Raw genomic sequence first — 72,089 nt, forward strand, 5'->3', positions numbered from 1 at the left:
TAAACTTGGTCCTTCAAATAAATAGCCTCCTAACCCCCTGGAAATATTATTTTTTGGCTTTTTTATTGACCAAACTTTTCAGGAACTAGATGAAGAATAATTAAAGCTTTCATGTAGAAGTCCAACTTATTTTGGATCCTTGTGGAGAGTTTAATCTTAGAGTTTGTAAAGCTGTAGCGTTTTTAGAGTCACATGGATTGTTTGGCATTTAATAACCGAGTCCCGAAATAAAATTACAGTTGTGAATTTCTGTCATTTAGTCTGGACTAAACAAATAACAGCAGCATAAATCTCAAACATCATTATGAGGAGTTTGGATTGAGGTTTCTCACTTGATAATGATCAAAACATGAAATTCAGTGAGGTTGAAAGGAATATTCCACCTTAAATCTTTGAATGTTGACCTAAAAGGTTGGTTCCAGGAAGTATTCCACCTACAAGATCCTCACACATCCACCTTAAAGGGACATTCCACCAAAAATTCCTGGACATGCACCTAAAATGTTGATTTAACCGAGTATTCCATCCAAAATCCTCAAAGAGACCTGAGGGGCTGGTTAAAAGGAATATTCCACCTAAAACCTCAACTAGGAAAGTATGTGTAGCAGCAACAGCAGAAAGAGGTCCTTTGTCGGTGGAGGAACCGCGTCCGAGTGGCATCTCTCTTTCTGCTCTTACTTTACTCACTTAACTCAAGTGTCATGGAGGACTCAAGTAGTTGATGTTTCCTGCTGCAGCCTTCTCTTTTTCAGCTTTCTTCCACGTCCGATCGCTCCCAACCCAGTTTTTGTTGATGTTTTTGACTTTTTTCTGAGCTTTGACCAATCCGAGAACATGAAGTACATCATCGGCCTCTGCAGCGTAACCAATGGAGGGAAAACCACCCTCACCAACCGCCTGATCAAGAACCTGCCCAACTGCTATGTGGTACATCAGGATGACTTCTTCAAGCCCCAAGATCAGATTGAAGTTGGTGAAGATGGCTTTAAGCAGTACGATGTCATCACTGCTCTGGACATGGACGCCATGATGAGTATGATCTACTCGTGGCTGGAGAACCCAGTGAAGTTTGAGAGGTCTCATGGCGTTAATAACACCCTGGACACAGAGATCGTCCTGAAGTCCGACCACAAAGAGGAGGAGGAGACTCACATCCTCATTGTGGAGGGCTTTCTGCTTCACACTTACAGGCCTTTGATCGATGTGCTAAACCAACGTTACTTTATTTCCATCCCATATGAAGAATGCAAAAAGAGGAGGTGCTCTAGGAAGTAAACGGTGCCAGACCCCCCGGCCTGTTCGATGGCCATGTCTGGCCCATGGACCTGCAACACAAGAACATCTGCTCACTGTGAAAGATTACTGAGAGCAGCTTTTTGTGATTTCTATGCAGAACACTATGATGTTTGCTGAGCTGTGCACTATTAAATGACTGAAGAATACGAAATATTGTTACTGTTTATTATTGTTCTTAGGTTTATTTTTAAATGTATAGTGTTGCTTATTGTATTTTATCGTATTTGATTTAGGAATATGGAGTATTGTTATTGTTTATTATTGTTCTCATGTTTATTATTAAATGTATAGAGTGCTACTTCCTGTATTTTATTGTACTTGAAAATTTACATTTCAGAACATTTCAGATTATTTTACCACATATCAAGGGTACAGATTTTTGTTGTTCACTATGTATTAGGTAGTACTCATTTTGATTTAGACTGATTAGTATACAGAACCCTGTGATGTTTCTGGTTTACAGCTGAGAACTAGTTGCTTAAAGTACAGAATATTATTTCTTATTTTAGATGTGATAATTGTCAGTAAACATTCTAAGAAGTGGAAATTGACAGGGTTGTAAATAGTGCTTTTCTTGCACATTATTTGTCACTTAATTGCCCTCACGATACTGTCATTGAGCTTACTAGTTTTACATAACAGGCAGATGCTGCAGCTGATGATGCTGTAATTCACATAAACAAGGAAACAAGTCCATCATAATTTGAATGTTAACAATCCAAAATGAAAAGGTCATATACAGCCTTCCTATTGGGTTAAAGAGCCAAAAAAACAAAACAAAAAAACAAACAAACATGAAAAATACTTAGCAAAAGCGAGAGGTCGGTAGCAGCTTTCATTTTTTCTTCCAACTTTTCGGTGGCCCCCCAAAATATCTGTTGTACCCTCCTGTGGCCCCCACTAAAATTAATCTGGATCCGCCCCTGGTTCAATTGTTTACATTTTTCAGATTTAGGCATTGTTAACGATGTCTACAAGTTGGTTCAGGTTGTTCAGTCATTTTTTTTAAGTTCTGCACTTTATTTTAAGATTTACAATTATATAAAAAGTTATTTATAAAACGATTGTTGCCAAAATGTTTTTTGAACCGTACTGAATTTATTTGATTTTGATAGTCAGTTATTGGTTACATACAGACGCTAATAAAACTAGTGGGTTACATCAACATATAGCTATCGCACTAATTCAGGTTTGGCATTATGATGTTCTGGACCTTTGCTTTAATACATTTTCTCAGACTGGACCACTTTGAATTTTAGTTGAATACCCCTGCTCTACTGGATTGCAATTGTTTTTTTCCAACTTGTCAACAAGTTTGTATAGGTCTCTCGGGAGGTTTTTGAATTTTTGTTCTGAAAATCTGACCTCTTTGTCAATTTTTTTATCATTCAAAAATTAGTACTGTGTGAACATGAAGAGTGTGTTTTTTTTCCCTCAGTTATAGGTAATTAAACCAAACTTATTAATATTCTCAGACTACTTTAAAACTTTAAAACACATTTTAGTTTTAAAATGATGTGTTAAATGGATGAGCAGCTGAAAGTTGATTAGACTTAATTGTTTTAAGTTGATAAGAAACTCTACAAGCATGTAAGATGACATCCAATAATGCATTGTTAAAGAGGTAAAACTACCCACAGTTACATTTGTTTTGGCATTTTTTTTGGTTGTGTATTTGTAGTTTCAGAAAACAGCAATGGTGAAAACTTGCTGTGTGTTTTTAGGACATGTTAAATTATGAAATGATTTTTTCTTTTCACAATAATTGAAATAATTCCAATTATGACAAAGGACAGTACTGAATTCAGTTTTAGAAAAGCTTAGCTTGGAAAATCCAAACTGAATCTCCATGTAATCTCCTATCTCCATGTTAGGAAGATACAGGAGAGTCAGTTTGGCATTGGCGAATTGAATCGCCGTTTTCCCCTCCCGGTACAGTTTGGTACGACCAATCATAGCACGGGAGGCGGGAGTTAATGCTGCGTCATCTTCAGCACCTGATTACCATAAAGATGATGCCGGAGGAGGAGAGGGAGGCCAAAGCGAATCTTTTGTGGTCTTCTTGGCGTTTGGATGCGTTAGTCGTTGCCTCTTTTCACTTGACGTTTCCGACGATGAGGAGGAGTGGATGGCTCGTTACTTTCGGCTTCTTGCCATTGTTTGTACAGAGGAAAATCCCGTTCCAAACGTGTGAGTAAATTTAAGCAACTTTTACACATACGCCTGACTTTGGTTTGGCTCCGATTTAAAGTTATTCCTAACAACCGCTAATCGTTCGGAAGGAGTCTTTTGTTTGCGTAGCCTTTTCAAAAATAAGTGTTGTACTTGAGAGTACCCCTTGTATTCGCAGATTTTTGTGACAAAACGGCAGTAATTCATTCACCGCGACGCTTTCCTCGGCTGCATGCATTGTTGTTTGGGACCTACATGGACTTCAAGGTCGATTTGTTTGTGCGTCACATCGTGTTACGTTGATTGGTTCTTTCTCGTTCAAGCTGCATTCGTTAGCCCCTCCTTTTTGAAATCGTGCTCGTATCATCACAATGCCAGACTGCCTTTATAATACATAAATAAAGTCAGTCTGGATTTTCAGGCAAAGAAAAGCTAAAGTAAGTATATGTCTAACCATCATCTATGTGACTAGGTAAATGAACTTACTGTTTTAAGGTTAGTGAACTTGTCTTCTCTAGTTCTTTTAATTTAAGTCAAGTAGTTTTACACTTTCTCTACTCACAAGATGACTTCGCAGGAATTAATCAGCTGAAGTATAGTTAACTCGCATTTCGAAGGCAGAAGGACAACTTGCATTTCTAAGTTCCTGAATGAACCTCAAGGTATTTACAGTATAGATACATAGAGACATGACATCCATGTGAATACTAACGTATACTGGGGCCCAAAAACCCAAGTGAAGCTTCTTATAATAGTCAGTCAATGATACAGTCTTGCAAGTCTTTCTACAGTTAGGAATAAGTTTACAATACCAGCCCATGAACCAATAACTTAAGAGTATTAACAGAAACGGATTCTATCAAATCATCGAACAGTGCCGAAAACTGACAGCAAACATGACAGCATTGTTGCATTTAATATAAAAATCTTGCTTTATTTGTATTTTTAACACACTTTACAGTACCGAACAGTGAAATAAAAGAAAAATATACTGATATACTATATATTGTTTTATATATAGATGTTTGCTTATTAAATGCATTTATTCACAAAATGACACCTCAAGCTCTGTCAAGAGGAAAAAACTTTCATAAAAAATAATATATAAATAAATAACTTGGACACATTTTACACATACAGCAAGAATCATTTACAAATATTACAATCATTTCATGTTTTTTTCCCTTGAATAATCTTCTTACTTGTGGACAAAGACATGAATTAAAGCCCAGAGAATTATTCTCAGAGGGAGTCAGTCTGCGACAACTTAACCTGACAGCAATTTCCGATGGAACCAGCTAATAGGCACCCATGGGACGGACATTTGGGCTATCAGGCTAGATAGTGATTAAAAATTACTAAGAAAGCGAGGTGGTGACAGTGCTAGAAATGGCCAGTTAGATAAGGACACATTTATCTCCTTTGGATGTGTCACGTCCTATGTGACCACAACAGCTTACATTTGCTTTATCAGCCAATACGTTAATCTCACTTGGACAATTAATAGAGAATGACTTAGTTTGTTTTGATTACGCCTATAGAAAAAGGGTTACCAGTAGCTGCTGAACAATGCAAGTTTGTGAATTGGCCCAGTGGAATATAATCAGCAGATGACTGCCAATGACCAAGCCACCAGCACAGACTGTACACTACCTGAAACACACCGCCTGCAATCAAACCCTGATGAAATAAAGTGCTGGTACAAAATATATTTGATTTTTAATGATGACCGTGAACAATTAAAGATATCAAAATGTTTGCACACGTGTGGGAAAAAAAACCCAATCAGAAAATGAACATTGAGGATGTGGCCTGCAGTGCTTCAATGGTTCACTAACAACTTTAAGTGGTTATTCGTCAATTGTCATGGACTCGGATAAATTTATAATTTACAATTCCATATTACATTATGTTACAAGAGTGGTAATGCTTATATGCTATATCATCAACACACGATTCAGTTTCCAAGACCATCCACCAAATGATATAAAAATAAACTGTACACAAACTGTTCAAAGAAAACACTTCCCGTGGTTTTCTTTTCATCATTTAAAAAGAATGGCAGCAAATCAATTAATTGAATAATTTCCTTAATAAGAAACAAATTGCTACAGTATCGTGTTTGTATGGCAATTAAATATTAAGTTTTATAGCTTTTGACAGAACGAGAAGCCACAAAAACAAAGCAACATGTTGAAAGTAAAAGGCCAATGCATATGGGAATCTTTTATTTGAGCAAACGCAATAGTAATCCTGGATTTCCCATTCTGTCAGATGGAAAGCCTGTGTGGTGGCCCCGCAGCTCTGCTCCGTCCTGTGACAGAGCAGGTCAAAACACACAGGCCCCTGCTGCACCAAGCAGTGACGTCTTCAGATAAGCTCAGTTACTGACCTGCAGAAACTTGCTCTTACCTCCAAAAGAACCACAATTGTGTTCTTTTTTTTTTTTTTTTTAATTTACCCTGTGAAAACAAACGCCGAAGCTAACTGTGGCCTGTTTAAGCTGTGCTGATCAAATCCTGAACGCCGTTCAACAAAGGTGTGCTGATGAAAGTAAGCGAACAATGACACGCATGATGACATCTTTAACATCCCGCGATCTCTTCCTGTTGCTCACACACTCCGGCACAATCAAGTCATGAGAACAAACACACACACAACACACACACACACACACACAACACACACACACACACACCCAGCTCCATCGTGTTCATAAATCAGCATGTGGTCAGATTTTAACAAAGGACATCCTTATTTATTCTAAACTCCTGCATAAATCTTAACTCCGGTTTCTTATTTTCTCCGAATGCCTCCAGATAGCAATAAGAATAGTCATAGAGCCGTCCTGATTAAAAAAACAACACATTCCTTTAACGTTGGTCCGAGCACAGCAACAACAGAACAACTAATTGGCAGCAATGTTTCCCTTTCCCCTCCAAATGCAATGCTGGATACATTGTGTATAGCACACTGATACTCACAGAATAAGCATACAGACATGATATAAATATACTAGGATATCTATTATATATCTTATAAATCTACATACTGGCAGGTATGTTATCTCTGCATCTGACATTAAGGCAAAAAAGCATCAAACACAACAAGGATGCATTAGGGACTTGCCAGACCCCTTTTGGCCAAGTCACGCTTCCTTTTCCCCCTGACATTCCTGGCCTCCCTGATTTTCCTTACTCATCTGTATTCCTTCGAATTCACTTCACCCACTGAAAGTTTCTCATCCTTTGCTTTGGCGAGAAATTGTTGTGTATGAGGAGACATAAACACACAGTGCAAGTGGGTGTGAGATGGGCGAGTGAGAATTTGTTCTGCTGATGAAAATAATTCGGTATCCTTTCAACATATTAGCAACTGTTAAATATAAATAGGCAAAACGTATGCTTCAAAGCATCACATGGCTATTCTCAGAAGTTAAAAAAAAAAAAGAAATCATTCTAATAATAAGAAAAAACCATAAGCTTGGAAAGAGTCCACTGGTGGCTGTGGGTGGTGGTAGTGATTGCTCTGCGTCTAGAGTTCTGAGTTATTATATTACCAGAAGAGCAACAAAGGAAGACTTACAGCTGAAAAACATATCACCGAGCAGAAACTGTACGTGTGAGATACACACCAACGATACCATGACAGTAAAGAGAGATCTTTAACAAGAGACAATCAAAAATGATAACAAAAATCAAGACACTCCTGTCCCACAATGCATTGCTTCACGACAGCTCCATTCAGGAAGCTAGTGTTTCAGAAAGGCACAGAGCCATCTTGCACCAGTAGCACTCTCCTTGTAAAGGGAAAAGTGGAATGAGACCCGATGGTCCCTTCATCGCAGCATCTTCCTTTCCTTCGGTATCTTCCTCTCCTCTCCTCCTCCAACTCTGTGGTATTCTTATTTTCTTTCCGACAGAAATGGAAAAAAAGTCACTCGAACGTGTAGCTTTTCTGAGGAGAACAGTTCCTATTGAGATTCTAACGAACATGAATTACTAATACTGACTGAACACTAGTTAATACTTCCATTAAGGGATGGCTTTTTTCCAAAAGAGATTCATTACTGATCAGTGTCCCTCACGTAAATGCACACATACAAACATACGGTCAAGTGGTGTGTATTGTGTGGTGTGTGTGTGTGTGTGTGTGTGTGTGTCTGTGCATTTTCCCAAAGAGACAGGGTACCTATGGACTGCAATTGTAATGCATGACTGCTGCATTGCATTGGTGTATTCTACATGACTTGCTCCTGCCTTTCTTTTGTTTCTGTCACTTCTTGTGTGTTTATGTGTGTGCATTCCAGTCCCAGAGTGCTACGCTGTCTTCAGTTGCCCATCATTTTAAAAGCTCTTCTAAATTCCTCTTTAGTCTAAAGTTCATATGTGAAATCAGTCGAAAGGACTTGTCGCCACTCCCAAATCTACAGTTGCTGTGTAATTACTTCTCTTTAAGCGATTTTAATTATTCCCTTTTTGAAAAATATATTTAAAGGTCTGTATTGTCATTGCAGTCTTATTTGTTCTTGGTTTGGCATTGAAAGGATGAACAAGATAATGTTGTGCAAGTGAGGAGGGCGATACAGGAGCAGAACTCAGTATCTTCAGCTTGTGAAGAAGAATCTTCCTCTTCTTCTACAGGACTTGTGTCAGAAAGTCTGTCCTTTTCAGGCTCCCCACCCAACGGAGCTTTCAGCTCCTCCTCCACCTCTTCCTCCATCGCCACCTCGTCTTCCTCTTCTATTATGTCCTCATTTTCCTCCTCTGCCATCGTGTCTTCCTCTTCCTCTTTTTAACCCCTCCTCATCCCCGTCACCGCAGTCCTGCAGAGCCACATGGTTTGGCGTGGACTTGTCACCCTCGTCTTCCTGTTCTCTTTGAGAGCTCTCTTCGAGGTGAGCTCAAACTGAAACTTGTCTATGCAGGCGTTTAGTCTCCTTGTCCCTGGTCCCACGGGAGGCGGTGAGGGGCTTTGTGGGATCGTGCTCTGGTACCAGTCCCTGTTGTCCTCCAGAGTGTCCAGGATGTCCTGGGCATCAGGGTGCACAAGGTCCCCATGTCTCCCACAGCGGGTGACAATGTAGTCAATAAAGCCACTACATCCAGAAGAATGAGGAGTATGACTGATATGACATGAGCCCAGTGGTGTTACTTCACTCCCTGCAAATCAGCATTAAAAATGCAGGAGGATGACTGCTGTGATCGAAGCTGATAAATCACTCTGCACTGTAGTTATCACCCCACCTACAGCACTAACAGTTATCCAGTTTGTGTTCACATCCATACATGCGTGTTTCCCCCTTCTGATCATTTACCTGACTTTTTTCCACAGAGGCAGTGTGTTTATCACACATGGGACTGATCTCCATCCCTCGCTCTCTCTCCTTGTCGCCCTGCCTGAAGAACTCCTCCATGATTCTCTCTGTCCATTGTCGATACACGGCCAGGGCTTCGTAGGATTGCTCAGGTCAGCACAGTGCACCATGTTCCTTAACACCTGCACAAACACAAAGTCACACATCACACACAGTACATGCAACAATGAACCACCCTCAATTCAAATATGCATGGGTTCATTTGCACTGAATCTGCTTTGTCCTTTTGGTTATTGGGGCATTTGCATTTTAAACAGCTTCAAGCAGCAGAAGCAAACCCAGCTTCCTGTTTACCTTTTTATTCTATTCTTCTGCTACTGCTGCTACAACTCCAAAATCCATCTGCTGTCTCTTTTTTTTTTACTTTTTCTGCCAAATCCGAACATTTTCTTGATTTTGATACGATAGCAAAAGCGTTGGCCATCTTTAAAAAGCATCTTCCAACACTGCATTTACTCTGGCATCACTTCTGTACATCTACTCCCCATGACAACATGCTGAAAACTTTGTCTTTTGACACACCTGCACTATTCCCCGAATGCCCCCTAACCCGTTCTTATAATGTCAGTTGTTTTGTGACATCTATCCATAGACCATTTAGTTTTTCCGATGCTGGAGAAGAACGCTAACCCACTGAAAACTCCAGACTAGTGTCCTTCTTTGATTCCTTTCCAGAACTCTTAGATTATCATCGAACAACTTCTTGGACTCCAGTCAGTCAGGATTCAAACTGGCACACAAGACTCACATTTCACTCCTACTTGTTTCAGAAACAGCTGACCTGTTACTTTACAAACTGTTCGTAACCACCTCCTCCTTGGCAGTCTTGCATACACTGAGACATCTGGGGAAACACTCTCATGTCTCTCTTCCTTCCTTTCCATCACCCTCTTTTTAACAGCTCAAATCTTGCTTTGGTAGGTGACGCTTAGCTGTAACTCTGTCAGGTTAAATGAGGTAAACCACATCTCTGTCTGGCTCACATTTCATAGTGCATCACGTGGAAAACTAGAACCAGACAAAGCTGCAGCTCTTTATTTCTGCACAATCTTCAAAAGTCATACAAAATCTCTGTGTCTTCACTAACAAGTAACAAACACACCATCCTTTAGTATGATGCTGACAACTACCGATCTGGATCATAGACTTGCCAAGCTTTGTGCATCGTGTGGCTCAACCGACTCAAAAAGCAAAGCCAGCTTCATCTTTTTTGGCAGATCCACTGTCTCTTAACCATCAATAAACATTAACAGCAGGAGAAAGTTGCCACAAATACAAAAAATGTAGTTATTGTGGAGCCTATGCATGCAATGTACTGCAATTACATTTTACGGGTGATGCATGTGAATTATACAGAACAAGCTATACATGCAAGTTTCAGGTTTTATTTTGAGATCCGAATATTTGGATCTCAAAATAAATATTCGGATTACCACCGTCAATACCGAATATTCGGATATTCGGGTCCAGCCCTAGTAAAGTGCAGCAACTTCTTTACAGCAATTATGGGAATTTTGTTACAGAGTACTGTTGATGATTGGAAATCATTTGAAAATGACGTCCTACCTGTATCCTATCAGTGTAGTGGTCGAGCAGCAGTACTCCAGAACTTGTCACTTTCTGGTTTCTACCAATAGTCTTGAGGTCTGCCAGCAAACTCATGTGTTTAGACATATCTGTTGCCAAAACCTGGGAACGAAATTGACACGAATACATTGGAAGGATAAAGCAGAAAAGACAGAGAATACAAAAGCTGAAAGAGATTAAGGGAAGCTGATGAAAACCAGTGAAGAAAGCGGTTATCTTCATAATACAGACTAAATGTTCTGGCAACACTCACCATATCAATGACAAGTTTCCTCAGGCTCTGTCTTGCCTCTTGCTGAGGTTCTGGAAGATGTCACAGTTGTCCTCATGAAGCAGCTTGAAAACCCACAGCCAGGTGATGATTCTCCAACACGGACTCATCGTTATACATCAGGGCTAACTCTGAATCTGAGGGAAGCACCACGCGACAAATATGAGTCAAAAACAAACACAGAAACTGCTGCATCACTGCGCTTCCCACCATCACAGTTAGCTCTAGACTGTGATGGCACAGTTTCAAAATGTACAGTGTGCCAATAAATCTTTAGGCATAGGTATCTCTTTTAGAATACGCGTGAAAACAAAATTTACAGGCTAACTGACCTTAAATGTAACAGTGAATGAAGCAAAGTTTTATTCAAATTATAAACAGCAGAAATTGTTAAAAAGTTAATGACATATGAAAAAGCCACATAGTCATATTTTGGATATTTACACTCATATATACAGCTTTAACGAATACATCAATCACTAGGTATAACTTAATCCCTGACGAGTTGGTTAATATTTTTTTTCCTGAAATGTATATTCTATACCTAACTAAATACTTTGATCATATGAAACACGAATACTAGTAAATTACTATTAAATTACATGATTAATTTTGAAATTAGAGTTTAAAAACAACATTGAGAGAAATCTCTACCAAATCCGACAAAAATGAATTACCCAGGTTCTATGAAATAGCTGACCTAGAAAGTGACCACACCTAATCCTCACCTAGTGGATTTTAGCGACCCAGTTTTATGCCCTCTCTAACATCAGTCACTTATGGAGAACTGTTATCATCATACTTGTTTTATACTGGTCCATTTATGGGCCTTTGTTTTTAGATTTTCATCTGAAGACTAAACCACCACTCCAATCAAGCATATTCAGGTCTGGATTTTCTTGTCAGAGTTCCATGTTTAATAACTTTTGTGTTTCATTTTGACTCACTGGTGTTTATGAGGAATTGGTTTGAAACTCCTGGATGGTCCACATCATGGATGGCAGCAGCAAATAACGCAGCTAGAATCTCTAGATCAGTGAATACAGCCCTGTCAGAGAGAAATAAGAGGGAAACTTTCTTTATAGAGTGCCTGGTATTTGTGACAGCTAACCAGTGTATTTGGTGTCTTTGACATTAGTTGACAAAATAAAGGTATTTACATCTAGAGCTGGTGTTGATAGCAGTACATGAGTAGATTGAGTGACATCTGCAGCGTGAGGCTGTTGTGGTAGGCCACGTTGGCATGGTAGTGGTCCTCCAGGGTCATCACATATGTGACGAATGTGTCCACGGGGATCCGAAAGGTCTTCAATAGAATCTCTTTCCTGCAGAAGGGACAGTCCCAGTAGTTCACGGTCATGCTTGTGCTATTTGTTACAGGCTACTGCATAGATAAAGGCCTGCTCATTCTTACCTGGAAGATGGCAAACATTATGCAGCTGAGGGGTCGATTGTTTGAGAACTCTGCCACAACGAAAGATATTAAGGCCCCACTGTTCAAGTCGTTCAGCTCCTGAAGGCATTGCAGACAGTGTTAACACACATTGGAACAACACTGCAGTTTTTCTCCTGTTTTACTGCCAGTCCTGATGGAATATGATGCAAAGCTGTGTTTTCTTTACATTAGATAGGTGAGAAACCTACTGTCTCCCTCACTACTACATGCCTGTTGGTGTATTGTAGTTACTGCTGTGGAAAACATCTCTCTAATCATTTTGCTCTGACCCAAAAATATGCCTTAAAGTGATGTGACATCACATTAGATAGTGTTTTTTTTTGGAATCTTTCATTAGTATTATGTACTGTGTGAGTTTATATTTGCATGAACTTTGAACTCCTGCGTTACTCTTCTGTCTATTTACCCTGGCTAACGCATCTTCGTGTTCGGTCTTCACGCCGAAGCGAGGCATGGTGGAGTTGGAAAGGCTGGAACTGTGCGTGAGCTTCTTCACACCGCTGATGTGACACATGGGCTTCTCCCGCTCCCTCAAGGTCGGAGACGGGATCTCCACCTCGTTCTGCTTATCTGGAAGCATCAAAAAGTGAAAGGTCAGCTGGGTGGAGATTTACGGAGGTTTGTCCCTGACCTGAACTTGCTGTAGAGATTAGTGGAAGGTTTGCTTTAACCTAGAAAGGTAGTGGAGAATGTATTCTGACACTTGGTTCCCTGAGCGACTCATCTCTGACATAATGGGACAGCTCCCTGTTCAACATCCTCTTGAACTGAGGGGAGGACAGGCAGAGACAAAAGTGAGTGACTTGGATAGTAGTTACAATGTGGAAGCATAAAATGTTACTGACACATCCAAAATAAACAGACATACAGATTGATAAACGTCCAGGATTATTAACATTGCACTTCAGATTCCATTTGTGCCGATACATAACAAGAAAACATTCCTATGATTCAAATATGAGAAAATAAATTATCGCCCTCATTTACTAAAGGGTGAGAAAATCAATTATGAATCATTCCTCCTCTTTTTCTCAGATGAGAACAGACTGTTCAATACCCCAACTTGGTGTTCACACACTTGGATTTCCAGTTATTTGCTGCAGCAATGTGGCATATTCATTGTTCTCTATATATTTACATTGTCAGTCTCAAACTACTTGTCGATGGGTCCGTGTAGTACAGACACAAATGTGATTAAGTGAATACATCATCCACACAGACAGAAAGCACTGTTCGTGAACATTCTCTCTGCTTTTATGTAACGTTTTGTTTCCGTTGATGAACATGATGTCGGGAAGTTGAATAGTTCCCTGTAAGACGAGTCATGTGAAGGCAGAACGCGATTCGGACAGACCCCTCAGTCTGTGTCCTACTGACTGATCTTTCACACATAACAATCTCCATGGCAACCAGAGCAGTTGCCGTGGCAACTGCCTCCTCACAGTCAGTCCTTCAGCTTGATGTGAGAGCGGTGGCTGCTTGGGTGACAATCTGAGGGAGTAGGCAGGTGTCTCTGACCTTTACCAAGGTTAACCCTCCCCTCCTCTGCCGTCTCCCTCTCTACATCTCTCTGTTGCTTATATCTGCTCCTCCCCCCCTCTTGAGGTAAACAACACTCTCCATTACTGCCTTGAAGCCCCAAAATCCTCCTTCTCTCTCACAAGCTCTCCTTTGCCTTCCCCATGTTCCACACACTACATGCGTTCCCACCATCTCTCACTCTTTTCCTCACTCTCTTTCCATACCATACTATCCATACTGGTACCTGTTACATGATAGACCAAACAAATAAGTGCTCTAACAGCAAGTCAGGCAGAATCAGTCTTAAGGATCTGGGAAAGCTAGTCAAGCCCAGTGGCACACTTAAGCAGCAGGCTCAGCCCAAACCTCCTCTCTCTCTCTCTCTCTCTCTCTCTCTCTCTCTCTCTCTCTCTCTCTCTCTCGTTCTTTCCTTCCCTAATGCTGTAACGCTGAGTCATAGCTGCCAACCAACACTTCTACAGTGCCAGTCCGAGTGCCAGGACAAACAACACTCTTCCTCTGACACTGACTAATGAAGCAAACATGCAAACACTGTACAGACATGACCGTGGACACACACACACACACACGCCTGCAAACATGAGGAACCCAGGACGGATGCATCCATTCTTACTGTAAATTATCATGAAACACACAAATACAAATGCAAACATGTGCATAAGGTGACCGAGCTCTCTAAACTAAAACCTGTAGGCAAGTAAAACCAGTAATCCTAATTCAACAAAGCAGTAAAGGCAAAAACAAGTATTTGTTTTGGTAACACGGGGCCATCAGTTTCACGTCTGACGTATCAAAGAAAACTTCTTTGTAATTTCAGAAATTCTGAAGGGTGCACAATGTTGAATGCCACAAAAGGAAAAGAAACATCTACTCAGTCTTGAGACAATAAGCTTGTCCTTCACTGACAATACGCTTGACTTCCTTTAGTCTGTATTGAGGCCAGCTTCAGGGCAGCAGAGGAGAGAGAGTCTGAGGGATGTGGGACGCAGGTGTGGAGGATAGAAACGGACATTATGTGTCACTGCAACGTACCTGCGGTGAAGACGACTGGACTATTTTACAACGTCCAAAGGCTAATTCTCAGAATTTTGAGCAGATCAGTGTATTGTCTAAGGACAGACATGTAGAGGTATAGAGGAATGATGAACGAGACTGTTATTGTCCCTTTGTTTACAGTGCTGCTGCAACATGGAAACACTGAGCTGCGTTAATGAATTTTGTTCCTTTACCTACTGTCCTTCCTGAGTGAATCCGTGTATAAATTATGGACAGGAGCACACTCAAATATTCTGCTTTAGAGTTTCACAAAGCCATTGTCAGACCCACAAAACCTTCTTTTCTTCACACTTATTCTGTATGTGATGAACCTCATGTAGCACATGCTAAGACTCTCCCTTATAAACACAAGACATTCACAGACTGTCAAAACCACTGTTGAATTGAGACACATATGGAGAAAACAAATAGATGAGCTGTTCATGCATGCACAGATGGAGCAACAACACTTGAGGAGTCCACAGCAACAATCCAAGATGGCCACTGCCAGGCCTTGCTTGCTCTCTGCGAGCTGTGTGAGCCCTACCTGGTCCCACCAACCAATGAGCCAGGGCCTGGAGCAGGTTTCACAGAAAAGGTCCACTAAGGGCGTCCTGCGCTCCGCCGCTGTCCCACCCCCCTCCAGGACTCCTCCAGCGGTCGCACCGAGGTCCAGCTCTGCCCCTGCCCTCCCCTGCAAAGGGCTGTAGCTGGAGGAGCGGGGCAGCCTGTAGCCCCCTGGTACAGGAGAGGGGCATGGGGACGGTGCTGGGTCAATGGCCTCCACCACACCCATGTTGAGGGTGACGGGGGGTTTGGGCCGATGGCACAGGCAGGAGGTGCGGTAGTGGAGCGGGGTGGGGGCACTGCGGGTGCCCCAGTGGCATGAGGGCGTCGTCAGGGTGTGTGGGGAGAGGCCACAGCCAGTCAAGCTGGGACACTCCAGAGTGACGGCTGCCCCGAGAGGGGGCGAAGGAACGGGGGGAAGGGGGGTGAGGGTAGGGGCTGCTGGTGTAGATTGTCCTTGCCTACATGCAGTACCCCCGAGCAGGCCACCCAGTCAGTCCTGAGTCAGGCTCCAGCCTCAGCGTGGTCAGAAGATGAGGGTCCCCCGATGGGCCGACCAGGAGCCCCCTGGATCCGAATTGCCGTGGAGACTACATCTCATCCCATTTGCTGAGCAGACTGACCCAAATCTACAGTCACTGCAGGGTAGAGGTGGACCTGAGCCGAACGAGTGAAGATGGAGGGAAACAGAGAGGGAGTGAGGGACCGTCTGAAGGGCACAGAGAGGAGGCGATGGAGGAGATGAGTGGCAATGCGAGAAAGATGTAAACGAAAAAATTATGTTGCGAGAGCTGAGCTGCTTGACAAACAGTCACAAAAAATTTAGACGGCTGAGGTGAGAGGAATGGAGAGACAGTGACGGCAGGACAGAAGGATGACTGTAGTGTCGGATGATGGAGGTAAAGGGAGCTCGGATGACAGCAGGAACATGGGGAAAGGGAGAAGGGGGAGAGCGGATGGTGAGAGCAGGAGGAAAACAAGGAAGGAGGGTGAGAGAGACAGAAAGAGACGGAGACAGAGAGGGATGTAGGCAGGCCTGTAGCAGACGGTCAGGCTGAAGAATCACACCAGAGCTGTGGTCTGGAAAAATAGGCTCCCTCTCCCTGCATCGACTGCCCCTCCCCCACGGTACAGATCCAGAGGCCCGGCCCAGTCCTACCGGTGCATCAGTCTGTCTGATGCCGTCTCACACCGATCCTAGCAACACACAGTCTGTGCACAGGCAGTCAGGCTGCCTCCTTATACCTCCGTAGCCCGGTGCTCTGCTCCAAGTCAATCCATGCTTCAGCTGGCCAAAATGCCAGAGGTCTAATCCTGCTGCTTTAGGCTGCCGTTCCTCCTCCAATGCTCTGCCTCTTGCGCCATTTCCCTGGATGCTGTAGACAGCTCTCGCAAGCTAATCAGGCAGTGTGGCTCCAGGCGCGTGCATGCGTCTGTGTGTGTGCGTGTGTGTGTGCTTGCTTCTTTTCAGAGACGGAGTGCGCATGTGCAACGAGACAGCATGTACGTCTGTCGAAAATATGTGTGTGAGCGAGGGTGTGAGTAAGAGTGAGAGACTGAGTGGGACTATTCATGTGTGCACCTCAATGTTGGCACAGTGTGGAGGATTTCTGTAGCTTAGCTGCGGCTGCTGAAAGGCAGCAACATATTCTCAGAGACTCTGTTTGCCCCAGGAGGCTTCTCTCTGCTCATTGTACGCACACACACAGACAAATGATGTCCGTCATCCCGTTATTTCTCCCTCAACCCTTTCATCATAAGCATCACTGATTAGAAACATGAACAACACTGCTGTTTATTAATAGGGGAGTGCAGAATGGGAGGGATTTCTGGAAAAAACAAACAAGGTACAAGACGCTGTCTCTTTAAGATGGAACACTATTAAAGGAGCATTGCCTCTGTTTCATTGGCTGTTGCCTAAACCACATGGCTTGTGGTCAGAGTGGCAAGCCAATGACTAAAAGGGAAGGGCAGACCCTGCTGCTGTTCGATAGCAACCAAGGTTATAGCAGAGACATCAGCATCAGGACCCATTCCCCCTCCCTCTCATGTCCTCCCCACTCACAGACCATCACATCCCTCCCTCTCTCTCTCTCTCTCTCTCTCTCTCACTCTCCCTCTCTCTCCCCCCACGTGCCCTCACAAAATACAAATGCATGCATCCTCAAGAAGCCTGCCCACATACAAGCCTGAAGATGTACTCGTGCAAAATGCAAGTTTTCTACATTCCAATACAAGCTAGCTGCACGTCTTGCAGCTACAACAACGAATGCGCAACCACAAAAACCAGTAATGTCAGTTTAGTTGAACAACCACCAGGATGGTCGACCACCTATGTGGTGCATTATGGCCCACATTAATTATTTAGTGATGCAGCTGCAACCACAGGATTAAAAATAAACCCAGGAAAGTTTTGTTTTCCAGTAATTACTTGCCCTGCATTATGTGATTCAAGTCTGAACAATATTATGTGAATATGTGAAGGTTATATGTGACAGCCATTGTTTTACACACTGCTGCAGATTCTCCTTTGGTTCACTTCAATAATTCACCCTAGTGGAGCTGCATCGTTTGTATTTCCAGGAGAGCGGACACTTAAACAGGAACCTAATTTTGTGCTCTGTGTGATACAGCTAAAGCCCAATTACAATCGGATCTCATTATGTGATTAAATGTCCCTGTGAGCTAGTTTATTTGTTGCTCATCAAGATGCCAGCACCATACCGGCTTAACAGCTGAGGTGGATGGACAGTGGAAGTTCAAGCGAACGTGTTTGTGTGTGGACAGGTGTGCACCTTGTTGGAGGCCATCTCGCTGACTGAGCGGTGGGTCTGAATGGTCTCCAGCTGGTCCAGACACCAGTCCAGCTCCTCCAGAGTCTCCCGAGCCATCTGCTGGTATGTCTCCTCTGGCAAGGACACACACAGGCAATATATAAACCAGCAGTAGAGAAAGAGCACAAAATATGCCATCAAAACAGTGATGAATCTCCCATTTAAAGGGATTTGACACTGCTGACACTTACAGGAATGTGTACATTAAGAACTGAAAGCCACCACATGGGCTGCCTAGGATCAAAAATGTATGCATTTATATTCAAAATGACACTTTCACGTTGTTTTAGATCAGTAGAATGCATGTAAATGGAGTGTTTAATCTTGATCCGCTGATTCAAAGCAAGATAACTGCACAATAAAATGGATTTACGTGTGTAAATGTGCATAAATACAGCAATTATTTATTTTTTCCAATGCAATTTTTTTCACATCAGAAATATTACATATGTTCTTATGTTTTAAATTACAAACATAACTAACACAGACATATGGGTTTAATTTCAAAGTTCAACTGTAAAATTGACAGAAGGGTCTTTTAATGCATCCAAACACAAATTACTGGATTTGTTTATTTTTGCTTTCTAAAGACTTGCAAATATGTAGAATGATCCTTTTATTTATTAATTTTACTGTCAAGTTATTCCTTCTTTCTGATGCCACAAAATAGTTTTCACATCAGAAACATTTCTTTACTCATTAAAATGTTTATATATTTTAAATTACAATCGGCTAAAGAACACATACAAATTTAAATTCAAACTGTGGAATTTAAGGGTCTTTTAATGCATCCACTCACAAATTAGTAAATTTGCTATTTTTTGCCTTTCAAAGAATTGCAAATACACTATCAGTCAAAAGGTTTAGAACACACCAATTTTTTCCATTTTTTTAATTGAAATTCAAGTAGTTCAAGTCCAATGAATAGCTTGAAATGGTGCAAAGGTAAGTGGTGAACTGCCAGAGGTTAAAAAAAGGTAAGGTTACTCAAAACTGAAAAATAATGTACATTTCAGAATGATACAAAAAGGCTTTTTTCAATGAACAAGAAACAGGTTCACAATTTAAAGCTGTTCTGCAGCATGGAGGTTGATCAAGCATTGAAAGTTAGTGCTACTAAATCCTACAGGTGCCCCAACGTTTCTTGATTAGATTAAAACCCCTCTGTTTGCATAAAAGTAGTGTTGGAACACACCGTGGCACCACACCCCCAAGAGCATTATTTGAACAGTATTGTAGTGCAGAAAGTAGTGTGTTGCTATAAAAATGGTGAGGAAAAGACAATTAACAATAGAAGAGAGACAGACCATCACAACACTTAAAAATGTTGGTCTTTCCTACAGAGACTTTGTGACAAAAGTCAAGGAGTCAGTGAGTACTATTTTCTTCACCATCAAAGGGCACAAAGAAACTGGGGGAAACTGACAGGAAGAGATCCGGAAGACCTAAAGCCACAACAGAATCAGAAGACAAGTTTCTGAGAGTCAACGGCCTGTGTTTTCACAAGCACACCTTAATAGTGGTCATGATAAGAAGTCTCAGTTTCAACTGTGAAGAGAAGACTTGGGGTTGGAGGTTTGACAGGTTGACCTTCTGCAAGAAAGCCATTGCTAAGACATCAGAACAAGAAAAAGAGGCTTGTCTGGGCCATGAAACACCACCAGTGGACAACTGAAGACTGGAAGAAGGTATTATGTAGCCTAGCCGTGCTAGTCCCATGCTCTGAAGACGCAAGGGTCTAGGCATGCTCGACAGGGAGGGAGGCGGGCTAAAAGGTTGTCTATCAAATCAATCTGCAGCAATTGGGTAGGTATACAACCAATCAGCGCAACGAATAGGCTCCTAGAGCGCCGGAAATCAGAGGATGCGGTAGTTCGGTGAGGCCTTACGTATTTATACAGTCAATGGGTGAAGCTCAAGTATATTACAGACATGTTAACAGAAAGATTATTCAGAGTCGGTGCTAATGGAGCTCAACGACTGTTGTCGTTTTTGTTGTCGACCCTGGCAGAGAATAAAATTTGTTGCGTGGGTTGTCTAGCACGGCTAGGCTAGTTGTTTCCGGTTGTTTCTGTCAGAATCGTCGTGCCTCTGTCGTCACTTAGTTACGCCCGCCTTCTGACTCTACACTTCATGGTGATTCGTCTGCCAGTTTTAGGAGCATCCAACCTCGAGCCTTATGGAGGGTAACTGGACCCACCCTGGCAGAGAATTAAATTTGTTGCCGTGGGTTGTCTAGCGCGGCTAGGCTAGGTATTATGGACTGCTGAATCAAAATTTGAAGTCTTTGGTTCATCATGCAGGATTTTTGTACGCCATCAAGAAGGAGAAAGGATGGTTCCTCAGTGCTTGACATCAACTGTCAAACATGGAGGAGGAAGCATGATGGTCTGGGGCTGTTTTACAGTCCATGCAGTACCCTCTGGTATTTATTAGTTGGTCAGGTGTTCATCCTACAGCAAAACAATGACCCGAAACATAAGTCCAAGCTATGCCAGAACTATCTTAGGAAAAAAAGAACAAGATGGTAAGCTGGAAAACATGGAGTGGCAGCACAGTCTCCCGAACTTAAACCCCATGGAGCTGGTTTGAGATGAACTGGAAAGAAGAGTGAAAGCAAAGTAACCTACAAGTGCCATAGATTTATGAGAACTTCTGCAACACAGTTGGAAAAGAACTTTCTGAAGAATATTTGATGTCCATCGTGGAAAGAATGCCACGAGTGTGTTCAGCTGTTGTATCTGCCAAAGGTGGCTACTTTGATGAGTCAAAAGTTTAGAATACATTTTGGATTCTAAATAGATTAATTTTTTAAACTTCATCTGTTCTGTGCTTTCATTTCAGAGCACAATGAGACATTAACAAGAGACACTTTTTGGACAATAGAGGTGCATTTTGTTTTTTACTGCATGTATAAATGACTTCATAATGTATATATCTTTATATAAATAATACATGCTTGCTTTATTTTTCCCAAACATCATAACATTTAATTATTTAAGATCCATTCAGTCCCCATAAAATGTGACCAGTGCAGTTAATTAAACAATTCCTCGATAATAGCCACAAAATGTTATGGGAATGCTCTCAGTCATTTTCATTACTGATTATGCATTTTCACAGTGTGGGAGCCCTGGTGTGTCCTTACAGGAAACTCTTCGGACTAACAGTTTTAATTAGCTGACTACATACCAGAGAGTGTAGCTTGGGGAACAGTGGGTTGGCTTGTCACTGGTGACCTCCTGTGGACAAACACATCATAGCATCAGTTGGAGAACTACACACTGCTGCCCCCTGCTGGGCATCAACACACTCGACATTACAGTATGAGGCGACAAAAGGCTTGGCACATTCACGTAGGGGATACAAATATTTGTGTTCATATTATTCATTTATGCAATGAAAGAAATGGAAAGGTGTGTTTCTGCATCATAATGTTGCAATGCGTGCACTGTTAAAGCACATATAAATTTAAATATTTCCAAAACAGTCAAAAACAAAGTCTGCCCTCTTTTCAAATAGCCTTTGTGGTTTTGTAATTGGGTAGTGAAGGAGGCATTTTCAGGGCACAACACTGCGTAATTATAGCCGCTGATAATTCTGTGGTGCATTGCTTTATATATATCATATTGACGTGGAGCTAAAAGCCTGCCAGCTCGGGCTCCTTCTGTCTACTGCATTGCAAAGGAGAATAATTTTAGTGTTATTGACCGTCTCCATCGTCTGGGCACAGAGTCAGGGACGCACATCTGAGGCATGGAGCTCTCTGCACTCAGTCCTCAGACAGCTAGCTGGAAACACGCCACATAATGCAGATCATATTTTCCTTGAGCATTGTCTGCTAATCACAAACTGGTTAATCATGATGGCTGAAGTGTTTTCCCCCATGGGAGCAAGGAGACGGAGGCATTAGCATATACACACACTGCAAACTAAGCAGGCAGTCGTGACGAGTGTAAGTGGGGGGTTGGAAGGGGTGTTTGACAGCATGATACTGACTTGTTAGTGGGTGTTGTGACATTGGCGAGGATGGTGAAGTTGCTTCTTACAGTTCGTAGGCTGGCCAACACCTAGGGGATGGATGGACAGCGTAGGAGGGGAGAGGAGGAGGAGGAGGAGGAGGAGGAATAGGAGGGAGGGAGCAGGAGCAAGGGAGGGAGGGACGACAAGTTCACTGCACTAATTAGCCACCCTTTTCTAGTCATTTACAGCAATTAAACATGTCAGACGAGTTGGCGCAAGGAAAAAAAACGTACCTGAGCAAAAGGGGTGACAATCATGTCTTCGGCGTGCCTGTCGGACCAAAACAAAAAAAGTGAGAGATTGTAGACAAATGTGAGTGCAGCTGCAGCGCTCAGTGTTACTGTTTATATGAAAAGGCCGAATTTGCGAGCTGGATGTTTACAAAGAAGTATGTGAATCTAAACAGACATCTGGAACGCACTGATGGGAAGGTTTTGGATGTTTAAAGCCTACTGAAAGATAGGCCAAGAAACAGAAATCAACTGTTAATGTATGAGGATTCAACATGATTTCATTAGCATAATGCTTGCACAATTACAGTCAGAACAGTGGCTGTGTTGACTGGGATGAAATGCAGTCACTATTGTGTGTGTGTGCCGTGGGTTTAAAAAAAACCTTTGCTCAGCCACATGATGGATGTAGGATGATGGCTTCATGCTTACCCCTCACTGTTGATGGAGGAGTTGCGTGACATGGTTTTGGGGGATGTGTCGTAGTCTGAGTCGGAGCGGTACAGGAAGGACTCCCTGCGTTGGCTCTGGGGAAAAGAAGGATGGAGCACCAACCCAGGACTCGCCTGCGAATCCATGGGACTGCGGCCTGGTGAGGGACCATTCTCTGAATCGAAGCTGAGGGGTCAGAGAAGACGAAACACCGGTTACATGTAATGTGGGTGCTTGCTTTGCTGCTATTCTTATCTCACCGTTAGAATCAGTCAGCGGCCGGATAACCCCAAATACCCCAACTCAGGCCCCCGTCCTCCTGTTGTGTTTCTGCTTTATTGAAAGTGAGTTGAAGAAAGCGAGATGTGACGCATGCAGCTGTGACTCCGCAGTGCCGTCGGATTGGCAGACCGCCACCGGGTTTCTCCGAGAATTACACTTTACTGACAAGTCGTGTTTTAGAGAGAGAGTCACGTTTAAGTGAGCAGAATGAGACACATCAACACACAGATTGTCTTTGGGCCAAAGCTGTCAGTTTGAAAATGATGGAGATTTTTTGATTTGGGTTGTGATCTGTTTTAGACCTAAAGGATAAAATAGACTCTCTGCCGATTAAGAACACTCATACATATTAAAGGCTCCCTGTGGACTTTTGACCTCTAGTCGGGCTGTGTAGAGGCTTTCCTAGAACTAGCTACCCATTTTGTTTATCTCTTGCACACACGCGCACACACACACACACGTGTGTGTGTCTTGCTATCATTGTGGGGACATACCATTGACTCCCATTCATATCTAACCCCTAACCCTTACCTTAACCAAACCCTAACCCTAACCAAAACAATGGCTAACCCTAAAGCAACGTTTTTGCACTTTTACTTTTTTCAGTAACAACAACATGGCCAAGAAAACACTGTTTAAACTTGTGGGGACCAAAATGAGGTCCCCACAAGTGACATAGTTTTCGGTTTTCCTACAGTTGTGGGGACATTTGGTCCCCACAATATAGCAAAAACATGGGCACGCACACACACCACGATGCACACATGCAGGGCCATGCAATAAGATGGTATCACACTATTCCACTTATCTACAGGTGGTGCTGACATGCTGAGACGTGCAGCAAAGAAGTAAAGGCAGGTTTTAGTGTTTAATATCATATAGCAAAAAAGATGATGGATAATGTTGTGGTAACAGTGGAAACACCAGTTATTCCATCAATATTCGTGAAGATTCTTGATTTGTTGGTTTTCTACACACGAAAACAGCAACAGGACTTCCATATGTAAGAATATCACTCTATATTTGTCCCAGTATTCATATGTTGGGATGACAGGGACAGATAGACAAACACATCGCAGTGCAGCTGCCGCTTCTATTTTTAATGCAGGATAACTTTAATCTCCGCAACATCTCTCTTGAAACTTCTCAAACTTTTTTTAGTCAACACAGTTGTGAACGGCTTTCAGTTTAATTTCTAAAATTAAGCTTGAACTCCGCTATTTTTAGAGTTTACTTATAAATTGGCCAATTAGGGAGCCACTCCTTTCCCCAGAAGGCTTTGTGAACATGGTTGCAGATGAAATTATCATTAAACAAGTTTCCTCAGTAATGAAGAACACATCAAAAACGTCTGCCAGGGGGGAACTCTCTGCAAGCTGCATGTGCTAATCCCCATTTTTATTTATTTTTTTCTGCCAACTTTGAGCGTAATTATGATACTTCAGCATTCTGCATTCAGCACTTCCCAAAATCTAATCCATCTGACTAAGGTTATTACAGTGTGTGCATGGAATAATTCACTCTGAAATCCTCCTCAGTGAGCCGCATTACAGTCACATTTGCACAAATGTTTTTGGTGCTCACACCTCGCCTGAATTCAGGCAGAATAATCACAAGCAACTTTTTGTTTTTTAAAATTGGAACAAAGACAGCTCAGTCACGACTGGGACACATTGAAGATTAGTGACTTGGTGTACGACTGTACCTGCAAATGCAGTGAGATGAGCGTCTGCGCTCCTGAATACTGCGGTTCAGTTTCATACGGCGAAACAGAGTCGAGCTCCCGTGTCCGCGAGACTGATCGACCGGAGACACAGGTGAGGTGAGAGAGGGTACAGGGGGTGGACCCTCGAGAGTGTCCCATAACCTCAGCTGTCGTGTCAGCTTCCTCTGACTCATCGCTGCCAGATCTGGCCCAGCTGGAGCTGACCAGAAAACTCCCCCAGACTCCACTTACAACTCTCTGTCTCGCTCTGTATGGCTGTCTCCCTCCCACGCAGTCCCCCTCATCCACTTTTTAGTGCATGCTCACGTCTCATGCAGACAGCACCTGCCTGTACGTGCTGCAGACTGTCCTCAATCCAGAGCTAACAACCAGGCCTGATCCTCCCTTTAGTCTTGCTCCTCCGACGTGCTGGAGGAGTCAGAGTTCATCAACATGCATATCCTGCTCTGTGATCCTCAGGCCCTGGATGCTTAAACTCCAATTCTCCTTCCTCACAGCCTCAGTTTGTTCCCTGGATTTATTCAGGTCTCTTTAATCCTTGCTTGTGCTGGGTTTGTTTGTCTGTTCCTCACAGAGGAGACGTTCTTCTGATGTTTCCCCACATCAGCTCTGATTGAGTCCTGCTGCTGCTGCTGGAACTGCCCAGACCTCTGTCCCCATCCAGCCTCCAGGTTGCTGTGGCTCTTGCGACTGTCACGACACCTTCGCTGCAAAAGCAACCACGAGACCCGTGATGATCTCCGTTAATTTCCCAATTAGCCAGCCTTTTGCCCTCTTGCATGTACGAAGTTTTCTCCTCCCCCTGCCTCCCTAATGCAAGCATGTGCTCTCACTGCCCTTATCTCACTGCTCACAGTTCCTCTGCAGCAACAGGAAGGCTGATCAGCAAGAGAAACAGACCACAGGCACTAGAATACAGCAACATGCAGAGCCTGTGTAATGAGGATTTGAAGAGAAGATACAAACAGCCCAGGAAGGGGAGGAGAAAAAAAATCAGGGGAAAATGGGTTGACTCATCCCCCTGTGTAAATGTTTACATGTTCTACTAAAGAGCGTGCAAGGTTTGCATCCAAAACATTTTGTATTTTGACATCAACAGCCTTGTTCACCAACAGCACTTTCTTTGGCCTTTAGATGTGAGCAGACACGGTGCCACCTTAATATTCTCTACGAGCGACAATTAGACCATGAAGCAGCATTCAAACAAGGTGCATTAGGTCAAGCACAACTAATAGAGTGATAACACCATGGATAAAAATGTTAGAAAGCCTCGAGCGGTTTGTTTTTTCCTTTACACTTGCATTGTTTCTCAAAGAATCATGTCTGTTGTCTGACATGCGGAAATATTTTGCTGCAGTGCTGATAATAAAAAAAACTACCCTGGAGCTATTGAACCACTGCAGGTGTCAGGTTTGCAGGCAGCGTAACTCCTGAGGACCTTCCTGTCATTTGTTACTTTCATAAAGGAGTCATTGATTAATAGCTTTGCAACTACCTCATTAACCCCGGAATTACCAAAATGGCATTTGGAAACAGCACTGTGGCGAGTGTGGCAATTTCTTTTGAAAAGAGAAGGAAAGGAAGTTTGAGCCGTTTAATAAAATGTTGCACAAGAATTTCCCAGTAACAGCTGCAAAGTTTACGCTTTCATTGCAGCAATGACTTATACTCCAGGATAATATTACTGACTTAATTTATGCTATCAAACTTTATTATTTCGAACTGCATCGTCTATGTTCCAAATAGAATTTAAAAGTTATCAGTAGGAATACAGAAACAGCACTGGATAGTATCACTAACTTAGGTTTTTTTTCTTAAGAGGCTGTTTAAAATTGCTGTTGAGAACAATAGCAATTCAAGTCCATTATGTCAGCTTTCATGCAAAAGAAATTTCTATTCTTGCACTCCTGAAGTAAATAAAATAATAAAAAACAGATCATGTTATGTTTATTCTTCATTAAATTGAATTCTTATTTCTGCTTGTCTGAGTGGAAAACTCAGTCCAATCGCTTTTTACTTTTCGGTAGCAGGGCTACCTTTTGTCAGTGTTTGTAATACAGATTAGAGATTTTAAATTGTGCAATCATTTCTTTATTTGGTGTGTGCATCAGGCATTTGACAACCTGCATTTGTGTGTGTTTTTTTAATGTCAGTCGTGAGCAGAAACAATGAGAAAGGATATTCAGAATTTGGGTCGCAATTTGAATATGCACAAATGATGATGCCTTGGGAATAGTACCTGTTTTTCCCTCAGCCTTTTCTGCAACAGCAACTTGCAGAAAACAAGGCAAGCAGAACCTGCTGCATGAATTCAGTGTTCCACCTTTCAGCAAGCAGCTTAAATCCTGAGCACAGCGAAGAACACAGTGGAGATAAGATTCCTTGTCAAGCTGCTTCCTTCTCTACTGTTACCTTCCACATTCGCCTTTTATTCTGACTGTCTTTTCCCTCCCTTCTCTTCCTAGTAGAGAGTAACTACCGTTTGTTTATGACGTGCCGGGGATGGATGGTAGAGCTCGTCTTGGAAAGTCTTTCTCGAAAAGGTCCTTGCGTGCAGCCTGTTTGAACGCTGCCTTTCAAAGACAGACTGTGGGAAAAATGTCAAGAATTCTAATTCACTTGACAGTTAACTATTGTAATCTCTGGAGAGCTGATGAAGAGACAATTATTCTACCTCCTATTAAATATCGAGTCCCGACTTGATAATAGCCGGTGAGACCTCTCAAAGTGACTCATCCACACCCATGGATGCACACACAACACACACACATGGACACATGCTGGTGAAAACACACCCCCATGTTACATTTACACAGATGAGCATTAACTCTGAAGCTCTTTTGTTTTCACTCAACGCTATTATAAAAACAAAAAAAAGGCAAACTTGCTGCGTGCACACAGACACACACACTGAACACGGGGTGATTATAAGCTGGGCTGTGGGCAGCTCTCTTGGTTTCATTATGTGAAAGCAGAGTCCCTGGAGTGTATCGCTGTAGACAATGACATGATGATCAGAGGTTGCAGAAGGGAAGAGGATTTGTGCCAACAGAGTGACTCCTCATGGAGGATAACAAACTGTCTCTGTCAGGACAGAGTGGAGCACATTAGAGCCTCTCGTGCAGTCACGCTACCTGAACTGCATCGCTCTGTTACCTGACCGAGGCTCTGTGACGCCTACCAGACACAAACCAATGATAATGGATGTGTTAGCAATGCGATGGCATGTCTGAGAGACATAGCCAGTGACTTGGAAAATGTAAAGCTCATTTACTGCATGTGCAGTAACCCTGTAACGCGGAGCTGAATTGTATTTTCACTGAGGATTCTCAGGTATTACTAGTTTGGTTATTAAATTACGATCATGCATATTCTCACAGTCCTTGTGTGCAGAGTAAGCTGGGAAAATTGGACTGTGCTGCAGCGGTACTTCATTTAGTCTCCTCTCTGCACACATTTCTGTAACAAAAGAGGGAGCCTGATTTCATGTCATTAATACAGCAGGCTTCAAAGGGATTTGGAGCCCAGAGTCAATACAGCGATTAGTTTAATTAAACCTATAAGTCTATACAAGAGTGTAGAGGAGATTTACATACATCCCTCCTGCATTGACCGTCTCTTTCCATCGATTATTCATTAACAGTCATCACGAGGAAGCCCCTGGCTCAGGCAGGCTGCTGCCACATCAGCGTTTATCCCCCCCCAACAGTCTGGTCGGTGTCAGCTCTCCTTTCTGTGTGCGCCGCTGTTAATCAGGCCTCTGAAGGGATGAGCCGACCCGTATTCATTTAAGCTGCTTTAAAAAATATATATACTCCCAGTCAAACCCCGCCCCAGCCCTGTTCCTTCATTCGTCTCGGTTCACTAAGTTAATGATTAACCTGCCCGAGTCCATCGCCCTCTCCTCTTCCCCTCATGACACACACACACACACACACACACACACACACACACACACACACATATACACACGGTCCGCACAGACCGTACTCTCAGCCTTGGTGGAGAATGACAGTTATTTCCTGCCCCCGCTTCCTCCTCTGCCAAACAAGCACAGATGCTTATTTCCACGTGCAATTTCAGCCCCCCCCCCCCCCCCCCCCCCCCCCCCCCCATCTTCATCCTCCTCCTCCTTCCACTACACCCCCCACCCACCCATGAGCTGTGCCTCACCCAGGCATTTAGCACCTGGCTGATTGCTACCAGTGTGGGGGTGGCAGTGAGGGCATTTGAAGGGAAGAGGAGTGAGGACTTGCAAATTGGGAAAGGGTGCTACTTTTATAGGCTGACCATATAATCACAGCTGTACTCTACCGCTGTGCTTGAATCATCTGCAGATCTATTGAGAGCATGAGGAGGGTGGGGGGGGGGTTATTATGAAGCACTCTCATGCTATTCGGGCAGCATGCCCATAACTGACACATCTCAAATGACATGTCCAGAGCTAGGCTTGCCATCTCTGCTTGCCTCGACTTGCCCTTTGTGATTCTCAGGCAAACACAAGAGAAGCCAAGGCACGCTCATGCCCACTTACATTTTAATGCCGACATTTACAGTACGATGCACAAGAAGCGGAAGCTCGGAGGGCAGAGTGCTGCCGCCATGGCACATGGGCAGAGGGAGGGCATCTGGCCACTGGAGCTTCACAGAGCTGAGATGAGAATAATGCAGTGACATACATGGGGGAGGATGAAAAAGACAGAAGACAGGAGGAGAAAGAAACTGTTGGACTGAGCTGTGAGAAGCTCGCTAACAAGAAAGTGACAGGTTGGCCAGCAGCCACTCTGTAAAATCTCAGAATTTACTAACATCTACTAATCCTCCATCACCAATGCAGTAATTAGATCAAATCTGCAGTTCTTACAGTCACAACCATTTTGGAACTTATAATCATGTATTCAAGCACCATGACTTCTTCTGACCTGGCTGCTGAGTGCTCATTAAACTCATCAAATGATGTTAGTTAAGAAGCATTGCCATCTCATTAGCATACTTCCCAGTGTGCATTGTATCCGAGTTAAAACTCTCCAGAAACCCATTCCCTTATCCAGTTTGTAAACAGCTGCATTATGGAGACTTGTTATGAGTCCTTTCATGCATGCGTCTCCGATGAGTCACGGATATTTTCTCAGATAAGAATGAAAACAATGCCTACCCCGATGAAAATTCTAATCCACTTCAGCCCCTACCCCCACACTCACTTTATAAGTAACCGGAGCTGCAGTCAGATCCACATGTCTCTTCTAATACTGGACGGAATGAGGGTCAAAAGCAACTATGCTAATGAGCAGATGTCCATCATTGCAGATAATAAACTGGGAAGTAAATCTGATAAGAAACCTCAGTGTAACTGCATCTCTCTTGCCATTTTGAGCTTTGTATCAATTTTCTGCTTGTTTGTTTAACACTGCATGTAAATGTGTGACAATGTATATTTTCAAGCATAAATGGGGTTTTTACAGCGGCCCTGATCCTACTCGGCCCTACCCCTCCCCTGTTCTCCCCACAGCTGTCCCCTCCATCCATAGCCGCTCCCACCCGTCCAGCTCTCCTCCTGTGCTGTGGTCAGATCACAGAGCCGGAGATTACAGCAGATTATCCTGCCCACGGGATCACCAACCTCGGCTCCAGGCAGCCTGAAACACAGAGCCGGCTGCGGCCTCCGAAAGTGCAAAACACATGCATTTCAGGAAGAACCCGGAGGGATTGGCCGCAATCATACACCTGGCAAAAGCCACAGGAAAGGGATTTATTTTATGGGCTACACTACACAGGATAATCAGCCTTTATTCTGCACAGCAACAGGCCCTCCACACAGAGAAAAGGACGGCCACACTCAGCCCTCTTAATCTATCAGTGCACTGTACAAGGAATCAGCGGTTCACACAGGTAGCTCTCAGCACAGTGTTTGCTTTCACCTGAGGAATTCGGGCTCTTCTGCCCTGAGGATCATCTTACACTCTGTGTTCTGTAAAACCCACCCGAGGCGTCCGTCACTTCACATCAGCAGATCTCCGAACTCCTCAAAACTGGCAGGAGTCTCTCCCAAGGTGGAGAGCGACTCGTTCCGTCACCGACTGCTTCACGGGCTGCTCGACTTTCAGCTCTGTTTAGTTCACTTAGTGCACACACTGAATTTGATTTGCAACTCTCACTATGAGGTCAAAATAGTGCCTCTGTGCTTTAATACCAAGCAGTTGACATTAATAATGAATAAACAGTGGAGCCTTTCTACTGTACAACACAAGCAATCCCCATATTTCAGTCTTCAGAAAGTAATTCAGCTAGTCAAAAATTAATAAATGGTTGTAAAGCCTGTACCGCAGCATCTCCACTTCTTGCTTGTTTTGCGGCCGTTTTTCAGTCTGTCTTCAGGAAGTGAAACGTGCTCAGTTGAACTGAGGTCAGACGAACTACAAGGACAGTTAACGTTATTTGACAATTTGGGGATGAATTCAACGCTTCACTTGTGTGTATGTTCAGAATTATTTTTCCTGCTGGAGTGTTCTAAAGTTTGGAGAACTTTATGTGCAAGAAGCCAGAAGTGGTCGCACGAAAGACCCTCAAAAGTGCTTAAAGCTTGAAGTTTGAAAAGTGCGCTCGCTGTCAGCAGGGCCATCAGAGCGTAACGGAATAGTTGGGTGAGTTTTCTTTCTTTTGTGTCCTTCATTCAGAAGCCCCTGAGTATCTTCATCATTCTTTCATCCATCCATCCTCATTAGGGTCGTGGGGGTGGCTGGAGCCTATCCCAGCTGACTCGAGCGAAGGCAGGGGACACCTTGGACAGGTCGCCAGTCTGTCGCATTGCTACATACACAGACAGACAATCACACTCACACCTACGGACAATTTAGAGTAATCAATTAACCTCAGCATATTTTTGGACTGTGGGAGGAAGCCAGAGTGCCCGGAGAAAACCCACGCATGCACAGGGAGAACATGCAAAATCCATGGAGAAAGATCCCAGGCCCAGGCTGGGATTTGAACCAGGGATCTTCTTGCTGCAAGGCGAAAGTGCTAACCAGTACACCACTGTACAACCCTCTTTCTCATTTCTTGTCTATGCAAAATGATTAATTACAACAGATTTATTTACACTCAGCTGCAGCAGAAACTCCCTCCTTTCTTCACTCCTCATGCTCCACAGAGATCCCTTCCCTTTTATATGTAAATCCCTGCTGCCCTCCCAGAGGCCGTTGAGTGTAAAAGGTAAGTATTTAAGAATCGTGACTCCCAAAAGTCTTTTTTCTTTTTGCAACCGGCAAGTCCCCAATATCTGGGCAGTGGGGGCCAGAAACCCCAAGAAACGGTTCATTTAATGAGCATTGTTCCACTGAGGAAGCACCTTGCAGGTATGAAAACTCCGCTGCATTTCTCCGCCTCTCTGCTGTTGTTGATGGATCAGCTGACACAGAAGAAACATTCTGAGAGATGACAGATGGAGGGATGTGTTCAATAGTTTAGTTCCTTGCCACTCGCATCCAGAAAATTAGGAGCCGAGAGACGGAACTCCTCGGCGGGAAGAGCAAGCAGTCCACAGCGGCGAGAGCAATAGAACGGAATTGATTTGCTTTTGATGTTTAATGGAGTTTCTCAGAGAGGAGACGAGAGCAGAAAGGGGGCGACGGGGGTGTTGTGGAAAGAATAAACGGGGGGTCAAACAAGATAAAAGCCGTAGCTAGCTGAATTTGGCGTAATGAACTACATTTTAATTGCACTGACCGGCATTCCTAGAAAGTGGCTCTTACAAAAAAAAAACCAATTAGTGCAGATTGTGGAGCGAAAAGATGATGGGAAAAGAAGCTGGATATGCGATAGCGCTGGACTGTGGAAAGTAGCGATAGTGCTGGCATCTCTACTATACCACCAAATCCATAAACCTCCCTCCCCATGCTGTTGCCCCCCCACCACCACCATCACCACCACCTCCCTCCCCAGCAAACCCACACAAGGAGCGGTATTTTTAGCGCATCACCCTATCTCCGAGATGGAGCGCGTAACTCCCTCTCTGCAGGCTGGGGCTGCTGGGCCTCTTTTATTTTAATCCAGACTGGAGAGCGATGAAGAGAGAGAGAGACAGAGAGAAAGAGAGAAAACAGAAGTGTGAGTCATCCAGAGCTACCTTTGTGTCACTGTGGCTGTGTTCCTCCTCACCATCTCACTATCTTTTCCTCCATCTTTTCCTCCATCTGTCTTTTCACTCAGTCTGCCACTCTTGGCTAATGTTAGAGTTTATCTATCTATCTATGGAGAATAAATCTCCATACCATTTCTCTTAATTTTCAAATTCATCTGTCATGTTGAATCAAATCTTAAAATGAACTGCGGACTAATAAGCAGTCTTGGCATCCAATTCGTCATACATATTCCCCAGCACAAAGACGGTTGGCTGCCTGTTACCCTGAAATGATAGATAATTACTGATATAATGTGGTGTAAAAAACAAATGCTTGGGCAGCATGCAGCTGAGTGAGAAAGCGTGCAAGGTTGATTTGAACACACAGTGAAACGGTCCATTTAGCTCGATGCTCCTGACTGTCCTTTAATGCATTTTGCGGCGTGGCTGAACAAAAGCGAGCACCCCAATGAATTCCTTCCCGCTTGTTTGTTCCTTGTGGTACTGCCATAAGCAACTGCTTTTTCTTTTTTTCTCCATAAAATGCCGTCAAGAGAAATCACACCTTTCCATCACACCCCACGTCTTTATAAAGTGTTTTCAATTTAACTACGGTAACTGAGTTTACTTGGAGCCAGCAAAGACAAGCTGTGAACACAACACTGACATATTTACACTTTTAATGCTGTGTTAGCCGTTAGCATGTCCGATATTGGCTCTCCTTTCAGCTCTATTATGTTCTCCAATAACCCCTGAGGGAATTATTTGGCTCTTAAGCTGCTAAATGCTGCACTGTGTTCAAAAGCCAGTTGCTATCTTTGTCTGTCTGCAGTTTGTTGCTGGGAAGGTTGCGTACAGACGGAGAGCATTAAGAGCCAACCAAAAAGTTGTGGGCTAGAAAATATTGAGCTGAAAGATGGTTTTGCTCCCTGTAGACTTGAGGAGAGCTTCAGGGGAGGATGATAATTTTCTCATTATGTGACACCTTTCACTGTCCATTTTTAATATACAGACCGACATTAAGAGTCTACAGTCGTGCTGTCAGCTCTATAAGGCGACGCTTTGAAATAAACATGGATTTTACAAAGGTGAAATGCTCATGATGACAATAGCAGCATGCTGATGTCTTGCAACTATGCATTTTCCTGTCTTTTACATTCACCACCTTATATTAGAGTGCAGCGTAAAGGCTAATTGATTATTATCAGATACAATATTTAACATTTTTCTGATTTATAGAATCTTTTTTTAACCAATTCCCAATCAAGTCAGTACATTTAAAAGATGTTCGCTCTCAGACCATTACGCTATTGGCCTGCTATAATGAATTGTTTGTGTTTCCTTAAACAGTTAAGTGAAGAATGCAGCAACCATGTCCCCTCGAAACACTGAAAATAGTTTTTGGTGTCACATTTTCCTGCAAGAGGGCAAAAACTGTCAGTGAATCAGCTAATTTGATAAAACAACTAAGAAACTTGCATGTTTGCTTTCCTGCATGATCCATATCTTCAATGAAACTTTTCAGTGTGGTAGCAGGCAGGCTTTTACCCACAATCCACATGTGGTGAGTCAGACTGCTGTTGCTGTGATGCTGCCCCCTCTGCCTCTCTGTAGTTACTGTGTGGCCTTGAGCAATGTTCCGCCCACAGCACTGACTGATTGGTTACACATCACGATTAACAGCCTATCAACACTGAAAATTGATTGTTGATAGGCTGTCTTTTAATAAAACATACACTACTGTTCAAAAGTTTGGGGTCACCCAGGCAATTTTATGTTTTCCATAAAAACTCACACTTTTTTCATGTGCTAACATAACTGCACAAGGGTTTTCTAATCATCAATTCGCTTTTCAACACCATTAGCTAACACAATGTAGCATTAGAACACAGGAGTGATGGTTGGTGGAAATGTTCCTCTGTACTCCTATGGAGATATTCCATTGAACATCAGCCGTTTCCAGCTAGAATAGTCATTTACCACATTAACAATGTCTAGACTGTATTTCTGATTAAGTTGATGTTATCTTCATTGAAAAAAACCTGCTTTTCTTTCAAAAATAGGAACATTTCCAAGTGACCTCAAACTTGGAACAAATGGTAGTGTATATGAAACGTATATAATCAAAGGCCTTGCAAAAAAAATTAATAAAATGTCTGGTTCAGTTCAACAACAATATTTATGCCACTGGCCTGTTGTTGTGAACATAGGCGTCAGTTTAGGGGGGGACGGTGGGGATGTGTCCCCCCCACTTTTTGTCAGGGATCATTTTGTCTCCAACACATTCAAATTCTTCACATGTAAGCCGTTGTAAACCCAGTTATTTTCTTGCAGTATAGAAAATTCCGACGCTCCTGAACGCACCATCCGCACTCGGCCGAGAGTTGCACAGACATGCAGCACACCTTCGTGAGGTTAAAAAAAAACGTGCAGATGCTAAATTTGCGCCCGTGCCAAGTGGAAGCTCTGACCAGAGGCGAAAATTTCGGCCTGGGAGAATTAGTACTATAGCGGCCCACAGACCCCTCTACCTGCATATACTGATAGCTCAACAGGTTGAGCCTCCACCTTTGGTGTGGTGGTTGTGAGTTCGAGTCCAACTTGTGGCATTTTTCCATCGTTCTTCAACATTTTCTCAAAGTGCTGTCTTACCAAGGACACGGAAGCATATGAGAAAAGCAGGCGTGCCGCACCAATGCTAAACTTTGATCTCAAGTAGAGGGCCACAAAATATCGTCCCACAGGCCGCAGTTGGCCCGCGAGTTTGAGACCCATGATTTAAAGTATTATTATTATTATTATTATTATTATTATTATTATTATTTTATGACTGGAGTGGCCCAACAATAAAGCGGCCCACCGGGGATATCCCCGGTGTTCCCGATTACCCAGCACGCCACCCAGGGTGTGCATTTCCATCTGACAATGGCTGTGGTCTCCATCCCCCCCACTTTTAAAAACAAACTGACGCCCTTGGTTGTGAAGGTCTCCCTTGTGCTGCCTATACAGCTCTGACCCATGGGTCAAGGACAGTAGGCCCCAGTGCTTTGCGCTCTTAGTCGTGTTCCTCAAGCTGTTTCATGAATTTGCTTGGTTTACAACAATGTATAGATGAGTGGTATGTGTCAAAGTCCACATGAATGCCAGCACCAAAGGTTTCCCAGCATTGTAAAGGACTGATCAGTGGTATTCACTTCATCTGTCACTGGTTTTTATGTTGTGACTAATGGGTGTACGTCAGTTCTAAGTGACAGTGATAGGACTGCTTGATGAATCGTATCGGCATCTGTTTCCATGTCACTAGACCCCACGTGCAGAGTAAGGATAAACAGATTATCATCATGTTCAGTGTTTGCCATTTTTTAGATTATCTATGTTTTTATTGACCGTTTATTAATGAATTGAAAGTGCTACTTCAGGTCTACTGCATTCACCTTTCTCTGTCTGTAGAGTCACCCTGTGGTTTCAGAAATGTTTCTCAGGCAGAAAAAAACTGAACAACAAACACAAGCTGTTGCCACAAACCAGGAAATGATCTACTCTCACAGTGGCTATAGACAACCCTGCAATAGAGTGGACAATGAAAGTGATAGAACAGTGAAAGATTAAGGAAATACAGAAGAACAGTTGACTTAGCTGCTCTTCTATAACAAACTGATTAATCTCAGTTGTTTCCACATAAATAGAGAAATAACGTTCTAATTTAATCATTTCTCTTTGACACACTCCGCTATAGTCACCTATAGTAACGAAGAAGCCTAGTTATGACATGATGTTACAACAGCTCATTTAATGTATACCGGCTCCAAATATCAGTTATCAGCCTTTCTTAATTTCCAATAATTGGCATGGGTATTAAGAAAAACCAACATCAGTTGATCCCTGGTGGAGAACATGTCAAACACTGGGAAACGAGCGCTCTGTATACAGTACAGCTGGGACTAGATGAGAGCGTTATACCTTTTGCAGGTATTTAGTCACAAATGTATTTGGACAAGCTGGAATTCTGACCTCACTGGTCCTAAAAAGATGAAAAATTAGGGGATCAAAATTATTCCACTGCATCCTCTGTGTTCCAAAGTCAAGATATTTCACTCTGAAATGCAACTGCATGGTGATGCTAGACAGAATATCAGGGGATCCCCAAAGCCTGGGGAATTCATCCTCAGGGGACCGCAGCCCTCCTCGCAAAATTTCACAACAATCCGTCTTGTAGATGTTGAAATATTGCAGTCGAAACTTAAGTGTGAATCCTTAAAGCAAAACATTATGCATCAAATAATTAAAAATACAGTCTTAATGTAATCTTTTTGTGACAATGTTCGCTATAAATGTATTCAATTAATGTATATTTTTCAGGATTGTTCCCTAAAAAGATTAACAATCTCTCAATCACAAGCTGAGTGTTTTACATTAACGTAAATTACATGCCAGATATCATAAATCTAACGCGGACAATTAGAAAAACTGTACCCTGATTATAGTGCTGTAATATTAATAATAGGGAAAATCATGTTAGTGAGAGAACAATAAGAAAATGATTATGCCAGATTGCAGTTAGATATCATTAGTGAGGAGAAGGCAGTCGTATCTGTGAGGATTCATTTGTTGTGAAACTGCCTCAGGGCCATTGCCTTGCAGCGAGGCAGTGAATGCTCGTCTGATGATTCAGTCTGTCTGTCATTTTTGTTCTCATGTCATTCACTGCCCTCTTGTCCCTCGTTTTCTCCTGTTTTTTTTTAAGCACAAAAATTTTGCATTCCCCAACTCAAATGCACCCTCCAATTTTTTTCTCCTCGCATCACGTCGTGCCAGAAGCTCGAACTTTTCAGTATCTGCCTCACTTGTCACACTGCAGCAGCAAGAAGTGACCAAAAGTGCTGTCCATCAGCGTTTAAGGTGATGCTTGTCAAACTCATTTTAGTTCAGGGGCCACATACACCCCAATTTGATCTCAAGTGAGCCAGACCAGTAAAATAATAGCATAATAACCTATGAGTAACAGCTCCAAATGTCCCCCTTTGTTTCAGTGCAAGAAAGTGCAACGGCATTCTGAAAATGATCACATTTAATGAAAAATCTTTTTGACGAAACATCACGAACAGCCTGATTTAACGCATTAATATAATAACAGTTACAGTTACTAATCAGGCGCTTTGATTTTGAGGCTGTACAGTTTTTCACCACCTTGATTCTCTTAGACGTGCATGACTTGACATTGAAGCGCTGTCTGGGCTGGTTTGACTTTGTGGCAATACGATATTAAAGAGCATAAAATAAATATCTTGTGTGTGTTCTCCGCATCAGATCAGGGATTTGTGGTGATTTGCGGGTGCTTATGTAAGATTTAGCAATATATTGTGGAATGGCAAAATCAATAACGTTTCATCTAGAAGCTCTGTCGTCTAAATCTGGACATAGATGCACTGACAATGCCAAATAAAAAGTAAAAGACAAAAACCAAAACTGTAAAAGATGGATGAATTTTGCGCACTACTGGGTTTACCTCTGTTATAAATGACTTTAGTATTGCTCTTGTCTTTTTTTCACTCTCTTCATTTTTCCTGTCTCTTTCATTTTAGCTACTGATGAAAGTGTCCTCATGATGAGTTTTTAGAGGGGCACATGATGTTCGTAGTGCCACATTCCCTGCTAATGGGAACAAGAGCAGGAGATGTGTAACGTATATTTATCAGCAGCAGAGAATCGAGTGAACCTGGGGAGCCAAGTGCTCCCTAACTGATGGCAAAATGATGGTGGAAGAAGCTGTGATCGGGTAATGAGGCCTGAGCGGCTTGGTAGAAAAAGCAGTCAGAGTCTAGCAGACCGTTCCACAACGTCAGAGTTGGGGAATATGGGCTGTGAGAATCGGCAGTATGTCCAAACAGAATGGATGTCTCCCACTCTGCATGTCCCCAGACACTTTCCGTCTCATAAAAAAGCATTCACAAAAGCACATGCTCGCACACACAGACTTTCAGCCACAATAGCTCTGCCAGTGTGGCTTTCTGTCTGCCTTTCACAAATCAGGATTCGACAAAAGCGATGCACTGTGGTTAACTATCACTTTTCCACTGGCAGTGGCCGACATGCCTCACATGCACAATATGGAAACTGCTGGGGAAAAGTCAGACAGCAAAGTGGGGACTTCGTGATGATTTCAAGTCAGTGGTTGAAGCTTCGTGACAGTCGAGCGTTATGGTGACAAACACTTTACCATCATGATGAACACATCTTTAGGATATGTGCCATGCCCTGCAGGGCGCAGAATGAGGACATTACACACATACACAAGTCTTTCACATTATCTCTCGCTCTTGCTGTTTCCGCCAAACACTATATATTCTGATGCACAGCCAAATGCTCTTGTATGGACTCTGGTCGAGCACGCAGAAGCCGCCACATTCAATATCTTGCTTATACATATTGAAATGCAGAATGAGAACTGAAATAAAGCTCAATAAAACACTGGGAGCTGAGGCTGGTTTGGTTTAATCTCATTACACTGAGTGCCCGAGGCTCCTCTCCCCCTATTTATAGCACCCTGGGAGAGAGGAAGGCTGGTATCCACATACACAACATCACTGGCTTGTGCAGATGTGCCCGTGAGTGGCAAGGGGCAAAACCAATCGCAGACGGGTCTTGCATCAAATCTGATGCCACAAAATACACGGCTACCAATGATCTGAGGAGACAGAACATCCTTTATTCTCCAGACACTTGCACACTTCCTTGTTGTCACATTTCCACTCTCCTTATTTTCACACCTTTTCCCTGGTGTCGGCTTCTCTCGTCCCACCTGTTTGATACAAGCAGCAACCTCCAGGGCTGAAAAATGGAGCCATTGCGGAAGTGCTAAAAGCTGCAGTTCCTTGAGTGGCCACCTGAGGCTGGTTCTAAAAGCGAGTCATTTCCCTGTAGACCTCCATGTTAAAATGCCCAGCTTAACAGCAGAAATAAACATGTTTACGGCCTCTTACAACAAGCACTTTGGTCTCTATTGACAATTTCGACAGTTATGACGACTGTACAGCAGTTCATTTAATATATAACTTGCACATTTAAATTGTATGAAGGCTTAAAGTTATGCATAATTAAATGTATTTCTGCTTTAAGTGACAGCTGGGTGCTGTGATAAGATACTCTATAATCCAGAAGCATTTACATCAACTACCTCAGCTCCACCTTCATGCTCTTTTTTTTTTTTTTTTGGTAATCCTGCACTTAGAAAGAATCAGGTACTGCCAAGATGAGCAGTGAGAGTTTGTTCATATTTATTTACAGTAAATGACATATTACAAAGGACTTGGCTCAGGGGTTATCTGAACCCCAAAACCCATCAAAAAGCATGCTATCTTTTGAAAAAATGCCAAAATGATACCGTTTTTCAGGATACATATTTCTACTGAACTAATCATGAGTGACCAAATCTGAGCTTAAAATTTGAATATTTAATCATTATTTTAATTTTACCTACATGTTTAAAATCTACCAAAATCAACACAGACTAAGCAGATTTTGTTTTTAAAATAAATTAATTAAATAAAATTTTGCTCTCATCAGTGCATTTGTGACTCCGCCGCGACCAACAATCTGGTGACGAAAATTCAGAATTTTTGATTAAAGTGCAGAGTGTGTTTACACAGAGCAAAGAGGAGCAAGTTTAAAACGTAACCAGTAAAATATCTATTGCAAATAGTCATTTTTTTCCCAGTACTGATAACATCTGGTTACACCTGGAAAACTGATTCCTTTTTATGATTTCTGGCATTAACTAAATCCTACTGCATAAAAGACGTTTTTGAGTTCTCGCTATTTTTCGCCTTAGTTGTGCTGTTTCCACAAAGATGCAGGACTTTATGTTGTAGTAACAAATGAGCTCACAGTGAGTAAAAATGGAACTGGATCAAACAAACAAAAAACAGAAACCGCCTGAAGTTCAGAGGGTTAAAGCAGGCAGCATCTTTGGCCACGGGAGCACCCTCTTCCTCTGCTGCTACCGCAATTCAGTCAAGATATTTCACTGGTTGGATTCAGCTGATTTTAGCTAATTTCCTGTCCGTGGTTTCAGACTTTGCTGATGCAAACATTTGGGAGGATTGGGCACCCTTGCTCAGGGACACTCTGAAACTTTCACCGGGCACGGTCAATGCTGTGGATTGCACCAGAAACCTTTCAAGTTCTTTCTAAAAAAAGGCCAACAACAAAAATGAAAAGCTCAGGGGTAGAAAAGCTGCATGGAGCGAGAAGAGAGGGAAATCTCTCACAATAAAACCCCAATCCACACAAGTAATCACACAATAAGTCCTCCATACACAAACAAACACACAACAGAAATGAGAGAGAGAGAGAGAGAGAGAGAGACTGAGAGAGGGCTGGCAAGAAAACGAGAGAGAATTTGGACTCAGGCCTCACTGGTGTTAATTACTTTGTGTTTGTTGGGGGTAAAATACACCCCCCATCCTCTGTCAGCATCTTTAGAAAATCCAATCCAGTGAGGATATACTGTATAATGGAGGGAGTTATTTAAAAAAACTGCGTGGACCTTGATCAAGAAATCAAAAAAATGCAATCTTGAAAACGTCTCGAACTCAAACTGAAAAGTAGCATCTAATAAAAATACCACCCTGAACCCTACAGCCATGTTTTTGTTCCCTCTCTATCCCCCAACAGCCTGAACGTAGCTTTTTAATGTGTGAACATGAACATGACCTTCAAGAAACGCTCTGACAGGACAGGTTATGCTCACACTTGATCTTGCAGAGGTCAGGAGGTGGAACGGCGGCTTTTTTCCCCCCCTAACAGCAGAATGTGAGGTGTGCATCAGCCTTCCACACCTTCAGTCAGCTATAAATCATCAGCCGCTTCATGCATTATGTAAAATTCTCAAGTGTTCCCACAAACCTTGTTGCACCTGCACAGATTGCCGATGTTTTTTTATATAGATATTCCTCACACAAACCTATTGCATCTGTTTTATTTTCATGGGTTCCAGAATCATTCTGTTTTAGTAGCAATAAAAAATGGCTTTATCAAGACAGGAAGCAACATGTGCAGTGTGTCTCAAAGCACAAAGCCCAGCTGGCATTGCCACATACAGTAATATAAAGTGGATCCATATATTAAATGTAATGTGGATGCATGTATCTTACGCTGCACTGTTACATTTTAAAGACCCTTCCAGTCACAATCGAATGTTTTTTGCCTTGTTACTGTGTCCATGTGGTGTTTTTTTAATATGCTAGAGGACACCTCATGAAGGAAGTAAATAATCAATGCCATGGCTTAGCATTTCCATCTTAAAACAGCAGTGTACCAATGATGGTGACAAAAGCATGGATTCAAGGGTGTTATACCCAAGGAACCAATACTTGCAAGGTTGCATGTCTCATTATTCTTTGTCAAAATCAGTTTCTGGAACTTCCTGTTGATTAGTGCAGAGTAGTTTTACAGCGGTTTAGCAGAGCTGTAGCTGGTGTGCTTGAGCTGCAGTGAACAGCAGCAAGAGAGGCATGAATTTATAGATAGAAGGTATCAACAGTGTGGAGATATATCAAAACCATTTAAAGATAATAAGGGATTCTTTTATAAAAATCTGATTTTGACCCACAGGGATGATTTTTTAGGAGTGTAGTAGGACTTTAACAGGGAATAAAGCACTTCAGTATGGCCCTCATGTTGTTGCACATTTTGGAAAATATTCAGTTAAATGAAAAATATTTAAGGAATCTCCGATTTAGGACATATTTGTCTATCAGCTGAAGGAATGTTCTCTGAGAATCCTCTCATAACTGCTCTGTAATAAAGCTAAAACAGAAGTCTTTTTGATGCCTGCATGATGGTTCTTGAGCATTAACACGCTGTGGTAACATTTCTTCTAACGTTGCTCTTAAGAACACTTTCAAGGTAGATGTGTTTTCCCATTTTAAGTAGCTCTACATTTCTGTGGGAAATATTATCGCTTTGTGTTCCTCCTACACTTGTTTGGCAGGTAAAGTTACAAATTCAGATTTTACCATAAAATACTCTGGTATAGATCAACCTACCAAATATATCAAAATTGCAAAAATGACCTCCACATTGACCAGCGACAACAGCATCAATAAAATCATTTGTGAGACTATTTGCACGAACAGGAGTCATTCTCCCATTTCAGACTTTGCAGGATTTTTTACTTGTAATGACACATTTTCATACTATTGTCTCTTTAAGATATCAGAATCCTTTCCTCGCCACATACAAGGACAGCTCAAGGACTATTTGTTGTGCTTGCTGGCTGACTTGTTTTCCTGCTTTCTAAATGATCACACTATAAAATATTCAATGGCACATTTAACAAGCTCTCATGCTGCTATTGTTTTTATAGCAGCCAAATATTACACGCGGCTGTTTTCAGCATTTTCCCAATCAAGCTCACACAGTAACAGTGGAGCTGAGGCAGGACCAGGAATTGGTAAGAATTGGTCTCAGGCACTTCCTATATTTGCCAGTAATAGTAATGATACACAGGCAGCGTGTACAAGGATGATTTATGCTGTAAACTGAGAGAAAAGGAACAAAGTGTTGGTCATATTTGCTTGGACTTGGCCACAGTTTAGAGCATGACATGATAAGCCACTATTAATGCCATCTGTCCTGCTACTCTGAACAGAGCTGCCACTCTCTAGTAATCATCCACTAAAGCCGACACTCGGCCAGTAATTTTGGGCAAGAATGCTGTTCCGAAAGCAGGAGGTATATAGAAGGGATACCTCAGATAAAACGTTGGCTGGTACTTGAAGTGTCTCTGTGCCAAGTGTAGCCTCCAGGTGCGCGCCTTCATCCTTTCTCGGCTCTGATTTGTTGCGAGTTCTTCATTTGAACTGGGCTTTCTTGGCCCTGACATACATTGTTTTAGCTTGACTTGGTGCTCTGCTCGACAGGTGTACGCTATTTGTTCTTTCTGCTCCGACACAGCTGACAGAGGGACTGTCAGTCTCGGTCGTTCAAGCGGATTTGTGTCAACGCAACAGCCGAAAGCACAGATCAGGAGGGTCGCCCCCTCTGTGGCATCCCAGCGTCGGGGACCTCCAGCTGTTTCTGAGTGCCGGTGGTCTGCCCTGCCTGCCGGGGTGCAGCACAGCCCCAGTATCTTTACTCACGTTGAAGGAGCGTCACGTAGCAGTTTTCCAACAAGCTGAGCTATTTGCAGAGAGGTGAAAGACTACCACTTATTTTGAAATTGAACACACAGCACATTTTGACATTTAAATTCTCCCAAGTCTCTCCAAACGAAGACCTTTTTTTTGGTATGAAGTGGGCGACTTGATTACACTAAAAAGGTTTTTCCTTTTAGCTCCTCTTTGCGCTGATGGGCTCACAGAATAAATTACTACTACTGTAAAGTTTATTTTTTGTGTGTGTGTGTGTCATAAAAAAGATAAATCCAAGGAAAAGGTGGCACTAAATTCACATAGGATGTCTTATGGAGACGTGTGTGTATTTTCATCTCACATCATAATTACTGACTGCGTTTTCCTCCGAGTAGACTTGTCTTTGATGCGTAGATCTGTTTGAACTCCTCCTTTCATGGCAGCTGATTTTCAGCCACTTGATGAAGGTGGTTGTGTCTGCTGTGCCCCTGAAGTCTGTGATTTTTTTCAACAAACTAGAGCATGAAGAATGAAAGATTACGTCAGTATGAAATATATTTAAGGAGGAGAATATATGAAGAGGTGATGCATTGCACACAGCCAGTGGTGGGCAGCTTATTTCACCGCTGGGATGTGAAGGTTTGAGATTCAGATATGGCTTCTAGGGGGGAGAGACATTGCGAGCCGCTGATGATCTCAGCGGACGAGGAAGGGGGGGGGGAGTGGGATGAAATGATAGATTTATGATAGTGTGCTTAATGCCGCTGTAAGCAAGAACAAGACTATCAGACAAAATCGCAGAAGCTACAGGGAAGCAGCGAGACGGGCCACACAATAGAGAGACAAAGCGGAGAACAGAAATAGAGATGGAATCAATACTCCCCATTTACACCGAGGTGAAATGAAGCAGTGAGAGGATAGGGGATCAAAAAGAGAGAAATACAGCAATCAAAGACTGTCATTTTAATGAACAAAAGGCTGATTCAAACAAGGTTATTAGATAAGAAGAGATAAAAATGGCCAGCATGAGGCTTATCACAACCACAATGAACATCTTGAAAGAGGAGAGGAAACTGTTGCGTAATAAGCTGTGGCAGAAAAGTTCCATGAAAGCGAAATAATGGACATGAAGGGAAAAAGGCCTGAGTGTTGCAAGCAGACTAGCTGGGAGATGATGGCGGGTAACAGGTGGACTTGTTGTGCAACTTGGATTTTTGATGCCGTGTTTCACTTTGTTTCTTCTCGCTGGGATCTCTGCCCAAGCACACTTGTCAAAAACACATACACACTCACAGAAACAACAAATGACTAGTGTATCACCACTTTAAGAAGATTCAGTGTGAAATTAATTAAAATGCAAGAATGCCAAGGTTTCCAGTCAATTCACGAAGCAAACTGAGTGTGTTAATGTGGCTGCCAGTGTCCTGAGTATCTGTGAGAGTCTGCAGTCAGACAAAGCGATGAGTGCAGAACAAACACAAAGAGTTGCCTTGGATGAAGGCTGTATATGTTCCCTTCAAGCAGACACCTGTTTGGTGTCATTGTTAAAAGATCTCAGAGGGATTCTACCTGAGGTCTCTGGGATCTGCCTGAGCCAACCGATTGTGAGCACCGTTCCAGTACACGAACTGCCTCTAGATACTAATTAGCGCCGAGAGTAGCGAGAAGGCATGATGTATTCACAGAGGAGCGCAATCTGTAGCTTAAACAGATGGTTCCACTACACCAATGAGATAAGAGGTTTATTACTTAACACTATTAAAACACATTTGTTGTGAAAATCCCTGAATGCTCTCTGCCTGAAACTTTTTGTTTCCGGAGTGTTAGAAACGTAAATGTATGATCAACAAGGAAATACAGCTGCTGTGGTAATTAATTGGAGCTGTAGCTCATTATGAGCTAAATTATTATGGCAGCCGGCCAACCAGGCAGGCAAAAGAGCAGCTCCGGCTTACAAATCAGCCCTGGATGCCTCGCTTGAGGGGGGAAAAAAAGGTGTAAAGAATGCATGAAGTAGTGGGTGAGCGAGGTTTCGGTTTGAGATTGTTGCAGAGAACTGAACAGGAAAGCGGCTCCTGTGCTGTGATTAAACTATCTGAAGACTTTAGGTGCATTAATATTCCCTTTTCCACCTTATGAGCAGACAAGTCATGATGCACATCCAGTGGGATCTGCTACATACTGACAAATTATACAGTCAAGCCCATCAAGTGCCTGCAGGCTTTGCCTTTTTTGGGTAAATGAAATCTATTCTACAAATGCACAAAACAAGTAACCATAGCAACAGAATTGCGGGAAGAGATGTTACTCTTTCAGTGTCAGTCATTCATTTTCATGTTGGAACTTCCCAGAGCGTATTGGGCATGGGACCTGATGACTGATACGCCCATATTAACATCCTGTGACAAAAGGACTGACAAGACGGTTGAACAAAAGACATCGGGGACGTGAAGAGGAGGCAGACTGACACTCTTGGGGGGAAGCTGATTGCCACTAAGACTGCCATTTTGTAGGCTACAACATAGACACAGAAACAGACAAGTGAAAACAGCTGCAGACAGTGATTCTTCAAACACTTATGCAAAACAACACCCAGAATCCCTCCTGTATATTCTCCATCCCTTGACTGGCTACTGTTGGGAGCGCTTCCTTTTCAAAAGCAAAAGGTATCAGTTACAGTTTCACAGCACAAGCTCTTCTTTTTCCTCTAAACCTCATCTGGAACAATTTCACCAGCAGCTCTGAGGCGGATTGATCTTTCGAAACCTTCCATTGAGGTCATGACCGACTGACCTGAAAATGAACGGTCTGCTTCGTTGAGACACCAAGGTCAGCCACCGGGTCAATCAGTGTCCAAACAATCAAAGAGCAATTACGCTCTCGAGCAACAAAGTCGCTTGGTGTTCCTCAGTTACTGAGTTTGATTGGGGTACATTTGTGACTGTAATGGCAAAAACATGTTTGTGCAAAGCTAAAAACCAGAGCAGATGTGGATGGAGGAGCCTTTCCATTGGCTGGAGTTAGCCTTGAGCTAAAAACACAGAGCCGCTGCATCAACATAGATGCTCATAGAGCCTGATAAATGCAGCAAAGAGACGAGGCATCTGCTGGAAGCGTCCATTATCTGGAAATAAGCAAGGAGGCAGAATTTACAGTCGCTGTAATATGTGAGAAGAATAAAAATAATATCTACACAACGGAAATCCCTCTGGCCTCCCATTGATATGAAAAGAGATGAAACAAGGCTCATTGCAAACCATATGGGCTACAGGTCAGACACTAACCTGTGCACAGCCCACACACAAATACCTCCACACACACACACACACACACACACACACACACACACACACACACACACACACACACACACACACACACACACACACGCAATACAGGCTGCATTTCACCACTACTCATGACACACAACATTCATCTACCAGCCTCCATTCCTCCGTGCACCCTCCCTCCTGACCAGTAGCACAAACACTCACAGATCGCACACATCACCTCATGGATATGCTGAGGTCCACACACACATGGTTGGAGCCAGCTTGGTGTGTCCTCAGAACTGAGCTTGTTGGAATCGAATTATCTCTCTCTCTCTCTCTCTCTCTGCCCTCTCATGGTTTGCCGCCCACAGAAGGAGAAGGGCAGGCAGAGTCAGTCCCAATGCACTAAAGATTGGACTGCCTCAGAGCGTGTCCTGGGGACTAAAATACAAATCAGCCCTTCCTCCAGTCAGCTGGAGTTGGCCCTTCTCCCAGGGGCATGCCGGGAAGGCCGTCTGTGGCAATTCAAAAAAAAAAAAACCACACACACGAAAGAAAGAAAACAAATAGTAACAGGAGTGAAAGAAAAAAACCCCAACAACAACACTGAACCCAGACAGCCCTCATAAGACCCACTCTCGAGGAGTGTGTTGTTAATTTAACTATTGAATGTGTTCCTCTTGTGGTTGAAGCACATTTGGGCTTCATCAATGTTTGGGAGAGATTCAGGGGGGATAATAACGGAGTCAGAAAGAGTCCAACATGTAAGCTAACACTCTCTCTTGCAAGAACATCTGGGAATTTCAGGTCACTCAAAGGCCAACAGGGAACAAACTGAAAACCAACACCGAAGGCCTCGACTTTCTCTCAGAGTCTGTGTCTCAGAGAAAAGAAAATAAATCGCACACAACCATCCAACCACAATGTTGAACAGCATTCTTGGATGTTATAGTACCTCTCTGCTTTCACTGTGTCTACTTAAGAGGATAAATGGCAGCATTTGTTGAGTAAGGACAAAGTAATCGTATCAAAATTGTATCATTCCACGACTAGCTTAATGAAATGCCTTAAATCTAATCTGCCTGATTAGGATGCATCATGTAATTTGATTTAAGAGCTAGTAGTAAAAAAAAATTTAAAAAAAATAAGAGCTAGTAGAGTCGTTAGCTTGTGGAGTTAGAGTAGCATACAGTTGGGCTGTGTTCCCCTGCAGTGTCAGTCAGTGTCCTCTCCTTTAATGCAGTGCGTTTTTTACTGTCATATCTGATCAGAGAGCAGCCATATGTGCTAAGGAAGTGCTGTCTGAAACCATCTGCGTGACACAAGTTCTAGGTGGCACTGCATAACTTTGTCACATCTTATTTGGCTTTTAAAAAACAACCAGAAAAGAATCTATTCACCACAACAGGGGCTCAGATGCCTGGAGAATCTACCATTAGATTTGGAGAGCAGGGGTACTTGAGCAGTGTACTTTCAGTCCCTACGCCCACTGAGCCCCACGCCAGCCTCTGAGAAGCGGCTGATAAAGGCCTGGAGTGCGCACAGTGGCAGTATCTCAGTCTTGCACGCACGAACGCACCCACCAGACCTTTGGTGCCATTAAAGCCGCCGCGTTACTCATCAACCGCCACATGTAGCATGTGGACGCTCTTAAATATGTTCCTGGTATTTACAGATGCTTGCTCCTGCGTTTCGAGTGGGCGGGCTGTTTTTTTTTTTTTTTTTTGTGGTTTTTTTGCGCCTCATACCCATCTGACACAGTCTATCCAAAGACGCATAACGCATCGGCACAGAAAACCCACGCGTCCCGCCTCCCGAAAGAAAGCGCTTCATATCAGTTAACCCTTCAGGCGCACTGCGTTATTACGCACTCATTAAAATGCCCCCACCCCTCCCCCGTTTACGCATATGCCTTGTGGGCTGTCAGGGGCTATTATTGGGACGTTTGGAATGAACACCCCTCTCCTTCGCCTACCGTTTATTCCCGACACAATTTCCGATGGATGTGTTAGTGGTCCCGTGGAAGGAGGACGGCCAGGACATCCGAGACTTTTTCAGTCCCGGTCGGTCGCTCGTATCCACGGCGTCGGAGCGCTCCATGTGCCGGTGGTGATGCCGGTCCGTGTCAGAGTAGCCCCGATGTTTGATTTTAATCGGGGTCCGGGGTTGTCTCCAAAGATGCTGCGGAGGCTTCAGAGTCGCCTGTCCTTCCCGGGGAACCGGGAGCGACAGGGACAGGCTCTTCTTCGAACATGGTGGTGGTTCCATCATAGTGCAAAAAAAATTAAAGATCCCTTTTTTTTCTCCTCTCAACTTATTGATTAAATAATATGGCTGTATTCGTTTATTTTAAGCACAAAACAGAAACGTGTCATGTCCCTCTTTCTGCCACTTGATCTCTGAGCAAACAAATCAAAGTGACCAAGTCCAGCACAGCCCAGATCTGAATCTTGTTTTCTGAAGAACATCAAAAACTGTCACAGTGGTAACCTGACAAGTCATCCAAAGATCGTTAATCTCATTGTTCTCGGCGGGGATCAGCTGGAGTTTATCCCAGAATCAGCGTTCTGCCGTGATCCTCAGCAGTCCTGGCTCTTGGTGGTGAGACACCGGTCCTCCTGCTTCTCCTGAAGTTTGACGCCTCATCGCCCATGGCGCACCGCCGGATGACTGTATTTATTTTAGAGAATTTATTGCTTTTTATCAGCCACTTATTGCAGAGACACACAGATCGCCGGCGCTGGCTCCTTTCTCCCTCTGTGTGTCTATGGAGTATTATTGCTGTTCGTGCGTCTTTCAGCTGAGCTCAAATTTCCAAGCAATTTCCATAAAAGTACTCAATCTGTCACGCTTCATGTAGGGAGCTACGGCATCTCTGTGCGCGCACACAGCTCGGGAGTCTCCAGTAATTCCTCCATGGAGATGTTGGATCCAGTCATTTCTGTGAAACTGGACTCAGGAACCCATCTTTAGCAAATCAGGATGATGTGAAGAGAGGATGTCCAAAAAAAAAGGAGAAAAGATCCTTTGTTGTTTGCTGTCCAGGTTCTCTCAGCTTCAGTTTTTGTTGTTTTTTTCAGCCAGAATGCATCATAAAATGACATAAATTGATAGTTGCAGTGGTTCAGTTATCCTGTTAGTGTGGGCCATTATCTTCCCATCCTCATATTTGCTGGAGTTCGACGACAAACATTGGCTTCACCACAACCCTCTCTCTCTCTCTCTCTCTCTCTCTCTCTCTCTCTCTCTCTCTCTCTCTCTCTCTCTCTCTCTCTCTCTCTCTCTCTCTCTCTCTGGTGGCTGAGTGGTTGTTTTCTTCAGTGATTTGTCAGCAGTAGGGGGGGATCTGAACCTCTTGTGCACGCTCATCCATTATGTTTTTACCCCATGCCTGTTCAATGTGCATTTGTTTGGCAGAAAACAAACAGCAAATTGGTCAAATGATGCCAGCTGGGGCAAACAAGAGGCAAATAACATCAGGAAAGACATCTAAAATGCCCTTGTTTGACTTATTTGTGGCTCAAAGTTGTCATTTTGACTTCCCATCCAAGCTTCAGATGTACATGTCACGTCCAGCTCAACACTGAAACCCTCCAGTCCTCCTCACAGCGCTCCTGCACTAAATGTAGTATTTTTAGACAAGCAACAAAAGGAAAAAGGAAAAAATAAAAATCCAGTTGCTCTGGGAGACGTGGAGGCCACTCACATTGTTGGGTAAAAGGTCTTATTCCCATCAGGGCCACCACAGCTAATGGTATAGTAAAGCACTTTGCATGAAAGCGTGTGACAAGTGACATTCATGCCAATCTGCTGACCTTCATCAGCGGGGGATCATTGCTATGCTCAGTTGTGCACATAAGCAGTGCATTTTTAATGAAGCAACATGAGATTTTGTTCTTGATAAGTTGCCTTTTTCTGTGTTGCAGATGACTGACAAACATGTTCATCTTCTTCCATGTTATAGCACATGTACTGTAATTTATGTAGATTACATTGCCGACAGCCATCTCATCTTTCACTGCAGCCATTGTTTTGTATTTATGTAGTATAGTATAAAAATTCACTTCAATCCATGATTTTAAAGTTGCATTAAAACAATTCAGGGCTGCACAGTGACTAGTGGTTAGCACTTTCGCCTTGCAGCAAGAAGATCCCCGGTTCAAATCCCAGCCTGAGCCTGGGATCTTTCTGCATGGAGTTTGCATGTTCTCCCTGTGCATGTGTGGTTTTTCTCCGGGTACTCCGGCTTCCTCCCACAGTCCAAAAATATGCTGAGGTTAATTGATTACTCTAAATTGCCCGTAGGTGTGAATGTGAGTGTGATTGTTTGTCTGTATATGTAGCCCTGTGACAGACTGGTGATCTGTCCAGGGTGTCCCCTGCCTTCGCCCGAGTCAGCTGGGATAGACTCCAGCACCCCCCGCGACCCTCGTGAGGATAAAGCGGTGTATAGAGAATGGATGGATGGATTATAACAATTCAGAAATTTCAGCACTTTTAAATACAAATTGTTCTGTTTTCGGCAGACTTTGTGCTGCTTGAGAGCCGTTTTGTGTCTTTACGTTCAGATAAGTTATGATTGCTTCATTAACAGGGGAAGGTTGCTTGTGAAATTTCTAATTTTACTTTTAACAAAGTATCAGGGAGCAGGTTAACACGTGGCTTTAACAGGAGCAGCTGCTTCCTTAGGCCAAGTGATGCTACTTTGCATTATAGTTCCAAAAATATATTGAGGCAATTCAAAAATATTTGAGTCACCCAGACAATTTTATGTTTTCCATGAAAACTCACACTTTTATTCATGTGCTAACATAATTGCACAAGGGTTTTCTAATCATCAAGAAAAGCACTCAGAGAGCGCAGTACTCCACCAAGGCTGTTCATTCCTCTATATGGCATTGTCAGAAATGTTTTTGTAGAAATGCAGCATTGTTTTTATTAGTTATTGATGATCTCTGATCATTGATCAGAAATCACAGCAACATAGAATGTGGCTGTTTGATATAGATGTACCTACAAACAAAATGAACTTGCTCTGAGCACAGGCGTGTGTTATGCACGTGTACGTTAAGTACGGATACCGAATCACTTGACCTAAATATGTGGTGGGCGGTGAGAATTGATGGGACTCAGAAACACCCCCACAATTTAATCAATTTTTCCTTGTATCATTTCCAATAAGTCCACAGTGGTGGATTTTTAGGAGGATCACAATCATGTGATCATCAGCAGGCAGCTGACATAGTGTTCACTTGTCGTCATAGTTACAGTGATGCCATGACACTGTCTCAGGATGATACTGAAATCTTTAACAAATCCGTGGGTCCAGACTATAAGCTGCGTCACTGCCAAAATCTAATCACTTGGTCCTTGTGTCATTTCTGACCTTCCCTGAAAATTTCATCCAAATCCGTCTGTTTTTCAGTCTGTTTTTGAGTAATGTTGTGCACAGAAAACGTACACCAATTGTCACATAACTCCGCCGCGTTCCTTGGCAGAATAATTAGCCTTTCAACACCATTAGCTAACACAATGTAGCTTTAGAACACGGGAGTGATGGTTGCTGGAAATGTTCCTCTGTAATCAGCCGTTTCCAGCAAGAATAGTCATTCATCACGTTAACTAAAAACTGCTTTTCTTTCAAAAGTAAGTAATTTTTAAGTGACCCCACACTTTTGAGTGGTAGTGTAGACATATAATAAATAGAACAAATATTTACACATTTTTCTAACAACAGTCAACAATTTAAATATTTTACTAAATAAAGTCAGCCAAATGAAGACATGGGTTGACAAAATGTGTCGTGTTTTGATCGAGATTTCTTGACTTAAGGTACTGGAAATACACACAGGAGCAATTTAACCTTTGACATGATGTTCACTGTGAATCGTTTGGTTCATCGGAGTCTGTAATTGATTTCCTTCGAAGTCTCAGAATCAGTAAATTGAATCTTACGCCATGTGGAAATACCCACAAACAGAGTTAGACAAGAAATATGAACCAATGTGAACTCCTACCTGAGTCATGCAGGTTATACTGTGCGTACATTCCAAAATCTCAGTCTGCTATATTGTTTATTGTCTCTTGGAAAGTTCGTCTGACAGCTTTTAGCCACCACTGAACTGCATTCAAAGGCTCCAAGTCTGTTCTACATTATAAATCTCCAGCACCTGAATCAAACTGCAATCAGTCTCCAGCTGGGGTTCACAGAGCTCAGTGGCAATAAGGAGCATGTTTGGTGTCTGCACGTGTCAACCTTTTATCCTCGTTGCAGCTTTGAAGCTAAATTGAGACCATATTTCTTTCCCGAATCATCATCCCATTTTTAGATCAAAAGTAATGCCTCTCTAACGGGATGAAGCACCTGACTAAAAAAAAATGTTCAGGTGATTCTTCAGACTCGAGACATCGCCGCGTCCCTCCGATGTTTCCTATTTGTGATGCAGGCCACCAGGAAGTAGTCTGATGTCTGGATTCAGTGCAGAGCCTCAGCTGACCTGGAATTGCCTTCCCGAAGAAGAGCTGGAGGAGGCTGCCGGGAAACAGGACATCTGGGCCGCTCCGCTTGCTGCCTCTGGTGTTGCTGACACAGAAAAGAAGCTAAAAAATAGATGGAAGGATGTTTGGATGTACAATAAACTTCTTCTTCTGAAAGCTGTGGCTGCTCTTCTTCTCCTGCCAGAGCAGTGGGAATGCTCTGGAGAGTGATGCTCTGAATAACATAAATGGTGGCACCGATGGCTATTAACTGGAACATGTTGGTACCAAAATGATGCTCAAAAGAAAAAATAGAATCATTTCTGGGAACGTACATTGTGAGTATTTGATTTACTGTAATTGGAATACATCGAAAAAAAGTGTGATACCAAATCAGAGAAGTGTCAAACTATGATTACAGGAAAAGAGATCTGTGCAGACTGTAATAACTTTGAAGAAGCAGCAGTGAGGAGTTGAGAAGAGTCTCAGTGGAGGTTTGTTATTATGCTTCTGACAGCCTCCATGTGTGGCATGCAGGAGGAAAGCTGTTTGGGGGAGTGGTGCCAAAAAGAGTTACATAAAAGTCCACTTTGTCGTCGGTGTCCCCTGAAAGCATCCCCTCATGTCTCCCCAAAGGTGATGGTAGCTCTCTGATAGACTGAAACAGGAAAGAATATCAGAAGATTCTTATAATACTTAAAAGAAACTATCACTCTTTACTAAAAAGTCAAAATATCCTCTATATTCTAACAATAAACCTGCTTCTTTGTAACGCCACCCATCATAAATCGCATGTTTCCTCCTGAACCAAGTGAACAAACACAGAAAGACACATGTTCCAAACCACTAAATCAACAAATTTTGTTTTCTGTGATGCGTCACACAGCCTCACCGCTAGCTCGGTGTTCGTCTGGTTTCTATCTATACTGTAATTACTGGCTTTAGAAATAGACTGACACTCTGACACTGAGTTGTTTTCTTCTTGCCCACATTTCTTTTTCCTGCCTTAGTCGAGATCAAATCAGTATTTTACTCATATTTCGCTGCGTGCAGGAAGGCACAAAAACATGCCGCATTTTCAGTTTTTATGTCTTTGAGGGGAAGAAATATTGCTCTGAGCTGTGATATTCAACTTCAAACCAATACGCTGCAGGTAAACAGACAGAATAAGGACATATAGTACGCAGACATCACAGCCATTTGCAATAATTTAGCACATCGGGCTGTTTAAGATGAGCTGAGGGACGCCGCTGCAAAGCCCACAGATGTTTAGGTGATATTGTAAGAAGAGTAGCACATTTAGCTATTGTGTGGTAGTTGTAGTGATTCTTAAACGTGTCATCGTTCCTGGATTTATTCAGAACTGAGTCTGCATAAAAGGTTAAGCACCACAGAGGCCATCTGCTTTAGCCCGGCCCTGGGAACAATTCTCGTGCTGAATCATATAATACTTTCCACAAAACTCAAAGCAACTCGAACTAATTTGGAAAAATTGTGGTAGCTGCATTAAAACCGAAGCTGCAGAAGCTTGGAGGGTGCAGGATCACTGGAGTTCAGACTGAAACAGAAAAGCATTAATCATTGTGTCTGTATTTTTAAAAGCCAGAACAGTGTTCTCTTAGCTGAATAAAAAAAAGCACAATTCAACTTTTTTTTTTTTTTTTGCTTGTTGCATTTTTAAAAAGGGTTAAAAATTGAAGGCGGAAAATGTCAACTTGTTGCAGGTCTGTCGCTGCGTCATGCAGATTTATTTGGAGAAGCTTCACATTGATGTGTATGTCGGATGATGTGTGGGGCAAATACACGCGACCTCGTCCTGCCTTGATCGCTTTGAGGAACATCAAGGGACATCTATGTGGAATACAGTCAGAAACTGTGGGGGGGGGTTGTACAAAAGAAATATCAGGAGTGTAACACTGAATCATTCAGCTGGTGTCTGTTCAGGATTTGCATATCAACCATCCCATTTCTTCATAATTTACAACCTACTGAGCTTAAAAATGAAAAATCTTTTGCCCTTGAAACAAGCGACAACTCTGACAAAATGATTTATGTTTTGCTCCACATCAGGTGCAGTACACATGCTGCAGGTCCATCTTATGCTTTAAATGCTGCTGCTATACGATATCTAATGGCATTCGTTTCCTGCTCTACATCCCTGCTGCAACACAGAATAAATCTTCAATTGAATTTCAACTTTAAAGGATTAAACTCTGTCAGGGCAGATGCTCTAAAGTGTATTCAATGCTGTTTCCTTGAGAGAAAATTGTCATCTGTAGAGCATGTCCTTACAGTGAATAGGGAGGAAAAAAATGAAAAAAGCTGGCAGAGAAAATGTGAAAGTAGTCTCTTCCTATTTGAAGCTGAAAAAACAATAATTAAAAGGCTGTTTAGGGCGCTGGAGAAGTTCAGAAAGACACTAAAAAGGCAACTCTGGGCTGATTATCAGAATCACAGATTAGAGGATTGTTCCTCTGGGAAACACCTCGGCCTTTAAAGGTAAAATACCAGTTTTCAGTTGAGTTGAACCGTCGGGTAAGGAATTTCTCTCTGTAGAACAATTTCAGAACAATTAAACATATGATTCAGTGGCCTCATCAGAATGCAAATGAGTGCACAAAGACTCCAGGAGTCTTTTCTGAAACTCCTGCATACTAACGAAAAAAAAAGAAGCTTTCATTTCATCTCAAAAACCTTGACCAAATACAAAGGAAAAATATTCATACACGGTGCCATTTGACTTTTATTAACTTCCCAGGCTTTTGGCCACATGACCTTCATCTGCACAAAACCCTAACCAATAAATTAGAAAAACTAAAAAGCATGCAGACCATGGAAATGTGAGCAGGGGGACATTTTTTTTTTGGGATGCAAGCACATTTTTATCCCGCTGCTTGTGCAAGAATTTTCAAATGCTTCAGAAACAACTACTAACTTCTAATATTTGAATATAAAACAGCATTTAAATGGAATAAAGTTCCCCTTGATGGCATTTAAATGGAACTGTACCGAATCATTATGCATGTTTTTTGAAAAAGTAATGAAAGTGGCATGAAGTGGATGACGAGGTGACCACAGTGCAGACTGGAGCGCTGCATTGTGGTGTGGAAAAAAAGCCATCAGCGCTGCGCTGGCTTTGGTCAGCTGCACACTTCATTTAGTAAGCATCTGATTTATTATAACCAACCTCGCCAAACAGCTCTCCATGTTGTACATTCATATTGTGAGAAATAATTGAAATGCCAAGCAGTCGTACTTATTCAGGACATGTGGAAGATATGGATTTTCAGGCTGAGGAAAAGAAGTGCATTCTGTTTTCATTTTAAATAGAGTGCAGGATAAAATATACACTGGAAAAAATGCCCCTTGCAAAACAAGAAAAAAAACTTATTTCAAGGAACTTTTACCTTGAAATAAATGACTTGGTAAGATTTCTTGAGATAAGATATGATATTTAGAATATTAAGATCTGAAAATTAGCTGGAAAAAATTATTTTAAGGTGTATTTTACCAGGATTGTCAATCCCAGGTGTCTTAAAATAAGCCAGACATGCTAAAAGAAATAGCAGTTCTTCACTCAAAAATCAGTTTTTGCTTTCATGTAACCTCCTAATTTGAGATGTATCAACCCTCCTGTTGTCCTCATTTACAGGCACCAAAAAATATTGTTTCCTTGTCTGAAAAAAATCCAAAAAATCAGCAAAAAAATTTGCCAAATTTCTGAAAATTTGCAAAGCCTTCAGGAAGACAACTCCAATAATTCCTTAAAAGTTTCTCTTAAAACTTTTATTTAAAAAAAAATCCCCCAAATGTGACAAGAAAATTCTTGTTAATATTTTCAAAAAATTCGCAAAAATCTTCAAAAAAATTCCCAAAAATATCTAAAGTGATTACACATATATCAGTAAAACTTCTAATATTTTCTTTCAAAACATTCACCAAAAAATCAACCAAAATCAACCAAAGTTTGCTGGATTTTTTTGTTGACTTCTTTGTGAATGTTCTTAAGAAACATTTTGAATTAACATTTCTTTTTTTTCCGCCAAAAGATGTTCAAAGATTTCCCAGAAATGTTGAAAATGTGGACATCAGAAGTTTCACTGTGAAAATATTTTTTTTTTCCCACATTTTCAAACTTTACAACGGGTCAATTTTGACCCGTGGGACAACATGAGGGTTAAACTTATTTTGAGTTTTCTTGTAAAATTCAACTCAAAACAAGATAATTTTAAGATTGTTTGACGTAACAAGATATTTAAGATGCATTGTCTTAAAACAAGTCCCTCTATCTTGTTGAAATGTCACTTGTTAAGTGAATTTATCTTAAATCATGCGGGACAATAGCCTAGCCGCGCTAGACCCATGTTCTGAAGGCACAAGGGTCTAGGGCCGCTCGACAGGGAGGGAGGCGGGCTAAAAGGTTGTCTTTCAAATCACTCTGCAGCAATTGGGTAGGTATACAACCAATCAGCGCAACGAATAGCTGACGTAGTTCCTAGAGCGCAGGTGGATTGTGACTAAGTCCCATTAGCTTCCCAACCAGCGGAGCCAACTGGTATATTAAGGATTTGCCATATCCCGTCGGCATAAGTCCAAATACGTCTTTCTTCTCAATGAAACACTTCAGTGCCATCCTTTGTTTGTCTTTCAAGTTGAATTTTAGCTTCAAATCTTTAAGGGCTGTGGCCAAAGCCGAGTCGAAAGATAACTGTTTGTTGTGCGCCGGTTGTTTCTGTCAGAATCGTCGCGCCTCTGTCGTCACTTAGTTACGCCCGCCTTCTGACTCTACACTTCATGGTGATTGGTCCGGCCAGTTTTAGGAGAATCCAGCCTCGAGCCTTATGGAGGGTAACTAGACCCACCCTGGCAGAGAATTAAATTCGTTGCCGTGGGTTGTCTAGCGCGGCTAGGCTAGCGGGACAAGACATTTTGACTAAAAATAAGACAAATAGACTTGGTAAGATTTTGAGTTTTTTTGCAGTGTACATTTGTATATCTCTATATCTATGTAGGAACTGAACTTGAGGACAAGTTTCCTTTAGGGTTAATTACACGACGAAGTGAACTGTGCATGTCCAGCAGAAAGACCATCATCGTCCTGTCTGGCCTCTGGCCCACATGGAGTCTGCACATTGGGCATCAGGGAATGCTGGGAAATAGATCCACTTTCTGCCAGTGGAGGGCCAGGAAATATTATTCCACTCCTCTTTCCTGACAGTGAGCAATACTGTGGCAGCTAATGTGTACGTGTGTGTCTGCATGTGAGGCTTCCAGGTTTCTGTTTAGACGTATGTGGGATGATGAAAAGTAAATTGCTCGGACGTGTGCGACAGAGAGAGAGAGGAAGAGGAGATGAAATATGGGCGTGTTGGGACAGCCACATATAACAGCATCCCAGCAGGTTATCAGGTTGTTTATATTAAGTGTTGAAAGGATTCCTGAAATAACTTGAGACTGTCTTTTTCTTTCTCTGTGGAGGTGCAGCGGTGGAGGCGGACCATCCTCCTGTCCACGCTGAGTGCATGTGTGTAAAGACTCACGCTGATTCAAAGCTAACGTTGGAGTAGAGCTGCAAAAATCCTCCACACAACTGAGTAACTTTCAAAATCACAATCATTCATAAGCGACTCTGGCACGAGCTGTGGCACGAGCCACCGCTTTCCACCTCATCTCCATCTGAGCATTGTCTTGCTTTTCTCCAACTCAGTTCCTGAAATGTCCATCTAGCTGAAAGCAGAGCAGCAACAGATTCGGCGTGGCGTCGGGGGAAGTGAGGCAGTGTTTCACTTCAGGGACAAGCTGGCGATCAGCGAGACCTCAAATGACATGATAACTAGATCTCATAGCTACTAAGAACTTCTGATAATGACGTTATTGAGCTGTAATGGCAACTTGAGATGGGAATCAAGTGTCAGAAAGGCCACGATTTTGTATTTAACCCTATGCGTTTCTTAAATGCACTGGTGAGAAATAAATAATCGATGATTTACCAGGAAATCTGCAAATTAAGTTTTTTTTCTTAATTAAATTATGGATATATTGAAATATCTATTTGATAAGTGGCCCATATTAACATTTAATAGCACTAGAAAACATTAGCAGCACCATGCATTCCACTGGTGTGAGTCACACCAATCAATTCAGCAGGTTGTAGTGCTTTGTTTTACATTTCTGATGATGCTGTTTTTGAATGAGGAAAGTATAATGAAATCTGTATATTTGTTTGCCGCTTTTACATCATAGGCTTTTAAGCAGCATACAGAGAGTTCAGTGGAAAAATACACGTCAGTTCTTTGATCAAAAATAGAGGCAGCAGTGGTCAGAGATACAGTGTCCACACAATATCTTGTAATTCAGTAGTGGCAGTGGAAGAGACTAATGCAGCAGAAGAAATAAGGGTAATGAAAGCTTCTTTTACAGATGAAAGTGCGGGCCATTAATGATGAGAATGTCAGACAGGGTTCATGATTCAACAAGAAAGCAAGATGAGGGATAATTCTTGAAGAAATGAGTTTCTCTGCGGCGGAAAGACAGTAGAATCTAATTTGCTACGAGCAATGTCTGAATTATTCCTGGAGATGTTTAATAAATACTCAAGAAACAATATGAAGCTATACGTGCAATGCTGCAGAGATAAAGAGCAAAACATTTTGTTTTTCTGTTCATTTAATAAAAAAAAAATCAAGTGTGTCGTTCCAGACAATAACACTGCGTTGGGAGCATTGCTTTTGTTTCCCATAACCAGAAGTGGTTATCTAATTTTGTAGTGGCACCGTGATATACAGTTACACAGAGGATCGAGTGGAAAAGATGAAAATGAAGAGTGTAACACCCAAGCTTATTTCAAAGGGGGGATAAGGCTTCGTGTTCGGTCTTGGAATCCAAATCCTTACTATATTCTAATCTTGTTTGGGAGTTTGAGCAGGAGCACCATTCAGACCAAACAGCTTTCCCCCCCCTCTCTTGTGAATCCAAACGAAACGCAGACTGGTAGCTTTCCCCTGGTCTGCTGAGATCTTCCACTGTTTTATAGACTGTTTGTCACAGGGGGGAGTGGGCTGTTTTCTATGACTAATCCTGCTATAAACAGCTCTTGTGACAGACCCTGTTTGGTTCCACTTTGTAGCTCGTATGGCGAAATAAAGCCTTAATAAATCACTGCACGTGTGAATGTAGTGTGTTTTTCATGTAGAATACGGTGTATATAGGGTGAATATTTAAAACACACTCATTTCCATTCAACGCACACCAGGCATTAGTGAGAGCGCGGCTACATTCTCAATCCCACAGGACACATAACGGCACAAAAAAAAGCCCCCACAAAACATTAACTCTGCCTTTATTTGTCTGCTTGTTAATTTGTGATGAACATTGCCGCAGTGATCTGCCTTCTGAGCTTGTGCCTCCTTCCTCTATGTATTTGGGAAAAATCGCAGGTTTCAGCAGCATTCACCGGCAACTGTGCAGGGTAACTGTGTGGGTGGAAATATGAAAGGCAGAAATCTAAATGTGTCTGACACAGCGTCCACCAAGCCTCAGCGGATCCCTCTGAGAACTCTGGGTAGACTGGCTGCAGGTATGAGAAAACACAATTCTGGGGTGCAAGAAGCATTACGGATAAATATTACAGAAATAAACCCAGAGGCAGGGGAAGCACGTTAATATAATGCCAGCAGGTGTGAAAAACAACCCCATCATTTCTTCATAATGTTCTCATTTCCATTGTCCTCTACAGGCTGATGATAAAAAGCAAGAGTTCCTCCTTCCGATTTATCTCTTAAGTGATATGCCGCGACAGACCCAAGTATAAAGTAAAACCCACTCTCTTTCAGAAATGTCATGAGCAATATCAGTGGTTAAAAAAAGGGGAGTTTTATGGCCGGTTGTGCTTTTGCCTGTCGGGGGAAATCTCCATCAGCAGCTTGACTCCTCGAGGCTCAGTGGGGACCTCAAGAATAACAGTTAATCAAAGCTTTTCATCCTGATGGCTGCTGAGAGGAAAGCAACTACCTCTTGGCCTTTAGCACCTCAGTCTGAAGGGTTGGGGGACGTCCAGTCAATCATCCGGGCCGACGCGGCTTTAAGCTTTTCACATCTGCCTGATGAGATCTCTGTTGACCTGCCATCACCTCCAGAACACGTTGGAAAAGCGAGATCTATAAGAACACGGCTGACATTTGAAGTTATTACTTTAGTTTGTTGCTTTTAATTAAGTCTGAATGTCATCAGGCTGCCTAATCAGACTGAAATGTATTCACACGCTTCTCAGTTTGACACGTTTTATCAGTTCTGTTTTGTTTTTTTTTGTGCAACTTGTTATCAAGCCTTTAGAGCTGATAAGTGACTGACTGAATTTGTGAAATAATTATCCATCCAGGGAGCACAAATTATCCTCTTAGCAGCTACCTTCTTAGCATTCACACGGGTCACATTCACGGCAATGCAGCGCCGATGGAGCCTGTCAAAACAACGTGTTGGAAATGAAATGCACAGCAGAAAGTGCAAAGGCACCTCAGCAGCAGCAGCAGCAGCAGCAGCAGCAGCAGCAGCACAAGCAGGTTTGGTTATCAATTATTAAGCGTTCCGTACATCACGAAACACTAATACAGCCTCTGTCTGAGCTTCTTTCTCCCCACATGGGGCGACGACAGCAGGGATTTTTTGCAGTCTGGGTTTGCATCCACAAGCTTTATCACCGGATGTTTGGATGAATCTTCTCCTCTGTTTACTTCACGTACTGGGTCTGTCACACCCATCGTTTTTATTGCTGCTTAGTGAACCAGTAAAGCAAAACATCAGCTGATGGAGAAGAAGAGCTTTTGGTACGTGTAATTAAAATAAAACCACAATGTGTCGAGTCGTGTACGTTAAACCTGAAGGATTTGTGCAACTTTTACATCCTATATCTAAAGCACATTAGTTTATAACATAGGATAAGTTCAGGGTTGAACCTAGTGTACCTTTTTTCTTCCACTCAGATGCTTTATTTTCAGCCAGTAGCAGAGGTTTGACTTTTTAGCACTGAACAATGACATAATAAAAGTTACACAACTCAAGGCACCTTAGAGGTTGGTGTTCTCAACCACACATGCCATTTTCTGATAATATTTCTCTGCTATTTTCAAGTGTTGATTTGGTTCTCTGGAAGGACTACATCAACATTCTTTTGATGTAGAAAGAAAAAGAAATGATCAGAGGCATCTCTTTCCCGCAATCAAGGTTTCCGGCTTTTCAGGAAGAAACGACCAATTAAGCCTTTCAGTTGCAAGCTACTGCAAGAACTCCGCTCCAAGCTTCATTTGTCTAAAACTTAAACTCAAATGGCAGCGCTGCATAAAGAGCTAATTAAGTGTTCAACTAAACATGCCAACAGCTTAACAGGTTAAGTCTTTAGGGCAAAATAAAGAAAGATTTTTTATATCGGACTGAATCTAAACTTTTTGGTAAATAAGCTCACAAGAAGTGATGAGTTTAAATAACATTTACTTGCGCACATCACACACACATACAGAGACAACCATGGTGGTACAGATGAGAGGGTAGCAGGTAAATCACTCCGAGTGAATGATGATCATACAGTACAGCTGCATCTCTTGGTCTATACACAACATGAGCAGTCTGCTGTGGTGCCACTCTTGGTCACGTCAGCTTTCAAACGTACGGGAGGGGGACAAGAAAAACACAAAGAGCAGCAAATTGCATTCTAAACACCAGACCAGAGGCAGGTATGATTCAAGAAAACAATTGTTTTGGACTCGAAGGGGGAGGGGAAAAAAAAAAAAAAAAAAGGATCAAGCTTGAACTATTTACACAGCAAATAACACAGAAATGGTAAATGAAGAGGGAAGCCAACACAGGGCAGGATGAGATCACAGATAACACTGTTAAGGCTCAAGTGTAGCTGCATTTCCGAGCAGAAATCAGAGGTAATGGGTTTTTCACAATCAAACTGTCAACCAGATAATTATTCAAAAAAAAAAAAAAGAAAAGAAAAGAAAAACAAAGACAGCCATGTTACTGACCAATCATCTGCCACTAGTATCTCCCCAGACAGACTTAACTCCCACCATTACTGGGAAACGTTGAGCTGCGCACATCATTCCTGCTGCCATGTACTCATTTAAAGAATTCAGATGAGAGTCGAGCCACTCGCCGGGGAGACATGTTCCTGTATTCACCATCTGCTGACAGCTCCAGAGATGGCACACAGCCCGTGTCCACCGCCCCACCCACCCAGCGATGTGAGGTTTAGACTTTTAAAGACATTCAAAATTCAACTTCGCAATGCAGAACCCACGTAAACACAGAAAATAGTCTACTCCTGGACATGTGAGTGAGAGGAGACTTGAAATGGCAACTTATACAGGTGAGAACAAATTAGTGTGCCCTCCACGTGCATCACTCGACAACCGATGTGGAGGAAAAAGGAAGAGTCGGACAGGCTGGAGGGCGTGGATCAAAAGACGAACAACATGGAAAAGTGAAGGCTTGAGAAAACATCCCAGAATGGTAAAAAGCTTCACCTCATAATACAAACTCTGGTACATACATCAGTCATTGGTGGATGGAAAGCTGCACGTTAACCAATGAGAAAAATGCCTGAAACCAGAAGAAGTTTAACAGCAAAATTCACAACCCTGTGGTAGTAAAGGGGGAAACAAGAAAAAACCCACCACAACACAAAACACCATCTCATTAAACAAACTCATGAACTTTTTTACATGGAATTAGCAAGGCCATTTTAAAAAGTCGAGCCTTTGAAGTAAAGCTTTTTACACTATGCGAGTCCCTTTGCCAGAAATTGTGAACAGCATGACATTTTAGTGAGATGTCAGTTATAAAAAGCAGCTGCTATGAGCTGCCGCTGAAAACTGGCCAACCGTAGATCTGCTGATACACAATACAGGAATAATAATAAAAAAAATGCTTAAAAGAAAAGACTCCATTAGCTAATTAACCATTTTTTCTCACTGTACACGTTTTTCAACAGGAAATTAAAAATCAAATAAAAATAGGAAAAAGTAAAAACTTAATTTACAAACATGCTATAATCATACATGCACAGAAAAAAAAGGGGGAAAAAAACAAAAACAAAAACCAAACAACCGATAATTTCCCACTGAGCGACAACTGTCCAGACAGCAACAGACTGCACTCCTCAGCGCCCTCCAGGGGTCACTCACAGGAGACAAATCCAAGGACCGCCAAGCTACAAAGTCCACTGAAGGAGATGGGGAGGAGATGCCACTGTGTCCTGGCTGTTGAATGGCTACTCATAAGGCAAGAAGCATTCAGCTGTATTTAGAATATACGCTTACGCTTAAGGTAGGAGTCTGCATAGTGACCACCGAGGCCTTGGGAGTGCTGGCCCACGTAGCCGCCCTCAGGGCTCGGCTCCGGGGACGGGATCAGCCGGGAGAAGACTCGCTTGTGGCTACCAATGGGAGTCTGTAATTAGCAGAGAAATATAAAAATGAAAACGAATCAGTGAAAAGTAACTTTGTAAAAGAGCAAAAACTGTGTTCAAAAACTCCAATAAACAACAGTCTCTACACTGCAAAACTCTAAATCTTACCAAGTTTACTTGTCTTATTTTTAGTCAAAACATCTCCTCTCACTCATAGACTGTATATATAGTAGACGTAGCATCTGGCTCCAGAACTGAAGCCAACCCAGAAGTGTCAAAAACTTGCAATATCACGCCGTCCGCTAGGGTTGGCTCCAAAAAGCTTTTTCTCCATAGACCCAAATTCATTTTTGGAGAAAATAAAATTTGATAGACTGATTTTCTACAGCTCAGGATTTTTTTCCCGTTAGTTTTCATGGTCACAATGAGAGATCAGGTGGTTGATCTTAAAATAAATCAATACTGAATTTTAAATAAATCGCTAAAGTTGGCGGAGCCAGGGGGCGTGGCTATACTTGATAGACAGCAACAGAAGCCTCTGCGGTAAAATGTGGGCGGGATAAGAGAGTCCTCAGCCAATCCTGCCCCTAGTTGCTCTCCGGTCCAGTCTGTTTGATGACGCTTTTTACGTCACTGGCTCAAAAAAAATCCAAAACGGCGACCAGGAAGTAGCAAAATCCGGGCTTAATTTTCTCGGCGTTGAAACCAACGGGTGACGTCACGGTTAGTTTACGCCTGCTCTCACTTGATTTAAGATAAATTCACTTAACAAGTGACATTTCAGCAAGATGGAGGGTCTTGTTTGAAGACAATGCATCTTAAATATCTTGTTAAGTCAAACAATTTTAAAATTATCTTGTTTTAACCCTTGTGTCAAAAAAAATTATTTTCACAATGAAAACTTCCACATTTTCAACATTTTTTGGGAAGTTTTGATGGAAAAAAAGAAATGTTTTAAAAAAAAAAGAATGTTTCTTTAAGAACATTCACAAAAAAAATAAACCAAAATCCAGCGTAATTCGGTGGATTTTTTTCTGAATGTTCTTAAAGAAAGTATTACACACATATATATATATATATATATATATATATATATATATATATATGGACTCACTTAAGCTTTTTTTTAGGATTTTTGGGGGGAGATTTTTATACATTTTTTGAAAATATTTACAATTTTTAAAAATTTATATTTCTTGCCAAATTTGGTGATTTTTTTTGTAAATATAAAACTTTTAAGGGAAACCTTTAAGGATTTTTTTTTTTTATTTTCTTTCTGAGGATTTTGCAAATTTTTATAAATTTGGGGAATTTTTTGCTGAATTTTTGAATTTTTTTTCAGAGAAAGGAACAATATTTTTTGGTTCCCGTATATGAGGACAACAGGAGGGTTAAGACACCTAAGCTTGACAATCCTGGTAAAATACAGCTTAAAATAAGTGTTCCCAGTTCATTTAAAGATCTCAATATTCTAAGTATCATATCTTATTTCAAGAAATCGTACCAAGCCATTTTTCCACTTGTTCTATTGGCAGATTTTTTCCACTTATTTCAAGGTAAAAGTTCCTTGAAATAAGTTTTTTTTTCTCTCTTGTTTTGAGAGGAGCATTTTTTCCAGTGTAAATTACCTTCATAACATTCCCCAGGCCTGGCGGGAAGTCGGTGGTGTGGCTCACAGGAGGCATCCCCACAGCCTGAGGAAAAACAGGCAACTCTCAGTGACCTGGACTTCTGCTACAGTATTCAGGCACTTGCAGCGCAACATTAATTATTTAACACCGGCTTATTCTTAGAACCTCTCCCTCTGCTTTTTATCTCTTACAGTGCCACCTTCGTGTTCCTGTAGTAATCAATCGCTCAAAAAGAAAACGAGTCGAAATCAATTCAAAGCTTTGGGTTTTTACCCTGTTGAGCTGTGTGGTCGGGAGGTTCCTGTTACTGGAGCCCTCGGGCCCTGAGCTGAAATATGAAGGCAGGGGTGGGCTGGAAGGGTAACTGTAGAGGGGAAACCGCTCACTGTATTCAGGGTAACGGGAGAGCTGCGGAGACAAATTCACAACATTGTTACTAAAGCGCAATGTGCATTTCATTTAATGACGCTTAAAAAAAAAAACAACAAAAAAAACAAAGGTGTAGTTCGCGCAACACTACCTGCTGACCGAATCCAGCCAAAGCTCCGTCATCAAGATTCTCCTGCTGTTCGTATAAGTGGGCCAGGGGATCCTGAGGAGAGACGGTCATGAGGCCACATCACATCACACTGCTTAATAAACTGGCAGCAATGGGCAGTCAGCTACTGTGTCGTAATTTAAACAGGTCACCATGACTTGCAAAGTAATGTCAGGAGGACATAAGTTTTAAAAGTCAAAGAAAAAGCGACAATTTACCTGGTGTAGAGGAGGATACTCAGGGCTGTAGGAATCCTGGTAACGCAGGCTGTAATTTGGCGGTATGCTCTGGTGTGCGTGCTGGTTGGACACATTAGTCAGCGTTGGCCTCTTCCTATAGGGGTGAGGTCTGCAGTTTCCTCCTGGAGTAGAAAGAGGGGGCAGTTAGATATTATACAGTGGCTATGCTTATCTGAATACTTAAGTTGATGCAGCAAGCAGGAGCAGACTGCTGATTAGGAGAATCTGACCCATAGAGGGGAAAAAAAGAAGTACTTCACCTGAGGGGAAAACATTGTTGACATTGAGGAAAGCACTCTGGGGAAGATTTGCATCTTTTGGAGGATCTCCAAGTATGGATACCTGGCATGAGGGAAGAGGTAGATTCTGTTTTTCTTTTTTTCCATTTTGAAGAAGTAAAAAAGGTGGAAAAATGTAGAAACAGCTCAAAATATAGAATGGAAATGACTTTGGATCTCACCCCTTGTGCTGCGAGGGCGTCTGCCCCCATCATGCCCCCCAACAGGGGCATAGAGATGCCCGGTAGGGTGGGAGAGGAAGTTTGGGGGAAGGAACCCGCTGATGTGGGGGACTCTTGCTCCCTTGCCAGGGCTCTACCAAGTGGCATTGACTTTAAGGGGGGCAGGGGATCCGTCTGCAGACCCAGACCTGGGACTACACCACCTACTGAAAATGGAGCCATCCACGATTGTCAATTAATATTAATGTCATGTTTAGTTACAGATCATTTTGGCTACCTCTCATAGGGGAAAAAAAGATTTTTATATCAACTTCATGCAGAATTTTATAGGTGTAGAATTCTAATACACTACCAGTCAAAAGTTTTGACACACCTTCTCATTCAATAGATTTTATTTCAGTATTTTCCACATCCATACATGGCAACAGGAAATTCTGATTTCAGCTGAAAATTATTGACTTGCTGGGGCGGGGCGGGGCGGGGGCTCTGAAGCTGAGTGATAAAAATAGAAGTCAGTTAGACTGATAAAAATGATCAAAAACATAATAATACTAGACTTGTTTAAGTCAGCAAATTTAATGAAAAGTTAACTTACATGTTCTTCAATCTTTTCTCACTATCTTCAGTTCAAAATATTTCACAGATCTATAAGAGTTCTATACTACTGTGTACACTATATACAAGTCAGTTCACTGCAACACTCCTATTTTGCCAATTTTCTTCTCTTTGCAGCAAGCTGTGCAAGTCTCTGGACAGCCTTCCTTTTCAACTCCTGCTGGTGGGCTTTTCTTGCAGCCATTTCCTTCTCTTTCAATGTTTCTTTTGCCTTGGCACTTAAAGTAGCTGTTGATGCTGCTAGTGTAACTAGACCCTCCAGAAAAACGCGATTATGCGATCGCATGAATTCCCGCATTAATCACCAAAATGCCGCTGATTATGTGGGGGTCAATTATTTCCCAAAAGGCCGCATAATCCCCGCAAAACAGTGCATAATTCCCACAAGAATCTCACATTTTTCATGGAAAAAAAAAAAAAAAAAAAGAGAAATATGCGGGTCCCGCTTGATTTCACAATTTCCGCAGAAAATGAGAAAACTATAACCAATATAAACGGAGTTGTGAGTGAGTTTTTATGTGACGCCCGGCCTGACGTCATCAGTTTGCGCATTGAGACAGTGTCCAAACTTTTGACTGGTAGTATACGTTACGCTGCAACATGACTGAAACACTGTGAGCAACGTAAAGAGTAGCATGGACAGGAAAAGGGGGATACAGATGTTTATCGCCAGTGGCAAAGTAAAGACATGCAATTTGTGGCTCAAGGAGCTACGGCTGGAGCTGACGGATGCCAAACCTTGGGGCAGGTCTCCGAGCAGATGGACACCCTGCTGGACAGGCAGAGCAGCCAGAGGATTCTCCCCGATGAGTCCAGCCTGCTGGCCAAAGGAGAGAGTGGAGTTCAGAGTCACAAGAGGGTCACACAGGCCTGCTAGAACACTCCAGCCGTGGCAAAATGAAGAAAAATAAAAACAACAACTTCTGAATCACACGAGCACACTTAATCAGCACTGAGGTTTACTCACCACATGTGGAATTATGTCCTTACAGAATAGTTATTTACAATTTTGGCACGACAAATGGAGTAGTACACTTACCACATCACTCAGAAAAATATACTCACACACAGAAACCTCACACTTTCCTAGCGAGAGCTTACCCAGCCAATGCGTGTTCTATCACCCAATCATATCAAAGACCAGAGGGCTGTACTGAGAAACCAGTTTGACAAAGGCAGGCTTTCGTTGTGCAAGTCGGCACGGCAAAAACTAAAATCCCAGTCAGAGTTAACAGGTATCACGAAGGAGGCTTTCAGCTTTCTGCTTTAAATTCTGAGCACGTTCACATAAAAAGGGGACATTTAACGCGTCACGTGACTCTTCTTCTGCACAAAACAAAAGAACCGTGGGCAGCAGCTTCAGCAGCTTCCATAAACGTTATTTATGGAATAAAAAAAAAAAAAAGTGCTGCTACTGCAAATGATACAGCAGGTCTGACACTGTCCCATAATGCAGGATATCACTTACATTTTTCAAAAATCTAAGTGGAATTTTAATGAAAAACCAGCAGAATAATCAGTTTCCGAATTTGTTGCAGTTTCAAACAGACTTCGCAGCAAATCAGGCCAACATAAAAATATATTTAAGTGATTTCTTCAGCTGAATACATGTTGGTTCCCATGGCAACACGATGCATACGGCGTGTGATACTATAACTGCACAGCTTTGTTCAGTGGCATTAGTAACATGCAGCTAAACAGGTTTGCAGATGCAACGTGTTCCCTCAGCCGAGTCTCATTAATAGAGAAATCAGGAAAGGCTTTGGTTAAACGGAGACGCTTCTTCCAGACGATTTCCATCCAAAACTCTGAACAAAACCTGCTCTGGACCAGGTTAGCTCCACAGCATAGGTTTCCATGGTTACCATCTAGCCAGCTCACAAAGAGAGCCACCTTCTTGACATTTAAGCTCACCATACTTCGCTAACCCGCTAATCTGGCTTCGTAGTGCAGCCCTCTGGATCCGTCGAGCTTCACCTCACACAACACAAACACCATTATCACTCACACAAGGCACGAGAGGGTTTTCTTTATTGTGCAGCACCTGAGCCCACAGAAGATGATTTCCCAGAAAGGCTTGCTAATGGCAAAGAAGGAACAGAGCAGAAAGTGGGGAAGAAATTCTGCATGCGTTGCAGAGGATGATTTAAATACAGGCTGAAGGAACAGCAAGAAGGAACGGGTCGGAGCAAAGGTTAAAAGGCAGTCATACCTGCTGGGCCTTGGCCTGGTTCTGCAGGAGCAACTGGAGCAGGGCAGCGGAGAGAGCGGGGTTGGCCAGCAGCGGCATTGTAGGGGCTGCTCCGAGGATACCTGGACATAAATCACATGAGGATCCACGGCTCCAGAACAAATCTTAGAACCATCGATTAAAAGCAGCTGAGGTCTTCTCACCTTGTTTGTGTCCCTGTGACAGAGGACTGAGCAGCATTTTAAGGGTGGCGGGGTTGTTGAGGCCTGTGAGGATCTGCATGGCTGTGGGATCAGGGAGGAGACCTTTACCTCTGTTTACAGCCTTGAAGAGACGGAGCACAAGATGGAGATTCAGCACAAGCGCAACCAAGCGGGTGACTTTGGACATGCGAATGCAGCGTATTGATCTGATACCATGGTTTGTGCGGCGATCAGAGCAGCCAACATGCTTCTCCCAGGAGGGCCCGGGGCACAGAAGGACACCCTGATGTGCGTCCCGCCCAGCAGCCGGCCATCTGTGAGTCGCTGTGCCTCCTCGGCCATTTCTGCAGTGGCAAACTCCAAGACTGCAAAACGCCGGAAACTTCCGTCTTGTCCCTGAGCCAACTGTGGAGACAAGTGAAAACAGTGATTCTGAAATCCACAGACATAATCCGTCTAAATGCTGCTGCCTATAAACACAACATACAGAAATCATTGATTGAAAGAAGAATAATTTTCCACAGGGCTTCTGCAGTAATCAACCAGCCAAATTTAAGGCTTTTTAATGCCATTTTAATGCTATACTGTAAAAATTTTAATGCCACAATCATGAACTCAAATTACACAGGTTTGTTGTTTTGTTTTGTTTTTAAAAAAAAAGATTTTTATATCAAAACTGTCCCTACATTTCACCATTTCTGAATTCAAAAACTACCCCTGACCACACACGGGACTCTCTGAAATCCACGTTTTTTAGCCATTTTTGCGTTTCCCAATTTCCCAGTTCTCCTCCACCTGGTCCAGCCTTCTGGCCACTTTAAAAACATGCAGTTTTTGGCAAATGTACCCGACCGGCTGCAACAAATATCACAATGGTTTGGCATGTTTACGCAGATGCACATAGCTGACAAATCGCAGTCTATAAGTATATATTAGCCAAATATTTCATTGAAAACTACAGAAAAAATTAATGCCACT

At 42.5% G+C, this 72,089-nt stretch overlaps 2 protein-coding genes and 1 pseudogene across 5 annotated transcripts in view; 1 reads left to right on the top strand and 2 right to left on the bottom strand.

The window, feature by feature from the left end:
* LOC127531728 (nicotinamide riboside kinase 2-like) overlaps positions 1-1,650 on the top strand; it is a 3,237-nt pseudogene extending 1,587 nt beyond the window's left edge.
* Positions 1,651-7,602: 5,952 nt separating this feature from the next.
* On the bottom strand, positions 7,603-50,606 carry pde4a (phosphodiesterase 4A, cAMP-specific). Its single transcript, XM_051941095.1, is given in 24 exon segments — positions 7,603-8,262; positions 8,264-8,364; positions 8,367-8,566; positions 8,757-8,916; positions 8,919-8,967; positions 10,412-10,534; positions 10,686-10,720; positions 10,723-10,774; positions 10,776-10,840; positions 11,651-11,749; positions 11,863-11,922; positions 11,925-12,018; positions 12,020-12,028; positions 12,118-12,216; positions 12,566-12,729; positions 12,831-12,846; positions 12,848-12,892; positions 12,894-12,926; positions 18,099-18,211; positions 21,330-21,379; positions 22,137-22,207; positions 22,394-22,430; positions 22,823-23,008; positions 49,326-50,606. Coding segments are annotated over 24 exon segments (2,433 nt in total). The 5' UTR covers positions 49,622-50,606; the 3' UTR covers positions 7,603-7,986.
* Positions 50,607-63,293: 12,687 nt separating this feature from the next.
* The window catches only part of raver1 (ribonucleoprotein, PTB-binding 1), a 13,035-nt gene continuing 4,239 nt past the window's right edge, over positions 63,294-72,089 (bottom strand). Inside the window, exons 4-15 of one of the 4 annotated variants that reach the window (XM_022207323.2) lie at positions 71,325-71,516; positions 71,112-71,232; positions 70,930-71,030; positions 70,726-70,797; positions 69,456-69,534; positions 68,103-68,305; positions 67,903-67,984; positions 67,622-67,764; positions 67,386-67,457; positions 67,139-67,273; positions 66,863-66,928; positions 63,294-65,275 (exon numbers count right to left, since the gene is read on the bottom strand). In XM_022207323.2, coding sequence (XP_022063015.1) covers positions 65,129-65,275; positions 66,863-66,928; positions 67,139-67,273; positions 67,386-67,457; positions 67,622-67,764; positions 67,903-67,984; positions 68,103-68,305; positions 69,456-69,534; positions 70,726-70,797; positions 70,930-71,030; positions 71,112-71,232; positions 71,325-71,516 — 1,413 coding nt within the window. In that variant the 3' untranslated portion in view covers positions 63,294-65,128. Of the gene's footprint in view, positions 65,276-66,862; positions 66,929-67,138; positions 67,274-67,385; positions 67,458-67,621; positions 67,765-67,902; positions 67,985-68,102; positions 68,309-69,455; positions 69,538-70,725; positions 70,798-70,929; positions 71,031-71,111; positions 71,233-71,324; positions 71,517-72,089 lie in introns of all 4 variants that reach the window. The other 3 variants (XM_022207321.2, XM_022207319.2, XM_022207318.2) reach the window with 3 other exon arrangements.

Source organism: Acanthochromis polyacanthus, chromosome 21, assembly GCF_021347895.1.
Source record: "Acanthochromis polyacanthus isolate Apoly-LR-REF ecotype Palm Island chromosome 21, KAUST_Apoly_ChrSc, whole genome shotgun sequence".
Taxonomy (NCBI): Eukaryota; Metazoa; Chordata; class Actinopteri; family Pomacentridae; genus Acanthochromis; species Acanthochromis polyacanthus.